Source organism: Heptranchias perlo, unplaced genomic scaffold (genome assembly GCF_035084215.1).
Source record: "Heptranchias perlo isolate sHepPer1 unplaced genomic scaffold, sHepPer1.hap1 HAP1_SCAFFOLD_70, whole genome shotgun sequence".
NCBI lineage: Eukaryota > Metazoa > Chordata > Chondrichthyes > Hexanchiformes > Hexanchidae > Heptranchias > Heptranchias perlo.
Genome location: NW_027139729.1, coordinates 2741288 through 2813376, shown reverse-complemented (window position 1 = coordinate 2813376; position 72089 = coordinate 2741288). Strand labels below are relative to the sequence as shown.

The 72089-nt window shown below is 45.9% G+C and overlaps 1 protein-coding gene and 8 non-coding genes across 12 annotated transcripts; 2 read left to right on the top strand and 7 right to left on the bottom strand.

Moving 5' to 3' along the window:
* Positions 1-12648: 12648 nt before the first annotated feature.
* LOC137318395 (zinc finger protein 436-like) lies at positions 12649-20163 on the top strand. 4 transcript variants are annotated; one of them, XM_067981297.1, is made up of 3 exons: positions 12649-12831; positions 13500-13706; positions 18974-20163. In XM_067981297.1, exon 3 carries the CDS (start codon positions 19326-19328, stop codon positions 20067-20069), a length of 744 nt encoding a protein of 247 aa, XP_067837398.1. In that variant the 5' UTR covers positions 12649-12831; positions 13500-13706; positions 18974-19325; the 3' UTR covers positions 20070-20163. The 4 variants fall into 4 exon arrangements, with proteins under 4 accessions (XP_067837398.1, XP_067837397.1, XP_067837396.1 ...); XM_067981296.1 differs by having other exon boundaries at positions 12649-12898; positions 13500-13586; XM_067981295.1 differs by having other exon boundaries at positions 12649-12898.
* Positions 20164-33628: 13465 nt separating this feature from the next.
* Positions 33629-33700, bottom strand: trnaa-ugc (transfer RNA alanine (anticodon UGC)). Its single transcript has one exon. It is a non-coding gene; the product is annotated as a tRNA-Ala (tRNA).
* A 468-nt stretch (positions 33701-34168) lies between these two features.
* Positions 34169-34240, bottom strand: trnaa-cgc (transfer RNA alanine (anticodon CGC)). Its single transcript has one exon. It is a non-coding gene; the product is annotated as a tRNA-Ala (tRNA).
* Positions 34241-35484: 1244 nt separating this feature from the next.
* On the top strand, positions 35485-35556 carry trnaa-cgc (transfer RNA alanine (anticodon CGC)). The gene has a single exon. It is a non-coding gene; the product is annotated as a tRNA-Ala (tRNA).
* Positions 35557-36412: 856 nt separating this feature from the next.
* On the bottom strand, positions 36413-36484 carry trnaa-ugc (transfer RNA alanine (anticodon UGC)). Its single transcript has one exon. It is a non-coding gene; the product is annotated as a tRNA-Ala (tRNA).
* A 1424-nt stretch (positions 36485-37908) lies between these two features.
* trnaa-ugc (transfer RNA alanine (anticodon UGC)) lies at positions 37909-37980 on the bottom strand. Its single transcript has one exon. It is a non-coding gene; the product is annotated as a tRNA-Ala (tRNA).
* Positions 37981-38449: 469 nt separating this feature from the next.
* On the bottom strand, positions 38450-38521 carry trnaa-ugc (transfer RNA alanine (anticodon UGC)). The gene has a single exon. It is a non-coding gene; the product is annotated as a tRNA-Ala (tRNA).
* Positions 38522-40468: 1947 nt separating this feature from the next.
* trnaa-cgc (transfer RNA alanine (anticodon CGC)) lies at positions 40469-40540 on the bottom strand. The gene has a single exon. It is a non-coding gene; the product is annotated as a tRNA-Ala (tRNA).
* Positions 40541-63087: 22547 nt separating this feature from the next.
* Positions 63088-63159, bottom strand: trnag-ucc (transfer RNA glycine (anticodon UCC)). The gene has a single exon. It is a non-coding gene; the product is annotated as a tRNA-Gly (tRNA).
* Between the last annotated feature and the right edge of the window lie 8930 nt (positions 63160-72089).

The window sequence follows — 72089 nt, the reverse complement described above, 5'->3', positions numbered from 1 at the left end:
CAAAATATGCTTTATTTCATAAAATTTAATGATACACACATGTCAATGAAAATGTCACAATTACCGTTCAAAACAATACAATACAGGTCGTGCACACTAAGATCTCATTATTACAATTCAAAACACAGTACATATGTTCAAATACATTCTGTACCATACAAAGTGACATGTCCTTACATGGTCGCCTTTCCTCAAAGAACCTTTTCGGAGGCAGCACCTCACTTCAGTGCGTCCCTCAGATCATACTCCTGGACCTTGGAGTGTGCCATTCGGCAACACTCGGTCGTGGACAGCTCCTTCAACTGGAATCCAAGCAGGAAATGGCCCTGGGAGTCCTCAACATTGATTCTGGTACCCATGAAATCTCATGGCATCAGGTCAAACATGGGCAAGGAAACCTCCTGCTGATTACCACCTACCGTCCTCCCTCAGCTGATGAATCAGTCCTCCTCCATGTTGAGCACCACTTGGAGGAAGCACTAAGGGTAGCAAGGGCACAAAATGTACTCTGGATGGGCGAATTCAATGTCCATCACCAAGAGTGGCTCGGTAGCGCCACTACTGACCGAGCTGGCCGAGTCCTGAAGGATATAGCTGGCAGACTGGGCCTGCGGCAGGTGGTGAGCGAACCAACACGAGGGAAAACCTGCTTGACCTCGTCCTCACCAATCTACCTGTCGCAAATGCATTTGTCAATTACAGTATTGGTCGGAGGGACCACCGCATCGTCCTCGTGGAGATGAAGTCCCGTGTTCGCACTGAGGACACCATTCAACGTGTTGTGTGGCACTACCAACGTGCTAAATGGGATAGATTCAGAACATAGAATCATAGAATCATAGAAGTTTACAACATGGAAACAGCCCCTTCGGCCCAACATGTCCATGTCGCCCAGTATACCACTAAGCTAGTTCCAATTGCCTGCACTTGGCCCATATCCCTCTATACCCATCTTACTCATGCAACTGTCGAAATGCTTTTTAAAAGACAAAATTGTACCCGCCTCTACTACTGCCTCTGGCAGCTCGTTCCAGACACTCACCACCCTTTGAGTGAAAAAAATTGCCCCTCTGGACACTTTTGTATCTCTCCCCTCTCACCTTAAATCTATGCCCCCTCGTTATAGACTCCCCTACCTTTGGGAAAAGATTTTGACTATCGACCTTATCTATGCCCCTCATTATTTTATAGACTTCTATAAGATCACCCCTAAACCTCCTACTCTCCAGGGAAAAAAGTCTCCGTCTATCCAACCTCTCCCTATAAGTCAAACCATCAAGTCCCGGTAGCATCCGAGTAAATCTTTTCTGCACTCTTTCTAGTTTAACAATATCCTTTCTATAATAGGGTGACCAGAACTGTACACAGTATTCCAAGTGTGGCCTAACTAATGTCTTGTACAACTTCAACAAGACATCCCAACTCCTGTATTCAAAGTTCTGACCAATGAAACCAAGCATGCTGAATGCCTTCTTCACCACCCTATCCACCTGTGACTCCACTTTCAAGGAGCTATGAACATGTACTCCTAGATCTCTTTGTTCTTTAACTCTCCCCAACGCCCTACCATTAACGGAGTAGGTCCTGGCCCGATTCGATCTACCAAAATGCATCACCTCACATTTATCTAAATTTAACTCCATCTGCCATTCATCGGCCCACTGGCCCAATTTATCAAGATCCCGTTGCAATCCTAGATAACCTTCTTCACTGTCCACAATGCAACCAATCTTGGTGTCATCTGCAAACTTACTAACCATGCCTCCTAAATTCTCATCCAAATCATTAATATAAATAACAAATAACAGCGGACCCAGCACCGATCCCTGAGGCACACCGCTGGTCACAGGCCTCCAGTTTGAATAACAACCCTCTACAACCACCCTCTGTCTTCTGCCGTCAATCCAATTTGTATCCAATTGGCTACCTCACCTTGGATCCCGTGAGGTCTAACCTTATCTAACAACCGACTATGCGGTACCGTGTCAAAGGCTTTGCTAAAGTCCATGTAGACCACGTCTACTGCACAGCCCTCATCTATCTTCTTGATCTAGCAGCTCAAAACTGGGCATCCGTGAGGCAATATGAGCCAGTGGCAGCAGCAGAATTGTATTTCAGCACAATCTGTAACCTCATGGCCCAGCATATTCCTCACTCTACCATTACCAACAAGCCAGGGGATCAATCCTAGTTCAATGAAGGGTGTAGAAGAGCATGCCAGGGGCAGCACCAGGCGTACCTAAAAATGAGGTGCCAACCTGGTGAAGCTACAACTCAGGACTACATGCATGCTAAACAGCGGAAGCAACATGCTACAGACAGAGCTAAGCGAGTTCACAACCAACGGCTCAGATCAAAGCTCTGCAGTCCTGCCACATCCAGTCGTGAATGGTGGTGGACAATTAAACAACTAACGGGAGGAGGAGGCTCTGTGAACATCCCCATCCTCAATGATGGTTGAGTCCAGCACATGAGTGCAAAAGACAAGGCTGAAGCGTTTGCAACCATCTTCAGCCAGAAGTGCCGAGTAGATGATCCATCTCTGCCTCCTCCTGATATCTCCACCATCACAGAAGCCAGTCTTCAGCCAATTCGATTCACTCCACGTGATATCAAGAAACGGCTGAGTGCACTGGATACAGCAAAGGCTATGGGCCCCGACATCATCCCAACTGTCGTGCTGAAGACTTGTGTTGCAGAACTAGCTGCGCCTCTAGCCAAGCTGTTCCAGTGCAGCTGCAACACTGGCATCAACCCCACAATGTGGAAAATTGCCCAGGTATGTCCTTTCCACAAAAAGCAAGACAAATCCAATCCGGTCAATTACCGCCCTATCAGTCTGCTCTCAATCATCAGCAAAGTGATGGAAGGTGTCATCGACAGTGCTATCAAACGGCACTTACTCACCAATAACCTGCTCACCGATGCTCAGTTTGGGTTCCGCCAGGACCACTCGACTCCAGACCTCATTACAGCCTTGGTCCAAATATGGACAAAAGAGCTGAATTCCTGAGGTGAGGTGAGAGTGACTGCCCTTGACATCAAGGCAGCATTTGACCGAGTTTGGCACCAAGGAGCCCTAGTATATAGAAGTGAATGGGAATCAGGGGGAAAACTCTCAAGTGGCTGGAGTCATACCGAGCACAAAGGAAGATGGTGGTGGTTGTTGGAGGCCAATCATCTCAGCCCCAGGGCATTGCTGCAGGAGTTCATCAGGGAAGTGTCTTAGTCCCAAGCATCTTCAGATGCTTCATCAATGACCTTCCGTCCATCATAAGGTCAGAAATGGGGATGTTCGCTGATGATTCCTCAGTGTTCAGTTCCATTCGCAACCCCTCAGATAATGAAGCATTCCGAGCCCGGATGCAGCAAGACCTGGACAACATCCAGGCTTGGACTCATAAGTGGCAAGGAAAATTCGCGCCAGACAATTGCCAGGCAATGACCATCTCCAACAAGAGAGAGTCTAACCACCTCCCCTTGACATTCAACGGCATTGCAATCGCCAAATCCCCCACCATCAACATCCTGGGGGTCACCATTGACCAGAAACTTAAATGGACCAGCCACATAAATACTGTGGCGACAAAAGCAGGTCAGAGGCTGGGTATTCTGTAGCGGGTGACCCACCTCCTGACTCCCCAAAGCCTTTCCACCATCTACAAGGCACAAGTCAGGAGTGTGATGGAATACTCTCCACTTGCCTGGATGAGTGCAGCTCCAACAACACTCAAGAAGCTCGTCACGACCCAGGACAAAGCAGCCCGCTTGATTGGCACCCCATCCACCACCCTAAACATTCACTCCCTTCACCACCGGCGCACCGTGGCTGCAGTGTGTACAGTCCACAGGATGCACTGCAGCAACTCGCCAAGGCTTCTTCGACAGCACCTCCCAAACCCGCGACCTCTACCACCTAGAAGGACAAGAGCAGCAGGTACATAGGAACAACAGCACCTGCACGTTCCCCTCCAAGTCACACACTATCCCGACTTGGAAATATATCACCGTTCCTTCATCGTCGCTGGGTCGAAATCCTGGAACTCCCTTCCTAACAGCATTGTGGGTGAACCTTCACCCCACGGACTGCAGCGTTTCAAGGCGGCGGTTCACCACCACCTTCTCAAGGGCAATTAGGGATGGGCAATAAATGCCGGCCTCGCCAGCGATGCCCACATCCCATGAACGAATAAAAAAAAGACACGTAGCGTTGTAAATAAAGTAGGTGATCTGCAGGCTCAAGTCGCCACATGGGACTATGATCTAGTGGCAATAACAGAGACGTGCTTCAAAGAAGGGGAGGATAATATTTAAAAATATTTATTTAAAAAGTCGTCACCTTGTAGCTCGGTTGAAAATGTAGTCAACTTGAAATTGTAGTTAGCAGTGAGGAGGATAGTAGCAGACTTCAGACAGACTGGTAATAAAATGGGCAGACACATGGCAGATGATATTTAATACAGAGATGTGTGAAGAGATGCATTTTGGGAGGAAGAATGAGGCGAGGCAATATAAACTAAATAGTGCAATTTTAAAGGTGTTGCAGGAACAGGCAGACCTCGGGGTGTATGTGCACAAATCATGAAAGGTGGCAGTACAAGTCAATAAATCTGTTAAATAAAACTTATAGGATCATTGGCTTTAAAAATAGAGGTATAGGGAAAAGAAGCAAAGAGGTTATGCTAAACCTTTATAAATCATTGTTTTGACCGCAGCTGACGTGCTGCGTTCAATTCTGGGCACCACATTTTAGGAAGGATGTCAAGACCTTACAGAAGGTACAGAGGAAATTTATTGGAATGATATCAAGGATAGGGAACGTCAATTAATTGGAGAGACTAGAGACTCTGGAATTGTTCTCCTTCGAGCAGAGAATGTTGAAGGGCCATTTAATAGAGGTGTTCAAAATCATGAAGGGTTTTGATAGAGTAAATAAGGAGAACATGTTTCCACTGGCAGAAGAGTCGGTGGCCAGTGGGTCAGATTGAAAATTATTGGCAAAAGAACCAGAGGCGAGATGAGGAGAATTTGTGTACACAGTGAGGCCTATCAAGATGTCCGTTTGCAAATAATTCCAATAATCCATGGTCACTTTCAAAAGGTGGCCTTGAGCCTATTGACACAAAACAGCGTGTAAAGTTCTTCAAAATGCACAAAAGCCCCGGTTTGGGACAGAGTGAAACCGTCACTGAAAGATAAAGGAAAGCAGCTGGGTTGGGTGTGTGTCCAAACACTGTGCATTTTTACAGATTCCCACATCTCCACACCATGAAACAGAATTGCATTAGAAGTGTCGGAGCTCTATTATGGGATGGATGGATGGATGCATTAACGGTGGGAATTGATATGGAAACATTGGGGATTAATAGCTTCATGCTGATCCCAACGGGCAACTGCAGCACTGAGTTTATTGAAGGACATTAGTCTCCACCCACTGTACAGATCTATATCTCAGTGATATGGTCAGCTCTAGCATACTGAAAGAGGAAGTGGAGTCTAAATAATGAGAACCGAATGGTGTTAGAATCCACTGGAAACCGGTACTTTGAGAGACACTTTACTCACTGTCACGAACATCATAATATGAGTGTCATCGCTTTGGAGGGCGGACTAAAAATCCAAGATAAATAAGTAAAGAATTTGAAAATATTATGTGGTACATTTTGGTGGAAGGAATAAGAAGGCCACGTACTCCCTGGAAAATTAGAGTCTAAATTGGACACAGGAGCGAAGCAATGTAGGGGTCCAGATTCACAAATCATTAACAGCAGCAAATAAAGTTAACAAGGCCATAAATTGCAAACAAAGCACTGGGGTTCAATTCTAGAGCAATAGAATTGAATAGCAGATGAGTTATGTTAAACTTATATAGAACCTTGGTTAGACCACACTTAGAATACTGTGCACACTTCTGGTCGCCATATTAAAAAAAGGATGCAGAGGCAGTGTAGAAGGTGCAAAAAAGATTCACAAGAATGAAACCAGAACTGAGTGGTTACGCCCATCAGGAAAGATTGAACATGCTGGGGATCTTTTCTCGAGGAAAGAGAAGGCTGAGGGGTGAGATGATAGAGGTTTTAAACATTATAAAGTGGTTCGATAGGGTCATAGTAGAGAACACATTTCCACTTGTGAGACAGTCCAAATCCAGGAGCCCGAACTATAGAATGGTCACAATAAATCAAATAGGGAATTCAGGAGAAACTTCTTTACCCAGAGAGTGGTGAGAATGTGAGACTTGCTATCACATGGAGTAGTTGGGGCAAATAGTATAGATGCCTTTAAGGGGAGGCTCGATAGGTACATGAGAGATAAAGGTGTAGAAGGAAATGCTGATCGGGTTAGCTGATGTAGGATGGGGCGAGACTCGCGTGGAGCATAAACACCGGCACAGACCAGTTACGCCGAATGGACTGTTTCCATGCTGTAAATTCGAAATAATCCTCTGTAACATCAGACTGAAGTTAGCAGTGAGAGCAAATACATCAAACGGAAAACTGTGGTGAAACATATTAAACGTAAATTCACTGTGTCAATCTTTCTGATATGCTTTCAACCGAAAGTTAATTTCAAATAATTATTTAATTGTTTGAAAACCACCAATATTACAGGGGTAGTAACAGACTTATTCTTGGGCATTGATTTATGAATAAAATTCAATTCAAGTCACTGAAAATACATAGAAATATTTAATATTGCAACTAACATCTCCTAAGCTATAAATAAGGAGATGTATTTAGGTACAGTATTCAATCAGAATGGGAGAAAGCAGAGGAAACAAACAGTCTCACGGCAGTTTTGCAAGAGGAGGACAGTACCTGAGGAAACTGACCATTCACAATTTCAGCTGGTTTGGGGCCCGGAATGGAAGTTGTGTAGTCAGCTGTTTATTCCGAATAAGGTCAAGGGAGCAGGAGGTGGGTCTAATGGACAAGCTCAGCTCGGAAAGTACATGCGTGGAGATCGGAGGGAAACTAGAAAAAGGCTCAGGATCAGGGCTGGATGACGGGAGAGCCTGAGGAGAGGTTGGGCTTGGTGATATTGGGAATTGTGGGATTTTGCAGAGGCACCTGAATGGATGGTCTTAATCTTAGTGACTTCAGTTGTGTGGAGAGACTAGAGAAACTGGGATTGTTCTCCTTACAGCAGAGAAGGTTAAGTGGAGATTTAATAGGGGTGTTCAAAATTATGAAGGGTTTTGATCGAGTATGTTGGGAGAAACTGTTCCTACTGGCAGGGAAGTGTAAAGGCAGACCGAATAGAGCTATTCAAAATAATGAGGGGCTTTGATAGAGCAAGTAGAGTGAAATTGTTTCCGCTGGCAAGTGGTCTGTAACCAGAGGTCAGATTTCAAATAGTTGGCAAAAGAACTAGAGGGAAATGAGGAGAAATGTTTACATATGAGGTTTGCGAAGATCTGGAACACACTACCTGAAAGGGTGATGGAAGCAGATTCCATCGGAACTTTCAAAGGGCAATTGGACATGTACTTGAAGGGGACTAATTTGCAGGGTTATGGAGAAAAAAAAATTGGGGTGTGTTACTAATTTGGATAGCTCGTTCAAGGAGCCAGCATAGACTCGACGGGCCGAAAGGCCTCCTTCCACGTTGTAAGATTCTATGATTCTATGATTCTTGTCAACTTGAAATTTTAGTAAACAGTGAGAAGGATATTGGCAGAGCTCAGGAGGACATTGGTCGATTCGTGAAATGGGGAAACACATGGCAGATGACATTTAATGTAGAGAAGTGTGAAATGATGTATTTTGGAAAGAAGAGTGCGAAGAGGCAATATAACCTAAATGATCAAATTGCACAGCGGGAGCATTAACAGAGAGACCTGGGGATTCACATACAGAAATCATTGAAGGTGGTAGTTGGAGATTAAACGGTAAATGCCGACCCTCCTGCCACTGGAAACAGTCTCTCCCCAACTACTCGATTAAAACCTTTCATTATTTTTTTCTGAGCAACGGTCAGCAGTAGCACTGTGTTTGTTGAAGGACATTAGTCTCCACCCACTGTGCAGATCTATATCTCAGTGATGTGGTCAATTGCAGCATACTGAAGGAGGAGGTGGAGTCTAAATAATGAGAACAGAATGGTGTTTGAACTCACTGGGAACCGATACTTTTACAAACAGTTTACTCATTGTTACAAATGTCACAATTCGGGTGAACGGTATGGAAGGAGGAAGTAAATTGAACATGAATAAGTAAAGAATCTGAAAATATTGCAGGCAGAATTTAACAGTGACCTCAAATATTTTGAACGGAAGCCAATGGTTTCAGCTCAGAAGCGCTTCACCTCGGACAAAGAGGAAGTTTAACCGCTGACAGTAAGGACAGTCAGCAGAACAAGAATGTGTTTAAACACACTGAATGAAAATTCATTGTGCCAATCTTTCTGATTTTCTTCCAAGTGATGGTTACAGTCATTAATTCTTTGAAAGCAACCACTATTAGAGGTGCAGTAACAGATATATTCTCAGGCATTCATTTATTAATAAAATACAATTCAAGACACTTAAAATAAATAAAAATATTTAATATTGCAACTACCATCTCCGAAGCTACAATTAAGGAGATCTATTTAGGGACAACACTCAAACAGAATGGGAAACCCTGACATTAAGAACAGTGCAGTAGATGTGTTGAAATATTTTGAATGAAAAGACATTGTGGCAATTTTTCTGATAGGCTTTTAACCAAATAATTAATTAATTCTTTGAAAACCACCCCTAATAGTGGTGCAGTGGCACACTGATTATCAGGCATTCATTTATTAATAAAATTGAATTGAATTCACTTGAAATTGATAGAGATGTTTAATATTACACCTAATATCTCCTAAGCTAGCAATAAGTGGATATATTAGATTGTGCCCCCTTGTTCTCCATTTCACCACCATAACTGAATAAGGTCTATCGAGAGGTGTAAATTTGGAACTAATTCCATTAAACTATGGTAATTATCAATAGGTGTCCTTGGGTCTAATTACAAAAAACAGCATGAAAAGTTGGAGATAAGGGGTTAATGCTGCGCCCAACTTGCAGCTGCAGCACTGTGTTCATTGAGGAACTTTAGTCTCCACCCATTGTGTAGATCTGTATCTTAGTGACATGGTCAATTCCAGCACAGTGAAGGAGGAAGTGGAGTTAAAATAAATTCCTAAAACTGAATGCCGCCTGAGTTATTCACCAGAAACATTTATTCGTACAGACAGTTCACACGCACATAAATACCACAAAACCCCTAAAATCGAGATGCAAGATGGAATAGAGAATGAAAAATAATCAAGCAAACTGAAAATGACCAGTACTGAAGAGAACAGTAAGAGCAGTTGGCTTCCTGGCGGAAGAAAGCGATTTCAACTCAGCGGTGGGTTAGTTCAAAGAAAGAGGAACTTAACCTCTGACAGAGCGAACAATGTCTCAGCACCAACTGAGCAGCTAAAAATATATTTACGAGTTTATCCACTGAATGTGTTAAAATGTTTCTTCTCCCCTTTTTTCTCTCTGTCTCCCCCAAAGACGTGTATTCACGAAGGGAGTTGCTCAGGGCCGCCCTCCAATACCCCACCGCATTATCTGCTCATGTCTGAGTGCAGGGGGTTGATTGACCTGAGGTCAGCCGTGGTGACCCCTGGATAACTGCACCCACCTGACGCGCATGATCACTTCCAAGCCTGGACCACATCGCATCATAGAATCACAGAATCATAGAAGGTTACAGCACGGCAGGAGGTCATTCGGCCCATCAAGTCCGTGCTGGCTCTATGCATGAACAATCCAGTTAGTCCCACTGCCCCGCCAAAAATAGAGGGCTCGTCCGAGATGCAATATGATGCAATAAGGCGACACTTGGCCGACATTACATTCAATGGTTTTGGGGCACTGAGCCCAATAGGAGCGCCGCTATCGCCCCACCCCGCCCCTCCCCCCGCCCCTTGATCGAGATCAGCAAACTCAGCGGATGTTGATTGTTGAATTTTCCTTTTATAGACATCTTACTCCTACACTGCAGACAGTAACTGGGCAATCGGGAGACCAATATCTCCCCTTTTCAGCCCGTCTCAAGGCGCCTCACGGGAGCGTTATCAAACAAAATGTGACACCGAGCCGCTAAAGGAGATATTAGGTCAGGTGACCAACAGTTGGTCAAAGCTGTAGGTTTTAACAGACAGATTCTCATAGATTCAATTGTCAAAGAAAAACTAGATCCGAGATACTTTAATACCGATATGAAGAGAGATTGTCTCCTCACCGTTACACTCCCCTCACCGTTACCCGCAGAGAATTCAGCACAAGCAAGCAACCGCTCTGAATGCTTTCCAATGTCGAAGGCTCCACACCAAATTATGAGTTGCTTTCATCCACTGAGATACCGGAGTTCGGACACCGCCGGGTTCAGTCGCACTCTCCCGCTTACAGTTGCCCACTCAGACCGGGAATTGGTATAAAATTGTTTCACGACTCACCAAACAGCAGTAAAAAGCCGGTTGTATCCATTTTCGAAGAAGTGCTACTTTGAGACATGAGAGCTGTAAGGAACGGCAACTGAATCACTTGCTCCAACTCACAGAAGGACAAACCCGGAAGAGTTGAGAGACTGAGAGCGGATACAGAGGCTGGGTGGGAATGAGTTGGTTCCCACAATTGAAGCAACAACACAGAGTTTTGTAGAACCTGAAATAAGATGGGGTTTGGAACATTGCAATGATCTAACATGGCAGCCTTTGACTATTAGACGGTGATCACAGGATGAAGGGGTGAGAATGGACCATTTACCCAGAACAACAGCGTAAATCATTTGTGTTTAGTTGGAACGATTGCTCCCATCATGGTCAGGATCTCTATTACTGGGAAGGGACCGTGTCCCACTTCAGGCACTCGGTGTCAGCATCAAGCACCCAAAATTCAGGCGCAGCAAAATGTAACAACAAAGTGCCTCAACCCAAACCTCAGAAGAGCTACTGTATCGATCATTGCTTTTCTATTTCCCAAAACAGCCCTCCCGTGGGCTTGTTTAGTGAAGTGTTTTCCTTATTACATTACAGACGATTAAAAATAAAACTGGAACATCCAAACCCGGTAGCAATTTAGTTCCACGGATGTCTGGTATAATGAATATAGATGGATATGTTCAATGTGACTCTGATATTGAGTTGGTTTACTCTCTCATATCGCCCTGGTAACGACTGTGAGAATGAAAATACCACCTCCAGCTTTCTCCAACCGCCAATTTCAAACCGTTTCTCGACAATAGAACCAAAACACAGCGCTCCGCACAAACCCTTACAGACTCGGTCTTCATATTCACGGATTCCCAGAAGCCTGGAGCTTTTAAATAAACCCCGTTACAATTAACAGTCAGTAATATTCCTGCCTAAATACAGTCCCTTCGATAACAAGTCAACCCGCCTCCTTCCATTGCAGTCCCAGACCCGATTCTATCTCCCCACACATCCCCTCGCAGAAGGGTTCAGCAGTTTACAAACACCTTATTCCAGCTGATTTGGAGAATCTCGTGTGTTGGTGTTTGAGTTGTGGCGCAGAATTTCTCCGCCAGTGTTACCGTCGCACAGAGACTCTCGCCCTGAATCTGTTAAAAAAAAATGAGCATGAACTGGGACTGGAGCCGAACACAACCTCAGTTACTGTGAGGCCCGGCCCGGACATCTCATTCTCTCTGTTTTATATCAGACGGTCTCCCACCTTCATGTTCAGCACTAGAGAGAGACAAACACACACTGTCAGAATTACACTTCCAATCAGTGTGTCTGTATCACACTTGCCAACAGTATCCAACATACGTATACAGCACCAGAGAGAGAGAGAACGACAGACATATACAGTATTTGTTCCAGACTGATCTGTAAAGTTGCGTTTTATCCAGAAAGATCCCGTTGGAGAGAGAAAAGATGCGGTCTCATCTCTCACTGTTATTGTACCAGAGACAGACACGCTTTTAATCCCACACTCAGGGACAGTGCAGAGAGTGACAAAAACAATGGGCGACATTTAACCCTCTTTTGCCTGTTCTACCATCTGCAGTTATGCAGCTCAGGGCCTTTTGGTATTACTCTCAGTGACCGAGAGTTTCACTCCGGTTAAGTTAATCTGTGACTTTTGCTGTCAGATATGAATCCTATACGGTCCCAACAAACACACCGACTCACTCTTTCCTCTTATGTTTCTCCAGGATTGGTTTGAGAAATCCTCGCATCAGTTTTATCATTAAAGGGGCCACGAATGAACAGAATCCATAGGTTCATTTCAGAACCGCTCACTTTATCTCTGAAAGACTCTTTACCATCAAAAGATACCGAGAGAAACAGCAGGGATGGAAACATCTAGTTTAATAGTTAGAGATTGTAAAGTCAGTCTGGATTCCAGCGTTAGGCACTGGTGGAATCCCATCTGTTTCCCATTCTGGTGCCTGTTCCTGCACTGCCTGTGGACCCCATTCCCTCTGACCTTTCCCCCAGACCCACTTCCTTTGCTCAGACTCGGAAAAATTCCAATTGGGGAAAGTTTCCATCGATTTTTGTATTGGGAATTAAACCAGATATCTGCGCATGCGTGACTTAGCCCCGCCCCCAGCGCTGGTTGTTGGTGAGCAGAAGAGCGCATGCGCGCTCCCCTCCCCCAGCTCGGCCTGTGGGCGCCATTCCCTCAGTGAGCGGAAGAAGATGGTTTAAAACAGCCGGGAATGGAGAGATCACGGCCCCCGGGGGAAGGGAGCAAAGAGCAGCCTCGTTACAGCAGCTCATCGCTTCGGGACCGTGTCCGCAGATGGGCTCAGAGATCGGCATTGAGTCCGGGGGAAGGTCAGGGGGAGTCCGGGGGCTGTTTGTAAGAGGCGGAGTGGATCAGGAACTGGTCCCGGAACATGGAGTGAGCGGGGGAAGGGAGAGGTCATTCTCGGGCTGTGTGTGTCCAGGGTGTGTCCAGGGGAAGGGAGAGAGAATGGGAAGAACCTGCTATTTAAAATCATTGCTGCTTTCTCTCCCCAAATCAGTGGTGAATGTTCCTGGTTCAGTTCCAGTCTCACCCTGTTACTGGACAGTGAACAGTCAGGATGTGGGGAGTTAGACAAACAGTATCTATTGCAGGCACCAGGTGAGAAGTGTGAAGGACACATTTTAAACAGCGGTTGCTTGGTTTCGGGTGAACGGTTAGTCCCATGTTCGAGGAGTTGAGAAACCTGACCTGCACAAAGGTCCCTGCCCCATCGGGTAGTCCCATTCACTGATCAGTGCAGGGGTTGGGTTGTGTCTGGATGTCACGAAATTGTTTTAAAATCGTCGAACACACCTGGTGTGCAGAAGCTGAGTGCTGCAGTACTGCAGTGGAGTCAGACATTGACACTGTTTGTATCACTGGTTTTCATTTGTGGATATTCATAATAATCATTAACAGAGATATTAAACTGATCACTTTTGTATTTTCTACCTCACCTGTTCCTGAGTAACAAGAGATAATTTTCTTTCTACAGGCAAATCCTTGAAGGATCCAGAATGAATGTGATGTTTCCTCCACCCGAGGCACAAGGAACAGTGCAGCCAGCTCCTTCTCACACACAGTAAGTACGGAATCACAGACAGCTCATCAGCTCCACAGTCTCAGACAGCAGAAGTCGTCAGTCCCACACTGATCCCAAGACCCAGGGACACATTTTCAATCTAACTGTCAAACAGAGCAGGTGAGGCAGACACTGTTCCATTTCCCCCGAACTCAGTCCCGCTGACAGGTGGATACAAAAAGTCCAGTCCAAAATCACACTCTCGGATTGAAAGGCACTGTGTCAATCTCACAATAGGGCAACATTAAATACCAGATAGAAATCACACATAGTACTCAATTGAAAGGGACAGAATGAACCCCAATAATGTACCCCGAGATTCCAACTGAATACCACCCCACAACTCGCACATGTGACTTTAATACATGCAGTATCCATTTGAATAGTGTATCATGAGATACAAATTGCAGCCAAGTCCAAAACTCATCTGCAGCATCAGACCGAGAAATGCTGTGACAGTGTAACCTGAGAAAGAAATTAGAAACCAGTTTATAATACACTCATAGTATGAGAGTTAAAGATACAGTGTCAATTCTATTAGTGCAGACTGAGATACACATTACATACCAGTCCAAAAATCTCATACAATATTAGACTGAAAAACACAGTATCGATTACAATAGTACAGACTGAACTACACATTATATACCAATTCAAAAATCATTATCAGTTTGAAATATATATTACCATTCACAATAGTACACAGAGATATTGATTTAACAGTAGTCCAAAGATACACAAATTATCTGATTAAAAACCTCCAGCATGAAATTCTAAAGTTTATCCATATTTACCAATTAAATGAGAAAAAACTATTTAAACATGAAGATATTAAAGCTACAGTATTGAACACTATAATGTAATCAGAGAGAATAATTATAGACAGATACAGAATAAATCTCACACTCTTTTATGGTACCAAAGTTGACATAAAATGAATCCCAAATATCTCATAATGTAGCAGAGACTGGCAGATAAAGTATGAATCCCACACTCACACAGCATCAGAGACTGTATATATTGAATGAATCGCAAACTCAAACAAACTACTCACAAGATACACAATAAATCCCACACAGTATCACGGACTGAGAGATACAAAATGAATCTCACAGTCACCTACATTCGTGCAGACTGAGTTACAAATTAGGGACCAGTCCACAAATCTCAGTGTCAGATTGAAAGATACAGTATCAATTCCATTAGTGCAGACTGAGCTACATATTATATACCAATACAAAAGACCAATACAGATTCAGACTGAAATATACAGTGTTCCATTTATGCAGACTGAGCTACACATTGTAAACAAGTTCAAAAATGTCACCATATCAGTTTGGAAGATACACTAAATCACAACTGTGTTCACATCGATGCAGATTTAGTAGTAGCCCAAAAAGTGCACTCATTCTCTGATTATGACCGACAGCATCAGATTTTAAAGGATATGATTATCTACCACTTAAATACTGGGAAAAATTATTTATACATTTAGGTATTAAAGATACAGTTTTGAGCACCATGCTGTAAACTGAGATACAAATTAGATACAGATAAATAATGAATCTAATACTCAGATCCAGTGCCAGAGACTGACATATAAAATGAATCCCTCACTCACACAATGTACAAGTGACTGACAGATACAGAACGAATCCCACACTCACATACAGTAGCACAGACTGACAGATACAGTATATATATCACTCATATACAGTATCAGAGATTGATGGAAATGGAATGAATGTCTCACTCACATACAGCACCAGACACTGACAGATATGGAATTAATCCCAAATTCACACATGGTGCCACAGACTGACAGGAACAGAATGAATCTCATTCACACACAGTACCAGGGACTGACATATAGAGAATGAATCCTACACTCACACACAGTACAACAGGCTGACAGATACAGAATGAATCACAAAGTAACAGTCAGACAAATACAGAATGAATCTCTAAGTCAAATTACTGCAGACTGAGTTACACATAACATGCCAGTCCAAAAATCTTAGTGTCAGATTGAATGATAATGTATCAATTCCATTTGTGCAGACTGAGCCAAACATTATATAGCAGTCCAACACTGTCAGACCATACCAGACTCAAAGATACATCAATTCCATTAGCACAGACTGAGCTACATGTTACACACCAGTCCAAAAATCTCATACAGTAACAGACTGATTGATACATTATCAAATCTATTAGTGCAGGCTGAGCTATATATTACATTCCAGTCCAAAAATCTCAGTGTCAGACTGAGATACAGAATTAATTCCATTATTATCGACTGAGCTACACATTATATACCAGTTAAATAATTTCACCATGAACAGATTGAAAGGTACATTATCATTCACAACAGAGTTCAGAGATGAAGATGTAATACTACTCCAAAACTCACACACGTTGTTTGATTAAAGAAAATCCAAAAGTGTATCAATATTTACAAATTAAACACTCGATAAATACTGCATATACTTTAAAGTATTAAAGATATAGTTTCAAATACAATAATGTAAACTGAAATAAGAATATAGAATGAATCCAGACTTGCACATGGTCTCAGAGACTGAATTATAGAATGAAACCCAGACTGAGATAAATTAGCTGAGATTGACAGATACAGAATGTATCCTAAACTCATATACAGTATCAGACACTGACAGATACAGGAGAAACCCCACATTTGCATACAGCACCAGAGACAGACAGATACAGAATGAATCCCACACTCATACACAGTACCAGAGACAGACAGATACAGAATAAACCACATACTCATGTACAGTACCAGATACATTATAAACCCCACACTTATATACAGTGTCAGAGACTGAGAAGTACAGAATAAACCACACACTCAGAGACAGCACCAGAGACAGTCAGAAGCAGAATAAACCTGACACTCGCATACAGTACCCGTTACAGACAGATACAGAATAAACCCCACACACGTACAGTACCACAGACTGACAGGCACAGAATGTATCCCACACTCACACACAGTACCAGAGACTGACAGATACAGAATAATCCTCACATTTATGTTCAGTACCAGACACAGACAAATAAAGAATGAGCCCCACACTCATTTGCAGTACCAGAGACAGACAGATACAGAATGAATCCCAAATTCACACACAGTACCAGAGACTGACAGATACAGAATAAACCCCACATTCATATACAGTACCAGAGTCAGACAGAATACTGAATAAACCCCACACTCACATACAGCAGCAGAGACTGACAGATACAGAATAAACCCCACATTCAAACAGTACCAGAGACAGACAGATGCAGAATAAACCCCACATTCATTTCCAGTACCAGAGACAGACAGATACAGAATGAATCCCAAACTCACACACAGTACCCGAGACTGACAGATACAGAATGAATCCCAAATTCACACACAGTACCAGAGACTGACAGATACAGAATGAATCTCACAATCAAATACAGCACCAGAGACTGACAGATACAGAACAAAAACCACAATCATTTCCAGTATCAGAGACAGACAGATGCTGAATAAACCCCAAACTCATGTACAGTATCAGAGACTGAAAAATACAGAATAAACCCCACACAGGTACAGTACCACAGACTGACAGGCACAGAATGAACCCCACACTCTCACACAGTACCAGAGACTGACAGATACAGAATAAACCCCACACTCATATACAGTACCAGAGACTGACAAATGCAGAATAAACCCCACATTCAAACAGTACCAGAGACAGAGAGATACAGAACAAAAACCACACTTATTTCCAGTATCAGAGACAGACAGATACTGAATAATCCCCACATTCACATACAGTGTCAGAGACAGACAGATACAATATGTACCACCCACTCATATACAGTACCAGGGACAGACAGATACAGTATATACCCCCCACTCATATACAGTACCAGAGACAGACAAATACAGAATAAACCCCAAACACATCTACAGTATCGGAGACAGACGGACACAGAATAAATCCCACACTGACACACAGTACCAGAGACAGACATCTACAGAATAAACACCACACTCATATACAGTATCAGAGACTGACAGATACAGAATAAACCCCACAATCACATACAATACCAGAGAATGACAGGAACAGAATGAATCTCATACTCACACACATTATCAGAGACCGACAGATACAGAATAAACCTCACAATCATGTAAAGTGCCAGGAAAAATTGTTTGGTTAGGGAGTGTCTGTAAATGATGGAAACATGGTGTCTGGTAAGGGAGTGTCTATACATGAAGGAAAAACGGTGAAGGGTCAGGGAATATCTATAAATGAAAGAGAAATGGTGACGTGTCAGGGAGTGTCTATAAATGAATTTGAAATGGTGTCTGGTAAGGGAGTATTATAAATGGGAGAAGACATGGTGACAGGTCAGGGAGTGTCTAAAAATGAAGGCGAAATGGTGACGGGTGACGGAGTGTCTATAAAGGAGGGAGAAATGGTGACAGATGAGGCAGTGTCTGTAAATGATGGAGAAATGGTGACTTGTCAGGCAGTGTCTGCAAATGAAGGAGAAATGGTGTTTGTTCTGGGATTGTCTGTAAATGAAGGCAAAATGGTGACTGGTCAGGGGGTGTCTGTAAATGAAGGAGGAACGGTGATTGGTCCGGGAGTGTCTGTAAATGCAGGAGAATTGTTGACAGGTCAGGTAGTGTCCATATCTGAAGGAGAAACAGTGATGGGTCAGGGAGCGTCTAATAATGAAGGGAAATGCTGACGGGTCAGGGAGAGTTTGTAAATGAAGGAGAAATCTGAAGGAAAAGAGAGCATCTATAAATGTCGGAGAAATGGTGTTTGATCAAGGAGTGTCTGAAAATGAAGGAGAAATTGTGACAGGTCAAGGATATTCTTTAAATGAAGGAGAAATGGTAACTGGTCAGAGACAGTCTGTCGCCAAAATTGGGAGATATCACAGATGGACGGCTTACAGGCAGCTATAGCGAGGGACATTGTGTAGAAATGAGGGGCAGAGCATATACACACAGCCAGAGTCAGCATATTCAGGAGAGGAGAGGGGAACCAGTGAGTGTAGAACTGATCCCAACCAGAGTCAGCACCTTCAGGGGAGGAGAGGGAGGGGAACCATTTAGTGCAGAACTGAACCCAGTCAGAGTCAGGATCTTCAGGAGAGAGAGAAAACTTAAATAGAAGGAAAAATGTTGGAGATGGTGTGATGGGTTTGGGTTTCAGCAGAGGGAGGAGGGTGAGTGTGTGGGACAGGGATTTACAGTCTGGGGGAATGAGCGGGAAGAATGTTCCACAGGAACTGGAATGGCCTGTTCTGAATTTCTATCCTGTATTCACAGTGAGGACTTTTGTTATCTCCTTTTACAGGGTATTAGAAGGGGCGGATTTGCAGACGAGAAACTCAAACCAAACATCACGTCAAGATCTGACTCCATTCACCAGCACCTGAAGATTATCGGCCTTAAAATATAGGAGAAATGTTGATCTGTTCTATCTGTGGGAAAACATTTCAAACATCACTGTGACTGCAATAGCAGCGAGACACACACACCCGATTGAGAGTGTTCCAGTGCACTGACTGTGGGAAGAGCTTTCACCAGTTACACAGCCTGAAGAAACATCACACCATTCACAGTGGAGAGAAACGAGACACGTGTTCTCTGTGCAGACGAGACTTCCACTGATCTCCAACGTGGAGAGAAATGAGGACACCCGCACCATGGAGAAACCGTGGAAATGTGGGGACTGTGGGAGGGGATTCAGTTACTCATCCCGGCTGGAAACTCATCGACGCAGACACAATGGAGAGAGGCCGTTCACCTGCTCCGTGTGTGGGAAGGGATTAACTCAGTCATCCAACCTCATTGAACATCAACTTGTTCACACTGATAAGAGACTTTTTAAATGTTCTGTCTGTGAGAAGAGCTTTAAAAGAAAAAGTGATCTGCTGACACACCAACGCACTCACACTGGGGAGAGGCCGTTCACCTGCTCCGTGTGTGGGAAGGGATTCATTCAGTCATCCAACCTGCTGACACACCAGCGAGTCCACACTGGGGAGAGGCTGTTCACCTGCTCCGTGTGTGGGAAGAGTTTCACTCGATCATCCCACCTGCTGAGACATCAGCAAGTTCACACTGGGGAGAGGCCGTTCACCTGCTCCGTGTGTGGGAAGGAATTCACTTGTTCATCCGGCCTCATTGAACACCAACTTGTTCACACTGATAAGAGACCCTTTAAATGTTCGAACTGTGAGAAGAGCTTTAAAAGAAAATGGGATCTGCTGAGACATGAACGTATTCACACTGGGGAGAGGCCCATCACCTGCTCTGTGTGTGGGATGGGATTCACTCAATCATCCCACCTGCTGAGTCACCAGCGAGTTCACATGGACTGCAGGGGTTGGATTCTGCTGTTATTGCTGATGTTAATCACATCCAGGACTGAACCATGTTCATTCTGACTGTTGGGGGTTGTTTCTGATGTTAATAATCCCTTTAACTGGGCTGGAGTTTAATATTCTGTACAAGTGTCAAATAAATAAGCTTTCATTTGAACACAGTGTGTCCAGTCCTTGATATCTCGATGATAAGAGAGGCAGTTTGAGAACTCATGATGAAGTGAGTGGAATCCATCTTATCACTCAGTTCCTCCACCAATTTAAAAAATGGATCTACAAGATGTCCAAGTCTGACAGGACAGAAAATTACATTATATCACATGGTCCACTTCAATCAGCCTGAGCAGATTTCCACTACCCTTGTGTGAAAAAGAGATTCCTGATTTGAATCCAAGACACCCTAGCTCTAAATTTAAGTTTATGACCTCTTGTTCTGGATTCACCGACGAGAGAAAATAGTTTTTATTTCCACCCTATCGAATCCCTTTATAATTTTAAATATCTGGATCAGATCACCCCCCAACCGTTGAAACTCAAGGGAATGCAAACCCAGTTTGTACAACCGGTCCTCATTAATTGAACCCTTCAAGCTTCAGTCTCATTCTGGTGAATCTGCACTGTCCTCCCTCCAAGGCCAATATATCCAATATGTCCCAGCACTGACTGTGTGTATAACAGGAGTGACTCACCCAGCACTGACTGTATGTATAACAGGATTGGGTGTCCCAGCACTGACTGTGTGTGCAACAGGACTGAGTGTCCCCGTATTGACTGTGTGTTCAACAGGACTGAGTGTCCCAGCACTGACTGTGTGTATAACAGGACTGAATGTCCCAGCACTGATTGTGTGTATAACAGGACTGAGTGTCCCAGCACTGACAATGTGTATAACAGGACTGAGTTTCCCAGCACTGACCATGTGTATAACAGGACTGAGTGTCCCAGCTCTGACAATGTGTATAAAAAGGACTGAGTTTCCCAGCACTGTCTGTGTGTATAACAGGACTGAGTGTCCCATCACTGACTGTATGTATAACAGAACTGAGTGTCCCAGCACCGACTGTGTGTATAACAGACCTGAGTGTCCCAGCAATGATCGTGCGTAGAGTATACATGGGCTGTGAGCGAAGATAAATGGGTTGGGTCGAATCCATGATAGGTTGGAGTGACATGGGGTTGTCGGTGGAGAATAAATCGGTTGGAGGAGGTTACAGAGATAGGGAGCGGGCGAGGACCATGGAGGGATTTGAAAACGAGAACGAGTGTCTTAAAATCGAGGCTTTGCCGGACCGGGAGCCAATGTAGCAACACACGAACAGAAACTTAGGGTTCACTGCCCGGCAGACAGGTGGAGAAGACATTGATGTCCGCGGAGGAACAGTCAGGGTCACAGCAGCAGTTGAGGTCGCAGACTCCGCCAGTCAGGTCACAGGTACAAATGGGAACGGCTGGAACAAGACACACACAGTGAGATCTTATAACAGAGCACGGACGGTCTCAAAGACCACCTCCCTCCCTTGTCTGAATCCACGATCACCGTCTTCACCATCTCCCAAAATCAATCTGCAGACTTATCCTCCCACTGCTTTCTACTCACCGAATTACAGCTTCCAGATACCCAGCACAACCCACTTAATAAATAATAATAATTATGTGGAGAGAATAGAGAAGCTGGGATTACACTCTTTGGAGCAGAGAAAGTTCAGGGGAGATTTACCAGAATGGTCCCGGGGATGAGGGACTTCAGTTACCGGGAGAGACTGGAGAAGCTGGGATTGTTCTCCTTGGAGCAGAGACGGTTTAGGGGAGATTTAAAAGAGAGGTTGAAAATGAGGAGGGGTTTTGATGGAGTCGATGGGGAGAAACTGTTGCCACTGGCGGGAGGGTCGGTAACCAGAGGACACAGATTGAAGGGAATTGGGAAAAGAGCCAGAGGGAGATGAGGAGAATGTTTTTAGGCAGCGAGTTGTTCTGATCTGGAATTCACTGCCTGAAAGGGCGGTGGGAGCAGATTCAATAATAACTTTCAAAAGGGAATCGGGTCAATTCTTGAAGGGGGGAAATTTCCGGGACTGTGGGGAAAGAGCAGGGGGGAGTGGGACTACTGGGATCGCTCTTTCACAGGGCCGGCACAGGGGCGATGGGCCGAGCGGCCTCTTTCACAGGGCCGGCACAGGCGCGATGGGCCGAGCGGCCTCTTTCACAGAGCCGGCACAGGCGGGATGGGCCGAGCGGCCTCTCTCTGTGCTGTTTGATTCTCGCTCACTTTTGGGCTCCGACCCACGGCCCGTTTGACGGGGAGGCGGGAGAGTGACTCCCCCCCGAGCCCAGCTCGACACCGGCCGCTGACAGAGTGGAGATTCACGGGGCCCGCAGGAGTAACTCCGCCCGCCTCCCCTCTCAGGCCACTCCCGGGTGCGGGCCCTCCCTCTGTCGGCCTCGCCCCCGCCCACAGCACCGCCCGCCCGCCGTCATCTTCCCGGCGCCGGCCTGTTGCTGAGGGAACGCGGCACAGGAACCGCGCGGCGCATGTGCGGCATCCCTCTGGCCCGAGCGGCACATACGCCTCGTGACGTCAGCGCGCAAAGGTGGGTGACGCTTCAGAGTGTCACGTGGTGGAAGGTGTCAGCCCAGCAGACGGGGGGAGGAGAGAGCTGTCAATCAAAGGGCCCGGATTCAGCACTCACTGCGCACAGGGTTTGGAGAATTTGTGTAAAATGCAAAATGTGCAAGAATGAAATAAAATTAGAAATGTACCAAAAAAAGGGAAAAAAAACTGCAAATACAATAAGCTGAATTTAAAACAGAAATGTCTAAACTCACATAAGGCTGATGGTCTGGGTCCTCCCGCCACGATTCGTCTTATCCACCTGGGGCACAGGATGAGCAGAATGCTTGAATGTAACTTTTTTTAATGCATGATGTGGAGATGCCGGTGATGGACTGGGGTTGACAATTGTAAACAATTTTACAACACCAAGTTATTCACAAGCTTTCGGAGGCTTTCTCCTTCCTCAGGTGAACATTCACCTGAGGAAGGAGGAAGCCTCCGAAAGCTTCCTCAGGTGAATGTTCACCTGAGGAAGGAGAAAGCCTCCGAAAGCTTGTGAATTTCAAATAAAATTGCTGGACTATAACTTGGTGTTGTAAAATTGTTTACAATTTTTTAATGCAGATGGTGCTGGATGGATGGAATGGACCAGCGAGGGAGGTCGTGGTGCCTGATTGTGTCAGCAAATTCCAGAGAGTTGGCGAAGTAACTGATACCTTGGGATACGACAGCCTCGAAATTTAAAATAATTTTTGGTACATGTGCACTAGTTTTTTTGTGATTGCTGTACCTGGGCACCTAAGTCTCTTTGCTCATCGACAGTCCCCAATTTCTCACCATTCGGAAAATTCTCCTATTTCTCACCTGGTGCCAGCAATAGAATTACATAGAATGTGCAGAAGGTCCATGCCGGGGATTATGCTCCACATGAGCCTCCTGTCACCCTTCTTCATCTAACCCTATCAGCATATCTTTCTATTCATTGCGATATGACAGCCTAGAAATTGGGATCTTCAATGTTATTTTTGGTACATGGTGCGCTAGCTTTCCACTCTTCACCATCCAATAATAACAGACCTTTATTGTTTGGTGTACCTGGACACCAAAAGCCCCTTTGCTGCTCTACAGTCCCTATAGATGCTCTTTGTACTACTACCCGCATCTTTACAGTCTGGCAGTGTTTACTCTCTTCACTGTCCAATAACAACAGAGACGGCGAGACTGGAACTTTTTTTTGTATTTCAAAATATAGTTTATTTCATAAAATTTATGGATGCACACAGTTCAATGTAATTATCACAGTTACAATTCAAAATAATCAATACAGATCGTGCACACTACGATTCCATTTTTACAATTCAACACACAGTATATATTTTCTAAGACATGATGTACAATACAAGGTGAAATAGCCTAACACAGTGGCCTTTCCCCATAGAGCTTTTGCCTGGGCCGCACCTCGCTTCAGTGTGTCCCACTGCTGTCGGGGGTGAACCCTCTTCTACTCCATTGTATAGGGATCCTGTCTCTGTGGATGGGGGTTATCACCTTTTACCCGAATACATGGATCCATTCGCCCACATTCATGTTAGTGTTTGGCAAACACTGTCTGATGTCTTTCACACACCTGTAGAAGCTTGGTGTCAGAGACGTAGGGGGTAATTTCGCCTTCACTGCTTGGGCGGCAAAATGAGGGAGCAGAAATTAAAATCGGGCCGGTTCTTTCAGCGGGGGGTTGGGGGGGAGGGGGGGTGATCCACTCCATCGGTTCAGCCCCCAGCGATGGTGAAAATTTCCCTCCACGTGTTGTGAACCGGTGCAGTTTGAAACAATGAACCAGCTTGTGGTCTTCGAAGATTGATATTAGGGCGGAGGTCAGGAAAAGTGTGGCCGATTTTAACTATCCCCGCCTGGCGGAAATGGGGTGGTAGAGGCGAGTAAATGGTGTCAGGTCACTTACCGCCCCTTTAACGTTGGAGTTCCTGCCTCCACCACCGTGGGTCGGGTCCTGAGAAGAGCGGCCGGAGCAACACCCACCTGTTTCCGGGTCAGACCACGTGTAATATGTAAATCTGGGTATTGTGACGTATCTGGGACAGTATTTAAATTTGGTGACGAATGGGAGGAGGAGCCGCCCTATCGATGGGCATTGAGTGATCCAGAACACTGAGAAGTTTATTTTTAACTTATATTTTTTGGAGTAAGGAGGAGCAGGAGAGCCTCATGTCCCATTAAACTCCCTGCACTGAGTAAACATTGCTGAACAGCAGCTCAGAGAGGAAACGATCTTCGGAACTCCCCACTGGAGTTTGAAATTACATTAATATTTTACCAGTTAGTAACGGTCCGGGTGTTGTTCCATTATTATTCTGTTCTGGTCAAAACAAATCTCCCAATGAACAGGACGCTGTCTGACCCTGACAGCTCACCCTCAGTCCATCCCACCGGGCAGTGTGTGTGATGGGAAATAATCAGCAACCGAAAAGGAGCATTTTTGATTTTACACGTTTCAGGCTGAAACATTTAATATTGAAATCATGTTATTTCCAGATTATTAACAGCAAACCTTTTCACGTTAAAATCAACTTGTATCATTTCACAAACACCGCATTTGTCGTGCAAAATATAATTCCTGTCTGGCATTTCCAAATATTTTTAACGTATTGGATTGGTATCAGTTAAGTTATCGAACACATTGATCTCAATGGATAGTAAAATCAGGTGCGGTGAAGAACGGAAGCCCGATCCGCTACCGCCCGTCTTTTGCCACCGCCAAACGTGAATATCTACTCTCATTGACTTTTTATTTGATTTTCGATGAAAATTCTCAGACGTTTCTATGATTTAACTAATGTAACAATTAGATTCAGTGGGTATTTCAGCCCGTTCTTCAGCTCTTCCCTAAGTCTGCTTTGAATGTATCAATGACTGAAACTCCACAGCCCTCTGGGGTAGAGAATTCCAAAGATTCACCACTCTTTGATTGAAGAAACTTCTCCTCATCTTGATTTTAAATGACCTACCCCTTATTCTGAAACTGTGATCCTGCCTCTAGACTCCCCAACCAGGGGAAACATCCTCCTTGCATCTACCCTGTCGAGCCCTGTAATTAAAATGCATTCATTAGCCTCGTTCTTTATTGAATTAAGCTGACACATAGCTTCTGGAATACAATATCCTAACAATTCAATGCGATCAAGGAATCACTGATCCTTTTTCTTTAAATACATTTCAATTATGTTTATGTATTCAGCCGGTAAACAAGTAAAAGGAACATTCACATAAACAGACTGAGGATCTGTTTGTGATAAACACACCCGGAGAGAGTACAATAAAACTCTCACAAACTGACAACATCCTAATAACGCCTTCAAGTCACATTTCCTCTTCATAATTGTATTCCAAGTTTCAGCAATTCATCCCGCTTTCTCCCTCCATCTCTCTTTCTCTCCTTCTCTCTCATTCTGCTTATGTGTCTCTCTATCTCTCTCTCCCCCATTCTCTCTCTCTCTCTGTCTTTCTCTTTCTCTCGTTCCTTCTGCTCCTCTCTCGCGTTTTTCTTCTCAGTTGCGTTCTCTATCGCTCCTCTCTAACTCTCCGCACTCTCTCTGCACTCTTTTTCAATGCCCCTTTTCACATCCGAGTAAATCCTAACATCCTGCGCCTGTTTTCTCTTCACCAGCCCCGTGTTCCAAAGATCCTATTCTTAGTGTCAGTTTGTTGAATAGTGGAGCCTCTGTGAACAGTTTAATGTTTCTACAGATCTTCCAAGTCTCCAGCTGTTCACCTACACTGTTCACTTCATCTACAATTCATGGAATAAACAGAATCGAATGCCTCTCCCAGACACACCTCACAATGATTGAAATTCCTTCTCCTGTAATTACAAAGTACAGCGTTAGATGGCGGCATTGTTCAATTAACAAAACGCCAACATCACCGCTGCTGCTAAAAATCTACAGATAAATAGAAGGGCTCCTGATTCCAACAGAAAAAGTGCAAACTGATACAACATAAATACAAAACATTGCATTTTACAGTGAATTCATCCACAGTCAAGCAGAGAAGGAGATATGAAAGAATCAGCAGCAAACGCTGTTCAGTAACCAGACTTCTGGAGCTGCGTCAGATACACACATAATGAAATAATATCTCATAACAGTGATAACCAATAAACACAATGAAATGCCACTTAAACTAAACCATGTGATTGAAGAGGGCGGACATTGCGCTGCCTCCTTGGAACAATGAGACCGTGAGCTGTCTCATTATCAATCACTGAAAACACATTTATAGAAACATTTTCCAGGACAGGTTATTTCAACAACATGAAAATGTTAACCAATTCTGATGGTCTGATACCAGCTCTTAGCCCAGACAACTGATTCCAATACATTCAATACAGAGAATAATCCAGTAACAAAGCCAGGGTTGGATAAACAACGTTCACGACAGAAAAAATGCAATTGCTACAGGACCGACCATTTGGAATGATAGATCATTATTCCACGATAAATTCAGTGCACAGAATAATCCAGTAACAATGCCAGGGTTGGATATGTAATGATCATAATAGATATAATGCAGCTCCTTCAAGACCGAACTTTTTGAATTTAAGTACATACCATTATTCAACATTATATTCAGTACAGAGAACAATCCAGTAACAGTGCCAGGGTTGGATATACAATGTTCATTACAGATATAATGCAGCTCCTACAAGACTGAAAGAGCAGAGACTTTAAACATTCAATCATTCAACTGATATAAGAGGTGACTGCGCAAAACGTGGTGGGAGAAAAAATAATTAGCCAAGTACAGCAGCACAGATAGCACTGATTTGCAATATTCACAGATGAGATAACGGCTTACCTGGAACTCCAATGGCTGCAAGAACAGGATAGTAAATGCGTTCGATCTGAAACAGTACTGAATATCCCATTTCTGTGAGAAGCAGTGACTTCTGCTGATCTGGAAACCGGAGCTCCAGAAAGCACTCTGCGCTGATACATTGCAACGAGCTTAATTTATACAGGGGATAAATCTCCACTGAGACGGTTATACCCCTGTTCATTGCTATTAGTTACAGTCACCTGAACAAACACATTACATCAGCAGCTTTGTCTCCAATGTAAATGATGGCGTGGATATATCACAAACATCTCAAAGTTCAGAACCTTGTCTTAATGAGACTTCTCTCAGGAATAAAGTTAAAAGCTGTGTTCAGAAAGGACTGGTCCAACAATGAGCGGCTCCATTTACAGTTTTCATATAATTGTATTGACCATGTTCACTCCTGCCCATTCATTTGTGCATTTTACCGATTTCACTGCGTCTACACTGAATCCATGGGCAAAAGTGGACCGGTTTCACTCTGTTCCTGCAGTTACTCAGTTAAAATATATATTTTGAGTCTCTGACACGGGGACAGTTCAAGGCCACGCTCAGAACTGTGGGTGATATTAGGGGACGGACACTGAACGAGCTTCATTGCCATTCCTCTCTCCGTTATTTTCCTGCAGATATTTACCCGTTTATTTTATATTGGTTGAAGGCTGCAGTAAAATTGCTCCCGTGCAACCCCGAGCAGAGCTCATGACCCGATTTGACCTCCATCACAAAGGCCCCGTGCTTCCCTCACCCGCCTCCATTCCTTCCTCAGCATATTGCCATTCAAACCCTCATTAATGCCTCTGACCCTCCAGACTCCATTCCTCCAATGCACGCCTGTCCGGTCATTCAGCCTCCTCCTTCCAACCAGCACCAGGTCCTGCTTGGCCCCATTACCCTCACTGCCTCCCACTTCCCGATTGCCTGACGTTTAACATTTTCAGCATGGGGTTTAAATCCCTCCATGGCCCACCCCTCCCCATCTCCGCCCTCTACTCCACACCTACAGGAAACCCACCCGTGACCTCCTCATTCATCGATCATTGGCCTGTTTTGGTCGAATATTCCTCGCTTGGTTCCACTCACCTATCTGATCATAGTCAGGAGAAGCTTCTCTTCCCACCCTATCGCCGTTATATCTGATGTCTCTAAAGGTTCAATCCTTTGCTCCCTCCTCTTCCTCATCTGCATGATGCCCTTTGGTGACATTGCCCTCAGACATGGACTAGCTTTCAGATTTACGCTGACAAAACCACCGCCTCTGTTGACTCTTCCAATGTCTTTGTGTTGTCAGAGCGACATTCTGTTTTAGAGGAGCCATAATTTCCTCTCGTTAAAAATTGTGAAGTCAAGATCTTTGACCCCCTCCCAATCTCCACATCCTTGCCACTGATTCCATCTCCAACCCTCTCTTTTTGATTGGTGAGTCCCTCACCAATACTCCATTCCCCCACCTCTAGCGCTTGTGCATCCACAGTCCATTTGCCCTACTTTTGACAGCCGTGCATTCAGCCATATCCACGCTCCAAAATGCCCTGCCTATGCGCCTCCATCTCCCTCTACCCCTTTCAGGTATCAGGCGTGGCTCAGTGGTAGCGGTCTCACTTCTGTGTTCGAAAGTTGTGAGTTTTAGTCCCACTCCAGAGACTTGAACACATAATCCAAGCTGACACTGCAGTGCAGTAGTGAGGCAGCACTGCACTGTCGGACATATCGACTTACGTAAGACACGTTAAACGGAGGGCCCATCTACCCTCTCAGGTAGATATAAAAGATCACACGGCAATATTCGAGAAATAGCAGGGGAGTTCTCCCCAGTGACCTGGGCAATATTTATCCCTCAACTAATAAAACTGAAACTGATTTTCTGGTCATTTATCTCATTGCAGTTTGTGTGAGCTTGCTGTGTGCAAATTTGCTGGCGCGTTTCCCACATTACCACAATGACTACACTTCAAAGTGCATTTCATTGACTGTAAAGCATTTTGGGACGTCTGGGGGTCTTGAAAGGCGCTGTATAAAGGCAAGTCCTTTCCTTCTTTCAGACCTTCCATCAAAGCCATCTCTTGTGTCATGATTTTCTCATGGCGCCGAATATCTTCTTCTTCAGCTGGAGTTCCATATTTGTCTGATTATACCTCAGTAAATCGGATTGGTCTATTTATCTATGGGGGGTTAAATGCGCTGTTTAAATGCAAGTAGTTATTTCTATGAGTTGCAAATTTTCAGTGACTTTGCTTCTAACAGCCAATCGAAACCTTATAGTAGTGTCGTCACTGTTGCCCACGTGTTCCCCCACACAGAAGCCTGATACCAGCTCAGGCTCATAATAAACACTTGATTAAATATATGGTTACCTCGTGAAGGATTTTGGACTTTTCAATATGGATCTTTCACTTGCTAAAGGAGCAGAGTTGGGTTCAACACAGGATGGAACACAGAGCTGTTAGACTTGACTATTCAAGACTGCATTCTGGGAAGATTGAACAAGTTCAAAAGGTTTTATGATTGCTTCAGATTGTTTAGAAGTCTAACTGAGGCGATGTACTTGCGCTGAGGTAAGCGGCGAGGTTAAAGTTAAGACAGCTGCCGAGCTCGGAATTGAAAGTCTGTGGGAAACTGTCGTAAACTTCAGATGCTGCAGCAACAGTTTGTTTGAACCATGGGAAAGAGAGAGAGGGAAAGGAGAGAGAGTGAAAAGTTCCAGCAGCTTGTTTTTACCAGCGAGGATGGGAAAACATTTCTCCTCATTTCCCCTCCAGTTCTTTTGCCAATTATTTTGAATCTCTGTCCTTTGGTTATTGACCCACTTGCCGGTGGAAACAGTTTCTCCCTTTTTGGCTGCCCAAACCCCTCATTATTTTGAATACCTCTATTAGGTCTCCCCTCAAGCTTCTCTGCTCCAAGGAGAACAAACCCAAATTCTCCAATCTCTCCACATAACGGAAGTCCCTCTTCCCTGGCATCATCCTAATCAAGCTCCTCCGTACCCTCTCCAAGGCCTTGCCATCTTTCCTAAAGTGTACTGTCCAGAATTGTACACAACACTCAAGCTGAGGCCTAACCAGTGCAGCGTGACTTCCTTGTGTTTGTTTTCAATGCCACTATTTAGAAAGCCAAGTGTCCCATTCACTTTCATAGCCGCCTGTTCAACTGGCCCTGTCGCCTTCAACGATTTGTAAATATGCACACCCAGGCCCCTCTGCTCTTGGATCTACTGAAAATAGTACCATTTATAAACTTGCCCTGTCACCTTCAAAGATTGGTGAATATACACCCCCAGGTCCCACTGCTCTTCCACCCCCTCAAAATAGTACCATTTAGATGCTACTGGCTCTACACGTGGTTCCTCCAAAAGTGCATGAATTCACTCTTATCCGCATTAAATTTCAACTGCCATGTGTCTGCCCATTTTGTCAGTCTGTCTATGTACTCCTGAAGTCGGCTACTATCCTGCTCACTGTTTATGTTTCGAATTTTGGCTACAATTGTGAAAAGATCCTCTGAGGCTCGCCTCACCTTTAAACACAAGGACAGGCAAGACTTCCGCTACCTCGTGAAAAACCTAATGCTCGGCACAGGATAGCATTCAGTGGAAGAGCGCACGCACCGTATCAATGGTTTCGAACCCAGGGCTGGATTGCGGGCCCAGTGAGAGATTATTCCACTTTGACAGATTGGGGAGGACCTGGGACAAGAGTTTAGACTACGCAGAGGTAGGAATAGGGTGGATTTTAGGCGGTTCTCCTTTTCCCAGTGAGTAGTGAGCCTCTGGAATGCGTTGCTGGCTGGTGCGGTGCGTTCTGACTCTCTGCCTGCCTTCTCCAGGGAGCTGGACCGGTTTTTGGCTGGGGCAGAGGTCACAATATATAAAAGGTAAGAGGATTTACAGTTAGTGTCCCTCCGATCCATGTGATCTCCTGGACTGGTTTCGATCACCTGAGGAGGTGGGGGAGGAATTTTCCAGTGTATTCTATCCCTTAAAGGCCCTGGATTTTTCTCAGGATCTTTGTCTCTCCCAGGAGATTACATGTCTGCGGGCGGGTGAGGTGGAGTAAGTGTCAGTAATGATGCTCCAGCAATCCCGAGTGAGGGGCAGGCCTGATGGACCAGCTGGTCTTTTTCTACCCGTCATTTCTGTTTGTTCGTCTACATCCCCAGCTCGTCAATGTGTTTTCAATGAATCGATCATCACACAAACCCACACCTGGGGCATGTGCTGCGTCTGTCTTTAGTGAAACGAGACTCATTGTCTCTGTGCCTCACGTTATTCTCCTCTAAAGTTCAAGGGCTCGAAATATTCTTGCAGGCCTCTGCTACAATGTGCCTGAGAATTTCTAGTCCCGTCCAGCCGTCTGCTACGTGTCTCGGTGGCTGTTGTCCGCTTGGAGCACAAGAGGAGATGACTTTCAACCCAGTAAATCATTGGGTGGTCTTAAGACAGTGAACACTCAGTCCTTATACCCTTGGTTATAGGTCTATTGGATTCGGGGTTGTAGCTCAGTGGTATAGCGCCTGCTTTGCGTGTATATATTTCTGGGTTCAATATCTAACATCTCCAAAATTTATTTTCACCAGAATGTTCCACAGAAAGATGAATCGTGCTTTCAGAGGGAAGCGAGTTCCAACTTCTGAGACAAACATTCAATTGTCCCGGAGCAGGACTTCATCTCACGGTCCCCTCAGCTGCTCAGCTCATACCAGCCGCCGACTGACCGGAATTCAAAACTCGAACCATAAAGTGCTTGGAGAGAGAACCCGGGACCTCATACACGCGAAGCACGCGATCTATCACTGAGCTACATCACCAGATAGGGAAGACCTCTAACCAAATATAAAAGGACTCAGTGCCTCACTTTCCTAAGGCCATCCGAGGATTTACTGGGCTGAAAAGCATCTCCTTTTGTACTCCAAGCAGACAACTATACCGAGGTATGCGGACCTGATATATACTCAGAGACTCAGAGTAATGAGAAAGGGGGCGTTGAGAAATAAGACTGGGAGAGGGGGAGAGCCACCATGGGCTGTGCTGTAACCATCCTTCCTATTCGAGGGCGCAATTTTCGTACGTTATCAGTCACTTTGCCTCTGATTGGACGGGACTAGAAATGCTCAGGCACATTGTAGCAGAGGCCGGCAAGAATATTTCGAGTCCTTGAGCTTCAGAGGAGGGCAACTTAAGGCCTGGAGAGTATTGCGTCTCATTTCACTATAGACGGATGCAGGACTTGCCCCAGGTGTAGGTTTGTGTTTAAAGATCACTTCACTGAAAACACCTTGACGATCTGGGGTTATAGACCGGCATGACGGGCGGGAAAACAGTTGGTTCATCAATCCTGCCCCACATGCCTAGAGCATCGTGACCAGACATTTCCTCCCTACAAAACCCGCAGCACCCACCGGAAACATGTAATCTCCTGGGAGCGGTTACAAATCAGAAAAACAATCAAAAGCCGATAATGAGGGCGAATTCTGGGAAATTCCTCCCCGACTCCCTCAGGCGATCGAATCGAGTTCAGTGGATCACACTGACCATGTGCAGGTTAACTGTAAAACCACTCACCTTCTATATGATGCGATCTCTGCCCCAGTCAAGAAATGGCCCAGATCCCTCGAGAACGCGGAGGGAGTCAGCACCCACCACACCAGCCAGAATTGCATTCCAGAGACTCACTACTCTCTGGGAAAAGAAGAATCACCGAACATTAAGAATATTTTTACCTCTGTGTGGTCTGAACGCCTGTCAGCTGCTCCTCCCCAATCTGTGAAACTGGATGGTGGTGAACCTGTGGAATTCTCCACCACAGAAGGCTGTGGAGGCGAAGTCACTGAATATATTTAAGAAGCAGATAGAGAGATTTCGACACACACAAGGCATCAAGGGGTATGTGGAGAGCGCGGAAATATGGTATTGAGATAGAGGATCAGCCATGATCCGATTGAATGGCGGAGCAGGCTCGAAGGGCCGACTCGTGATCCTATTTTCGATGTTTTAATAACTCCGCACGCAATCCAGCCCCAGGACGGCAGCCATTTCAAAGGCGCGTGCGTGCTTCCATTGAATTTTATCCTGTGCAGAGCATTTGCCTTTTCTCGAGGTGAAGAAACCCTTTCCTGTCCTTGTGTGTGAAGGTGAGGTGAGGACAAGAGGGTCTTTTCAAAATTTCAAACATAAATAATTTGGAAATGCCGGGGATTGAACCCGGGACCTCATACATGCAAAGCATGCGCTCTACCACTGAGCTACATGCCCTCTGCAAAATCTGTTCCACTTTAGAAATAAACAAGTGGGATTTCAGCTCCGTCTCTCCCGGACAACGAGATGCCCAGTCATCACACGTGCTCACAATGATGAACCTCCGTTTCAGTTCACGGGGTTTCTGCTCCTCTTCACTTTGAACTTTCCAAAAAAAAGTCAGCGGAAATAAAAAAATACAATTGCCAATAGTCAGTGACGAGGCTGACATCCAACCTCTGAATCAGAAAGTGAGATGGATGAATGACACAGCGTCAAACAAGAGCTGGGACTGCTCGCTAGAAATTGCACTGTCACATATTCCGGTCAGTCGGCGCCTGTTATGAGCTGAGCTGCTGAGGGGACCGTGAGATGAAGTCCTGCTCCGGGACAATTTAATGCTTGTGGAGCCTCAGAAGTTGGAACTCGCTGAGCTCAGAAAGCGCGATTCGCCTTTCCGTGCGTAATTCTGATGAAAAATATTTTTGGAGATGCTGGGGATTGAACCCAGGACCTCATACATGCGAAGCATGCGCTCTACCACTGAGCTACATCCCCCGATGATATAAATAGCTACCCAACGAAAGAAGAACTGATTGTCCTCATTTTATGAGACCACCCATGGTGGGTCTGTCACGTGATAGATTATTTCCAGTTTCAAAGATTGGGGAGGAGCGGGGAACAGGCGTTGAGACGACACAGAGGGAAGAATCTTCTGGATGTTAGGCGGTTCTTTATTTCCCAGAGTGTAGTGAGTCTCTGGAATGCATTGCCGGCTGGTCTGGTGGGTGCTGACACTTTGTATACTTGGCTTAAAATCATCGAGTTTTCTGTTCCAAGCAGACAATTAAAGATGAAGTATGCGGACCTGATACAACTGTGGGTGAACGGAAGAAACCAGGCCTCGGCACTTAGTCTAATGAGAAAGGGGGAGTTGAGAAGAAAGGCTGGGAAAGTGGGGAGAGACTCCTTGAACCGTGCTGTAAACATCCTTCCTATTTGAGGGCGCATTTTTCGAACGCTCCCGTTATCAGTCACTTTGCTTACGGTTGGACGGGACTAGAAATGCTCAGGCACATTGTAGCAGAGGCCGGCAAGAATATTTCGAGTCCTCCTGCTTCAGAGAAGGGCAAGGTGATGCACAGGCAGCATTGAGTCTCATTTCACTATAAAGGGCCAGGTGTGAGTTTGTGTTTAAAGATCACTTCACAAAAAACACCTTGACGAGCTAAGGTTACTGACGGACATGATGGTCAGGAAAAGACCAGCTGGTTCATCAATCCTGTCCCACATGCCCGGAGCATCGTGACTGGACACTTCCTACTGACACCACCCGCCCCACCCATCGGAAACATGTAATCTCCTGGGAGCGGTTACAAACCAGAAAAAAATACAGGGCCAATTTCTGGAAAATTCCTCCCCAACATCTTCAGACGATTGAAACCAGTCCAGGACATGACAGTGACCATGCGTTGGTTAAGTGTAAAACCACTCACCTTCTTTCTGATGCGATCTCTGCCCCAGTTCAGAACAGATCCAGATCCCTCGAGAAGGCAGAGAGAGAGTCAGCACCCACCACACCAGCCGGCAATGCATTCCAGAGTCTCACTACTCTCTGGGAAATGAAGAACCGCCTGACATCCAGACTATTCTTACCTCTGTGTAGTCGAAACGCCTGTTCCCTGCTCCGCCCCAATCTTTGAATCTGCAAATAATCTATCAAGTGGCAGACCCACCTTGGACGGGCTCATAAAATGAGAACGATCAGTTCTTATTTCCTTGGGTAGCTATTGATTTTATCTGGGGATGTAGCTCAGTGGTAGAGCGCATGCTTCGCATGTATGAGGTCCTGGGTTCAATCCCCAGCTTCTCCAAAAATATTTTTTCATCAGAATTACGCACGGAAAGGCGAATTTCGCTTTCTGAGCGCAGTGAGTTCCAACTTCTGAGGCTCCACAAACATTAAATTGTCCCGGAGCAGGACTTCATCTCACGGTCCCCTCAGCAGCTCAGCTCATAACAGCCGACGACTGACCAGAATTCAAAAGGTAAAGTGCTTGGGCATAGAACCTGAGACCTCATACACGCGAAGCATGCGGTCGATCACTGAGCTCCATCACCAGATAATAACGACCTCGAACCAAGTGTGAAAGGACTGAGTGCCTCACTTTCCTAAGGCCACCCGAGGATTTATTCTGCTGAAAAGCATTTCCTCTTTTAAGCATAGGAGATACCTGAGGTCTGCGGACCTGATACTAGTATTTTAATTCCAGATTTTATTCAATTAATTCAATTTTTAATTAATTGAAATTGAATTCCCCAGCTGCCGTGGCGGGATTATTAGTCCAGGCCTCTGGATTACCAGTCCAGTAAACTAACCACAATAATACCGCACCCGCTGGGTCAACAGAAGAAACCAGGTCTCGTCACTCAGAGAAATGAGAAAGGGAGCGTTGCGAAGAAAGTCTGGGAGAGAGGTGAGTCTCCTCGGGCTGTGCCGACCAGCATTTTTGTTTCAGGTCGCTGTTCTTCCAACTGCTCGCTGGACATTGCACCGTCACACATTCCGATCAGTCGGCGGCTGCTGTGAACTGAGCTGCTGAGGAGACCGCGAGATGAAATCCTGCTCAGGGGCAATTTGATGCTTGTGGAGCCTCAGAGGTTGGAATTCGCGGCACATCGAAACCAAGATTCGCCTTTCTGTGGGTAATTCTGGTGAGAAAATAGCTTTGGAGATGCTGGGAATTGAACCCAGGACCTCATACATGCAAAGCACGCGCTCTACCACTGAGCTACATCCCCACATCGGATCACATTCCAACGAAGAGCTGTTCTCCTTCATTTTATGAGAACACAAAAGGTTTTTTTTGGGCTTCAATTCATCTCCTTTTCTGCTCCAAACAGACAATTAAACATGAAGTTTGCGGACCTGATATAATTGTGGGTGAACGGAAGAAACCAGGCCTCGGCACTCAGAGCAATGAGAAAGGGGGCGTTGAGAAGAAAGTCTGGGAGAGGGGGAGAGTCTCCTTGGACTGTGCTGTCACCATCATTCCGATTTCAAGGCACATTTTTCGAACGCTCCCGTTATCGGTCACTTTGCTTCCGGTTGGACGGGACTAGAAATCCTCAGGCACATTGTAGCAGAGTTCGGCAAGAATACGTCGAGTCCCCGAGCTTCAGAGGAGGGTGAGGTGAGACACAGACAGCATTGAGGATAATTTCACTATAGACGGATGCAGGACTTGCCCCAGGTGTGGTTTTGTGTTTAAAGATCACTTCACTTAAAACACCTTGACCAGCTGAGGTTACAGACGGACATGATGGTCAGGAAAAGACCAGTTGGTTCATCAATCCTGCCCCACATGCCTGGAGCATCGTGACCAGACACTCCCTACCGACACCACCCGCCCCTCCCAACGGAAACATGTAATCTCCTGGGAGCGGCGACAAAGTAGAAACAAATCCAGCGCCAATAAGGAGGGGAAATTCTGGGAAATTCCTCCCCGACTCCCTCCGGCGATCGAATCGAGTTCAGTGGATCACACTGACCATGTGTAGGTTAACTGTAAAACCACTCACCTTCTATATGATGCGATCTCCGCCTCAGTCAAGAACTGGTCAAGATCCATCCAGAAGGCAAAGAGAGAGTCAACACCCACCACACCAGCCGGCAATGCATTCCAGAGACTCAGTACTCTCTGGGAAAAGAAGAACCGCCGAACATCCAGACTATTCCTACCTCTGTGTAGTCTGAACGCCTGTCCGCTGCTCCTCCCCGATCTGTGAAACTGGGAATAATCTATTTCTTCACTCAGAGGGTGGTGAACCTGTAGAATTCTCTACCATAGGATACTGTGGAGGCCAAGTCACTGAATATATTTAAGAAAGACAGATTTGTCCACACAGAAGGCATCAAAGCGTATGGAGAGAGAGCGGAAATGTGGTATTGAGATGGAGGATCAGCCATGATCATATATCATGGCGGAGCAGGGTCGAAGGGCCCAATGGCCGACTCGTGATCCTATTTTCTCTGTTATTATTACTGGGCCCGCTCTCCAGCCCCGGGATGGGAGCCTTTCAAAGGCGCGTGCGTGCTTCCATTGAATTTTATCGTGAGCAGAGCGTTCGGTTTTTCTCGAGGTGAAGAAACCCTTTCCTGTCCTTGTGTGTGAAGGTGAGGTGAGGACAAGAGGGTCTTTTCAAAATTCGAAACATAAAGCGTTTGGAGATGCCGGGGATTGAACCCGGGACCTCATATATGCAAAGCATGCGCTCTTCCACTGAGCGACATCTCCTCAGTAAAACCGCTACAAATTTAGAATAAAAAAGTGGGCTTTCCGCTCTGTCTCTCCCGGACAATGCGATGTCCAGTCGTTCCACGTGCTCACAATGTTCAACCTCTGCTTCAGTTCACGGGGTTTCTGCTCCTCTTTACTTTGAACTTTCCAAGAAAAAGTCAGCGGAAATATAAAAAATATAATTGCCGATAGTCAGTGACGAGGCTGACATCCAACCCCTGTATCATAAAGTGAGATGGATGAATGACACAGCGTCAAACAAGAGCTGGGACTGCTCGCTCGACATTGCACCGTCACACATTCCAGTCAGTCGGCGGCTGCTGTGAACTGAGCTGCTGAGGAGACCGTGAGGTGAAATCCTGCTCAGGGGCAATTTAATGCTTGTGGAGCCTCAGAGGTTGGAATTCGCGGCACATCGAAATCAAGATTCGCCTTTCTGTGGGTAATTCTGGTGAAAAAATAGCTTTGGAGATGCTGGGAATTGAACCCAGGACCTCATACATGCAAAGCACGCGCTCTACCACTGAGCTACATCCTCAGATAGGAGCACATTCCAACGAAGAGCTGATCTCCTTCATTTTATGAGGTCACATAAGGTTTTTCTTGGGCTTCAATTCATCTCCTTTTCTGCTCCAACCATAAAATTAAACATGAAGTTTGCGTACCTGATATAATTGTGGGTGAACGGACGAAACCAGGCCTCAGCACTCAGAGTAATGAGAAAGGGGGCATTGAGAAGAAAGGGTGGGAGAGGGGGAGAGACTCCTTTGGCTGTGCTGGAATCATCCTTCCGATTTCAGAGCACATTTTTCGAACGCTCCAACGGTTGGACGGGACTAGAAATCCTCAGGCACATTTTAGCAGAGGCCGGCAAGAATATTTCGAGTCCCCGAGCTTCAGAGGAGGGTAAGGTGAGACACAGACAGCATTGAGGATAATTTCACTATAGACGGATGCAGGATTTGCCCCAGGTGTGGTTTTGTGTTTAAAGATCACTTCACTGAAAACACCTTGACGATCTGGGGCTACAGACGGACGTGATGGTCAGGAAAAGACCAGTTGGTTCATCAATCCTGCCCCACATGCCTGGAGCATCGTGACCAGACACTCCCTACCGACACCACCCGCCCACCCACCGGAAACATGTAATCTCCTGGGAGCGGCGACAAACTAGAAACAAATCCAGCGCCAATAAGGAGGGGAAATTCTGGGAAATTCCTCCCCGACTTCTTCGGGCGATCGAATCGAGTTCAGTGGATCACACTGACCATGTGTAGGTTTACTGTAAAACCACTCACCTTCTATATGATGCGATCTCTGCCTCAGTCAAGAACTGGTCCAGATCCATCCAGAAGGCAAAAAGAGAGAGTCAGCACCCACCGCACCAGCCGGCAATGCATTCCAGAGACTCAGTACTCTCTGGGAAAAGAAGAACCGCTTAACATCCAGCCTATTCCCACCTCTGTGTAGTCTGAACGCCTGTCCGCTGCTCCTCCCCAATCTGTGAAACTGGGAATAATCTATTTCTTCACTCAGAGGGTAGTGAACCTGTGGAATTCTCTATCAAAGAAGGCTGTGGAGGCCAAGTCACTGAATATATTTACGAAAGATCGATTTCTGCACACAGAAGGCATCGAAGCGTATGGAGATAGAGAGCGGAAATGTGGTATTGAGATGGAGGATCAGCCATGATCATATATAATGGCGGAGCAGGTTCGAAGGGCCGAATGTCCGACTCGTGATCCTATTTTCTCTGTTATTATTACTGGGCATGCTCTCCAGCCCCGGGATGGGAGCCATTTCAAAGGCGCGTGCGTGCTTCCATTGAATTTTATCGTGTGCAGAGCGTTCGGTTTTTCTCGAGGTGAAGAAACCCTTTCCTGTCCTTGTGTGTGAAGGTGAGGTGAGGACAAGAGGGTCTTTTCAAAATTCGAAATATAAAGCGTTTGGAGAAGCCGGGGATTGAATCCGGGACCTCATACATGCAAAGAATGCGCTCTTCCATTGAGCTACATCCCCTTAGCAAAGCCTCTTCAAGTTTAGAATAAAAACGTGGGCTTTCCGCTCTGTCTCTCCCGGACAACCAGATGCCCAGTCGTTCCAGGTGCTCACCATGTTCAACCTCTGCTTCAGTTCACGGGATTTCAGCTCCTCTTTACTTCGAACTTTCCAAAAAAAACTTCAGCGGAAATAAAAAAAATACACTTGCTAATAGTCAGTGACGAGGCTGACATCCTACCTCGGAATCATAAAGTGAGATGGATGAATGACACAGTGTCAAACAAGAGCTGGGACTGCTCGCTAGACATTGCACTGTCACACATTCCGGTCAGTCGGCGGCTGCTGTGAGCTGAGCTGAGGGGACCGTGAGATGAAGTCCTGCTCCGAGACAATTTGATGCTTGTGGAGCCTCAGAATTTGGAACTCGCTGCGCTCAGCAAGCGCGATTCGCCTTTCCGTGCATAATTCTGATGCAAAATATATTTGGAGATGCTGGGGATTGAACCCAGGACCTCATACATGCGAAGCATGCGCTCTACCACTGAGCTATATCCCCAGATGAAACAAGCAGCTAACCAAGGAAGGAAGAATTGAATCTCCTCATTTTATGAGACCACCCATTGTGGGTCTGCCACGTGATAGATTATTTCCAGTTTCAAAGTTTGGGGAGGAGCGGGGAACCGGCGTTTCGACCACACAGAGGTTAGAATCGTCTGGATGTTAGGCGGTTCTTCATTTCCCAGAGTGTAGTGAGTCTCTGGAATGCATCGCCGGCTGGTGTGGTGGGTGCTGACACTTTGTATACTGGGCTTAAAATCGTCTAGTTTTCTGCTGCAACCAGACAATGAAAGGTGAAGTTTGCGGACCTGATACAACTGTGGGTGAACGGAAGAAACCAGGCCTCGGCACTTAGTCCAATGAGAAAGGGGGAGTTGAGAAGAAAGGCTGGAAAAGCGGGGAGAGACTCCTTGAACCGTGCTGTAACCATCCTTCCTATTTCAGGACGCATTTTTCGAACGCTCCCGTTATCCGTCACTTTGATTACGGTTAGACGGCACGAGAAATGCTCAGGCACATTGTAGCAGAGGCCGGCAAGAATATTTCGAGTCCTTGAGCTTCAGAGGAGGGCAAGGTGAGGCGCGGAGAGCATTGAGTCTCATTTCACTCTAAAGGGCCAGGTGTGAGTTTGTGTTTAAAGATCACTTCACAAAAAACACCTTGACGAGCTGAGGTTACTGACGGACATGATGGTCAGGAAAAGACCAGCTGGTTCATCAATCCTGTCCCACATGCCCGGAGCATCGTGACTGGATACTTCCGCCCCGCCCACCGGAAACATGTAATCTTCTGGGAGCGGTTACAAACCAGAAAAAAAATTCTGGAAAATTCTTCCCCGACATCTTCAGGTGATCGAAACCTGTCCAGGACATGACAGTGACCATGTGTAGGTTAACTGTAAAACCACTCACCTTCTATATGATGCGATTTCTGTCCCAGTCAAGAACCGGTCCAGATCCCTCAAGAAGGCAGAGAGAGTGTCAGCACCCACATCACCAGCCGGCAATGCATTCCAGAGACTCACTGATAGCTGGGAAATGAAGAACCACCTAACATCCAACCTATTCTTACATCTGTGTAGTCTGAACGCCTGTCCGCTGAACTCCAGCCTCTGAATCATAAAGTGAGTTGTATGAATGACAGAGCGAGAAACAGGACCGAGAACTGCGATTGTTCGCTCCACATTGCAACGTCACACATTCCGGTCAGTCGGGGGCTGCTATGAGCTGAGCTCTTGAGGGGGCCGTGAGATGAAGTCCTGCTCCGAGACAATTTAATGCTGTGGAGCCTCACATGATTCATCTTTCCGTGGGTGGCGGGTGGGAGAGAGGCGAAAGACACCTTGGTGTAAGATTGGGCATTTTTAGCATATAAAGCATACATTTAGATTAGGAGTTTTCAAAATATAAACCAGAGATACCACTCACGTTTACATTAGGCATCTTAATGCATAAACAGCACCCGCTTATAAACATAAGATCGCTGGGAATCGGAGGATAGTCGCTGAGGATCATGAAATGGCCGAGTTAAAACTTAACCAGAATTCAGAAGGTCAGACTGAGCGACGTGATGCTGGAAACTGTTTACACTGCAGGGTTCAAGCATTTTGCAGAAGATAATAGACGACATTGTGAATGTGTTAAGAATGTGTTGAGAATGAATTGAGAATATGTGGACCTTGAGCATGTCGAGATATAGGGGTCTTGAGTCCGCACAGACCATGAGCAGTTCTGATAGGTGTCAAGGAATGTGAATAACAAATAAAGATAAAGGAGAGTTTGCATGAAATGAGCGGTATAAAGAATTCTAGTTTTACATTTGAATTTATCGAAGGACAAGACGGCGAGAGAGAGAGAGACGGATAAGCAGCCACCCGAGGGTACAGCTTCTGTCCAAAGCAAGCATAAAGGTTAGTATCATGTCCTTCTGAGTAATAATATGGCCTGAAAAATTGTGTGTATTGATAGTTGCTTACATTCAATAAAGGATTCATCGTAACTATTGGTGTCGAGTCTGAATCGATCTTATAAACTGGCGACTGCGGCGTCGGACCTTGACATAAGATAATGTGGATTGAGTGAAACTAAGTGCCTCGGACGGACAAGGTGCTGAACACAGTCAATAGTAACAGCATTGCAACGTCTTCAGCATCTCTTCACGTGGTCCAGGCCAAACGGGTCCTTCCGGTCCAGGATGGACTTCCCATTTGTGTCCCCAACGCTCAAGGTCAGATCCATCGACGTCCAGCCGGTGTTCCTCTCTCACCACTGCCTCCTACTGGCCGACTGCCAATCGCAGGTGCACCAGAGGGTGGGCAGGGGGATATGGAAGCTGAACTTGAGACTGTTGACCACGGAGAACATCGAGGAACGAAAGAGGGATTAAACAGGTTGGAGGACCGTGAAACCCCTTTTCGACTCCATGGTGCACCGGTGGGAAATGATCAAAGCCAATATCAAGAGCTTCTTCATCCTCAAAGGTGTTCAGAAGGCGAGAGAGAGAGACAAAGGGAATTTACAAAAATTGGCAACCCATTCCCTTCCTAAATGTCGACGACAAGATTCTGTCCAAGGTCATCACCCACAGGCTCGAGTCTGCTCTGGAACAGGTGAACAATCCTGATCAGACCTGTAGTCTACCCGGCAGGAAGATCACTGATAGCCTTGCGGCGCCCAGGGATACGATCGCCTTCGTGCAGGGCAGGGGGTTGAACATCTGCCTCATCAGCCTGGACCAGGCGAAGGCCTTCGACAAAATATCCCAGACGTACATGATGGGTTTTGGGGAGGGAATCCGCAATTCGATTCGACTGCTCTACGTGGACATCCATAGCACAGTCCTAATCAACGGGTTGGAGTCAGAGAGCTTTCTGATTAGATCCAGAGTCAGGCAGGGTTGTCCTCTCTCCACGGACTTGTTCGTATATTGTTTGAAGCCGTTTGCCACATCCATCAGGAAGGACACAGGTATCAAAAGGTTGACGATTCCAGCCAGTGGAGGCTCTCAGATTAAAGCTTCCCTGTACATGGACGATGTCACCGTTTTCTGCTCCGATCAGCGGTCGGTACACAGGCTGGTGGGCGTCTGCCATCGTTTTGAGCTGGCCTCGGGTGCCAGAGTGAACGAAATAAGAGTGAGGACATGTTCTTCAGCAGGTGGGATGCCCGGTCCCTTTTCCACTTCACCGTCAGGTCCGACTACCTGAAGGTGCTGGGGATCTGGTTCGAGGGACCCCTGACCTGCACCAAGAACTGTGAGGAGCGGGTCGCCAACACCAAACACAAGTTTGGTATGTGGATGGGGCGCTCCCTCTCCATAACTGGCAGGAACCTGGTGATAAGGTGTGAGGTACTCGCAGTGTTGCTCCACGTGGCCAGGGTCTGGCCCATTCCCCGCTGATCCGCCGTCACAGTCGCCAGAGCTATCCACCACTTTGTCTGGAGGTCCAAGGTAGAACACGTCCGCAGGGAACCCATGTACAAGCCCCCAGGGAAAGGGGGCAGGGTGTCCCCAACGCCGCTCTGATGCTGATGGCCACTTTTGTGTGTGGCTGCCTCGGGATATGTGTAGATCCCGAGTACATAAAAATACCAAGTGTCACGACATGCTGAGTTTCTACCAGTCCACCACACTGAGAAGGCTGGGTCTGGCCACGCTGGCTGAGCAGATGCAGGACGTTCCGTCCAGCTGGACCAGTCGGGGACGTTCCTGAAGACCACAAGACCGTCAGACAGTGGTCAGCACGGAACATTCTAGGAGTCCTGCAAGTAAAGGGAAGGGTGGATCCGATCGGGCAGTTCCCCGACCAGACGTTCGATGCCATTTGGCAGATCGTCTCGTCGCCAGAACTCACCAACAGGCGCCAGGATGTAGCCTGGATGGTGGTGAGAAAGGATCTCCCAGTGTGGTCCGTCCAACGCTGATCTAATCACAGCACCACAGCAAGCTGCCCTTGAGGCTGCGGCGAGGAGGAGGGCATCGTCCATGTCCTGGTGGGCTGCCCCTTTGTGCAGAATTTGTGGCGAGACATGAGTTGGTATCTGCCCCGGTTCATCCCCAACACCTTAGTAACACAGGACACTGTGCTCTACAGCTGCTCCGCGGGATACACACCGGGACAGGTATCAACTGCTGCTGGAAGACAATCAACTCGGTGAAGGAGGCCCTTTGGTCCGCCCGAAACCAGTTGGTCTTCCAGCTGAAGGAGCTGCCCATGACCGAGTGTTGCCGACTGGCACTCTCCAACGTCCAGGATTTGGTGCTGAGGGACGCACAGAAGCGAGGTGCGGCCTATGGAAAGGCTCTATGGGGAAAGGCCACGTTGTAAGGGCATTTCACCTTGTATTGTACAGCATGTATTAGAAGATATGTACTGTGTGTTGAATTGTAATAATGAGGTCACAGCTTGTACGATCTGTATTGTAATGTTTTGAACGGTAATTGTGACATTTACATTGAAATGTATGTATTCTTAAATTTTATGAAAAAAAGAATAGTTTGAAATTTTAATAAAATATTGGGCTACAGATACACAAATCACTAAAAGTAGTGATGCAGGTTTAATAAAGGCAAATCAAGCACTGGGGTTCAATTCTAGAGGGATAGAATTGATAATCAAAATATTATGTTAAACTTGTGTGGTGCCTTGGTGAGGCCACACTTGCATTATTGTAAACAGTCTGGTCTCCAGATTATAGGAAGCACAGAGAGGCATTGGAGAGGGTGCAACAATGATTTTTTTTTTATTCGTTCACGGGATGTGGGCGTCGCTGGCAAGGCCGGCATTTATTGCCCATCCCTAATTGCCCTTGAGAAGGTGGTGGTGAGCCGCCTTCTTGAACCGCTGCAGTCCGTGTGGTGACGGTTCTCCCACAGTGCTGTTAGGAAGGGAGTTCCAGGATTTTGACCCAGCGACAATGAAGGAACGGCGATATATTTCCAAGTCGGGATGGTGTGTGACTTGGAGGGGAACGTGCAGGTGGTGTTGTTCCCATGCGCCTGCTGCCCTTGTCCTTCCAGGTGGTAGAGGTCGCGGGTTTGGGAGGTGCTGTCGAAGAAGCCTTGGCGAGTTGCTGCAGTGCATCCTGTGGATGGTGCACACTGCAGCCACAGTGCGCCGGTGGTGAAGGGAGTGAATGTTTAGGGTGGTGGATGGGGTGCCAATCAAGCGGGCTGCTTTATCTTGGATGGTGTCGAGCTTCTTGGGTGTTGTTGGAGCTGCACTCATCCAGGCAAGTGGAGAGTATTCCATCACACTCCTGACTTGTGCCTTGTAGATGGTGGAAAGGCTTTGGGGAGTCAGGAGGTGAGTCACTCGCCGCACAATACCCAGCCTCTGACCTGCTCTCGTAGCCACAGTATTTATATGGCTGGTCCAGTTCAGTTTCTGGTCAATGGTGACCCCCAGGATGTTGATGGTGGGGGATTCGGTGATGGTAATGCCGTTGAATGTCAAGGGGAGGTGGTTAGACTCTCTCTTGTTGGAGATGGTCATTGCCCGGCACTTATCTGGCGCGAATGTTACTTGCCACTTATCAGCCCAAGCCTGGATGTTGTCCAGGTCTTGCTGCATGCGGGCTCGGACTGCTTCATTATCTGAGGGGTTGCGAATGGAACTGAACACTGCGCAGTCATCAGCGAACATCCCCATTTCTGACCTTATGATGGAGGGAAGGTCATTGATGAAGCAGCTGAAGATGGTTGGGCCTAGGACACTGCCCTGAGGAACTCCTGCAGCAATGCCCTGGGGCTGAGATGCTTGGCCTCCAACAACCACTACCATCTTCCTTTGTGCTCGGTATGACTCCAGCCACTGGAGAGTTTTCCCCCTGATTCCCATTGACTTCAATTTTAACAGGGCTCCTTGGTGCCACACTCGGTCAAATGCTGCCTTGGTGTCAAGGGCAGTCACTCTCACCTCACCTCTGGAATTCAGCTCTTTTGTCCATGTTTGGACCAAGGCTGTAATGAGGTCTGGAGCCGAGTGGTCCTGGCGGAACCCAAACTGAGCATCGGTGAGCAGGTTATTGGTGAGTAAGTGCCGCTTGATAGCACTGTCGACGACACCTTCCATCACTTTGCTGATGATTGAGAGTAGACTGATGGTGCGGTAATTGGCCGGATTGGATTTGTCCTGCTTTTTGTGGACAGGACATACCTGGGCAATTTTTCACATTGTCGGGTGGATGCCAGTGTTGCAGCTGTACTGGAACAGCTTGGCTGGAGGCGCAGCTAGTTCTGGAGCACAAGTCTTCAGCACTACAGCTGGGATGATGTCGGGGCCCATAGCCTTTGCTGTATCCAGTGCACTCAGCCGTTTCTTGATATCACGTGGAGTGAATCGAATTGGCCGAAGACTGGCTTCCGTGATGGTGGGGATATCGGGAGGAGGCTGAGATGGATTATCCACTCGGCACTTCTGGCTGAAGATGGTTACAAACGCTTCAGCCTTGTCTTTTGCACTCACGTGCTGGACTCCGCCATCATGGAGAATGGGGATGTTTGCAGAGCCTCCTCCTCCCGTTCGTTGTTTAATTGTCCACCACCATTCACGAGGATGATACCAGAACTGAGAGGTTATCCTTATCAGGAAAGGCTGAACAGGATGGATCTCTTTACTCTAGAAAAGAGAAGACTGAGGGGTGACCTGACAGAGGTCTTTAAGATAATAATAGGGTTTGATAGGTTAGACGTAGAGAAAATGTTACCACTTGTGAGGGAGCCCATAATTAGAGGTCATAAATATAAAACAATCACTGATAAATCCAATACGGTATTCAGGAGAAACTTCTTCAACCAAAGAGTGGTAAGAATGTGGAATACGCCATCACATAGTTGAGGCAAATAACGTATATGCATTTAAGGGGAAGCTAGATAAGCACAAGAGGGAGAAAGGAATAGGGTATCCTGATAGGGTTAGATTATGGGAGGGAGGAGGCTCATGTGGAGCATAAAGGCTGGCATAAATCAATTGGGCCGAATGGTCTGTTTCAGTGCTGTAGTTTCGTTGTAACTCAATGTACTATTTTGAGGGTGGTGGAAGAGCAGAGGGACCTGGTAGCGCATATTCACAAATCTTTGAAAGTTGCAGGGCAAGTTGATAAGGCGGTTAAGCAAGCGTATGGGATGCATGCGTTTGTAAATAAGGGCATTGAATACACAAATAGGGAAGTCATGTTAAACCTTCACAAAAGGCTGATTAGGCCTCAGCTGGAGTATTGTACACAACACAGGGCACCACAGTTTAAGAAGGATGTCAAGGCCTTGAAGAGGGTACAGAGGAGACTTACCAGGGTGATGCCAGGGATGAGGGACTTCGGTTATGTGGAGGGATTGGAGAAGCTGGGATTGTTCTTCTGAGATCAGAGAAGGTTAAGGGGACACCATTAGTGGTGTTCAAAATAATGTGGGTTTTTATCGAGCAAATAGTGGAAACTGCATACTTTGGCAACTGGATTGGTCACCAGAGGTCATAGGCTTAAAACAATTGGCAAAACAACAAGAGGGGAAATGAGGAGCATATTTTTCACACGGAGTGTTGTTAAGCACTGCCTGAAAGGATGGGATCCCTTTTAGAGGCTGTGTTCGTGTCGGAGACTCAAAATTCATACTTTAACTGGGAAACTGCAGGAACAGAGTGAAACGGTTCTGCTTGTGTCCCTGGATTCAATGCACAATGTGGAGAAATCTGTGAAATTAATAAATTAATCGGTAAAAGTGAACATGGTCAATACAATTATATGAAAACTGTAAATGGAGCCGCTCATTGTTGGACCAGTCCTTTCTGAGCACAGCTTTTAACTTTATTCCTGAGAGAGGTCTCATTAAGACAAGGTTCTGAACTTTGAGATGTTTGTGATATATCCACGTCATAATTTACATGGAGGCAAAGCTGCTGATGTAATGTGTTTGTTCAGGTGACTGTAACTAATAGCAATGATCAGGGGTATAACCGTGTCAGTGGAGATTTACCCTCTGTATAAATCAGGGATCGCTGCAATGCACCATCTCAGACTGCCTGCCGGAGCTGCGGTTTCCAGGCCAACAGAAGTCATTGCTTCTCACAAAAATGGGATATTCAGTAATGTATCAGATACAATGTATTTATTATCCTGTTCTCGCAGCCGTTGGAGTTCCAGGTAAGCCATTACCTCAGCTGTTCATGGTATAAATCGGTATTAACTCTGCTGCTGTAATTGGCACTCTTTTATCTCCCATCGTGTACTATACAGTGGAATGTTCTGTTCTATCAGTTGATCGACTGTCCTAAGTCTCTGCTCTTTTGGTCTTGTAGCAGCTGCATTATATGCGTTATGATCTTGTATATCTAACCCTGGCATTGTTACTGGATTATTCTGTGTCCTGAATGTATTGGAATCAGGTGTCTGGGCTAAGAGCTGGTCTCAGACCATCAGGAGCTGTGAACAGTTTCATGTTGTGGAACTAACCTGTCCTGGAATATTTTGTCATCAATGTGTTTTCAGTGATTGATAATGAGACAGCTCACGGTCTCGGTGTTACAAGGAGGCAGTGCAATGTCCTCCCTCCCCGATAACATGGTACGGTTTAACAGGGATTTCAATGTATTTATTGGTTATCACTGTTATGAAAGATGATTTCATTGTGTGTGTATCTGACACCGCTTCAGATGTCTGGCTACTGAACTGAGTTGTTGCTGATTCTTTCACATCTCATTCTCTGCTTCACTGTCGATGAATTCACTGTAAAATGCAATTTTTTGAGGTTATGTTGTATCAGTTTGCACTTTATCTGTTGGAATCGTGAGCCGTTCTATTTATCTGTCGATTATAAGTAGCAGCGGTGATGTTGGCGTTTTGTTCATTGAACAATGCCGCCATCTAACGCTGTACTTTGTAATTACAGTGGAAGGAATTTCAATTATTGTGAGGTGTGTCTGGGAGAGGCATTCGATTCTGTTCACTCCATGCATTGTAGATGAAGTGAACAGTGTAGGTGAACAGGCGGAGACTTTGAAGATCTGTGGAAGCACTAAACTCTTCACAGAGACTTCACCATTTAACGGACTGACACTAAGAATAGGATCGTTGGAACACGGGGCTGGTGAAGAGAAAGCAGGCGCAGGATGTTAGGATTTACTCGGATGTGAAAAGGGTCATTGAGAAAGAGAGTAGAGTGCGGAGAGATAGAGAGGAGCGATAGGGAAAGAAACTGAGCAGGAAAACGAGAGGTAGGGGGAGAAGGAACGATAGAAAAAGAGAGACAGGGAGAGAGAGAGGGGGGGGAGAGAGAGCAGCAGAGGTGTGAATAATTCATCAGAATGAACGGCTGAAACTTCCAGTACAATTATGAAAATGAAATGTGAATTGAAGGTGTAATTAGGATGTTGTCAGATTGTGAGAGTTTTATTGTACTCGCGTCTGGTGTGTTTATCACTATCAGGTCCACAGTCTGTTTATGTGAATGTTCCTTTCACTTGTTTACTGATTGAATAAATAAATATAATTGAAATGTATTTAAAGTTTTGGATCATTGATTTCTTTATCGCATTGAATTATGGGAATATTGCATTCTAGAAGCGATGTGTCAGCTTTATTCAATGAAGATAGTAGCCATGATGTGGAGATGCCTGTGATGGACTGGGGTTGACAAATCTAAGGAATCTTACAACACCAGGTTATAGTCCAACTGTTTTATTTGAAAATCACAAGCTTTCGGAGGCTTTCTCCTTCTTCAGGTGAGTGTGGGATTCCATGGAAGGTTACCGCATTTATATTCAGAGAACAATATCTGGTGATTACAGATAATCTTTCCAACTGCCCGTTGTCAAGGCAATCAAAGTGTTCAGACAGAGAGATGTTACCTACAGGACCACAAACGGCCAGAACAAAAGACAGAGAGAGAGAGAGAAACATCCAAAAGGAGGAGAAAGACAGAGAATGACCCGTTGTATTAAAAACAGATAATTTTTTTTCGCTGGTGGGGTTACGTGTAACTTTGATTGCCTTGACAACGGGCAGTTGGAAAGATTATCTGTAATCACCAGATATTGTTCTCTGACTATAAATGCGGTGACCTTCCATGGAATCCCACACTCACCTGACGAAGGAGAAAACCTCCGAAAGCTTGTGATTTTAAAATAAAACAGTTGGACTATAACCTGGTGTTGTAAGATTCCTTACATTATTCAATGAAGAACGAGGATAATTCAATGATTGTATTTTAATTTAATTTTAGTTGACTGTGCAAAGTAAATTTATTGAACACATTATGTAACCAACGAGCAGTTCATTGACACCAATAACCACAGAAATTAATGGTTGAATTCATCAATTGGATTGTGTGAGTTGGATCTAGAGATTAGAATTCCTCTAACACTCATCTCCAGTCTCTCCCTGTCAATCCCGGCCTCTCCTCCCACTGCAGTGAATCCTCCGTCTCCTCATTCGTTCCTTCAGTTCATTCGCTTTCCCAAACTATCTGCTGCTGACTTCCCTCCAGCTCATGAAGGTCCTTTTCCTTTGTCTCCCTCCCAATCACATTCGCTCGCTCGGCCTCCAGCTGCCTCTTCCAATCCATGATGTGGAGGTGCCGGTGATGGACTGGGGTGGACAAATGTACGGAGTCGCACAACACCAGGTTATAGTCCAACAGTTTTATTTGAAATCACAAGCTTTCGGAGCTTTGCTCCTCCGTCAGATTTCAAATAAAACTGTTGGACTTTCACCTGGTGTTGTGCGACTCCATACAATCTTCCAATCCAATCCGTAGCCTCAATCTCACCGCCACGGATCTCGGTCTTTCCCGTTTTGTGCCAGCCCCAGTCGGCTCTCTCCACCCAGAGCAACAAAGCAGCGGCACCTCCCACTATCCCCTCACATTCCTGGCCCTCGCTCACTTTCCCGTCCTTCTGGAGCCCAAATCCGAATTTAACCTGTTGGAATCCCGGTGTTTAAATCCCTCCTCCCTTCCCCACCGCCACTGTCCCCTCACTCGGCCCTTCCAGTCGATCCGGTGTTCAGGTTATTCACTTTCTGTATCAATTTCTCAATTCATTATTCAAAATTGAGTTTAAAAACATTTCTCTGCCCGAAGGCGCTGCCCAGATCAGTGAATTAGTTTCCACCGTTTGATGCAGCAACAAAACTGGAAATTTTACCCCAGATCCTCTCAAACTGCTGCTTTGACTCCAGGTATGATCAGTAATTTCTCTGCTTCCGATTCTCTCTCTTACAGTTAACTTGGTGGCGATTGTGATCCTGTCCCGAGGAAAGTGCGGACTCTCCAAATGTATCACTCGCTACCTGGTGGGAATGGCGGCGGCCGATCTCCTGGTCGTCATCACTGATCCGATATTGAGATGGATTGGTTTGATTTATTTTCCAGTTTCATTCCTGAGAATTACTCCCGTGTGTTCTCTCATTGACTTCCTGACTTTTGCAACCACCGAGGTTTCTGTTTGGTTCACAGTCGCTTTCACCTTTGATCGATTTGTGGCCATTTGTTGTCAGAAGCTGAAAACAAAATATTGCACCGAGAAAACGGCGGCTGTTGTTATCGGGGTGGTGAGTGCGCTGAGCTGTTTACTAAACATTCCCTGGTACTTTGTCTATGACCCGGAATATATAATGGACAATGTACCCCGGGGTTGTGTCGTGAAACCGACCTTTTTAACTTCACCGGCAGGGACAGCGTTTCTCTTGTTTACGATTGTTTCAACTCCTTGTCTCCCATTCATTCTGATTTTGCTGTTCAATGTTCTCACCGCCAGGCACATTTTCGCGGCCATTAGAATCCGCAGGGCATTCCGGCCCCGCAGCAATGGAGAGAATCACAAGGATCCAGAGATGGAGAACAGAAGGAAATCCATCATTTTACTTTTCAGTATATCAGGCAGTTTTGTGTTGTTATGGAGCACACTCGTATTTTTTGTTATCTCTCTGCGTATAACAAACGTCCAGTTCTATACGGCCAGTGACATTGAGTCAGCCGGATTCATGCTTCAACTTCTCAGTTCCTGCACCAACACGTGTATTTATGCTGTGACCCAGACTAAATTCAGAGAGGAGCTGAAGAACGGGGTGAAATACCCACTGAATCTAATCGTTACATTGGTTAAACCACAGAATGACCTGAAGAATTTTCATCCGAAATTAAAGAAAAAGTTAATGCGAGAAGATTTTCCGTTTTGGCTTTGGCGTAAGACGGACGGTAGCGGATCGAGCGCCCGTTATTCACCGCGCCTGATTCAATTATCCATTAATATCAAGGAGTTCACGAAAGGAACTGATAACAATCCAATACCTGAAAAACTTTTGGAAATACCTGACAGGAATTAGATTTTACTCAATATCTGCGGTGTTGTGAAATGATACAAGATGTAATTCTAACATGAAATTGTTATTAGTCTGGAAATAATATGATTTCAATATTAAATGTTTAATCCTGAAATGAATAAAATCAATTCCTCCTTTTCGATTGATGATTATTTCCCATCATACAGACTGCCCGGTGGGATGGACTGAGGGTGAGCTGTCAGGGTCAGACAGCATCCTGTTCATTGGGACATTTGTTTTGACCAGAACAGAATAATAATGGACCAACACCCAGACCGTTACGAACTGGTAAAATATTAATGTAATTTCAAACTCCAGTGGGCAGTTCCGAAGATCGTTTCCTCTCTGAGCTGTTGTGCAGCAATGTTTACTCACTGCAGGGAGTTTAATGGGACATTAGGCTGGGCCTGGTTACACAGATCTATAAGGAAACCTCCTGATACATTTCTGAGACGATCAGGGGCCGGGAGATTTCGCATGGCCGCAGCAGGCCAATGGAAAGCTCTCCCGCTCCTCCTTGCCCCACGAAATATACGTTAAAAACAAACTTCTCAGTGTTCTGGACCACTCAATGCCCATCGAAAGGGCGGCTCCTCCACCCATTTGTGCCCAACATTAAATGGTGTCCCGTGTACGTCATCATACTCTGATTTACATATTACACGTGGTCTGACCGGAATCAGGTGAGTGTTGCTCTGGCCCCTTTTCACAGGACCCCACCCACGGTGGCGGAGGCAGGAACGACAGTATTAAACGGGCGGGACGTGACCTGGCATCATTTACTCGTCTCATCCACCTCATTTCCGCCAGGCGGGGATGATTAAAATCGGCCACACCTTTCCTGGCCTACGCCCTAGTATTAATCTTGGAAGCCCAAAAGTTGGTCCGTTTTCTCAAACTGCATCGGTTCACAACACGTGGAGGGAAATTTTGACCATCGCTGGGGGCTGAGCTGGTCGAGCGGATCACCCGCTCCTTATAGTACCGGCCCGATTTTAATTTCTGCTCCGTCAGTTTACCGCCCAAGCAGTGAAGGTGAAATTACCCCTCCATCTCTGACCCCAAGGTTCGACAGGTGTGTGAAAGACATCAGACAGTGTTTGCCAAACACTAACATGAATGTGGGCGAATGGATCCGTGTATTCGGGTAAAAGGTGACAACCTCTCTCCACAGAGACCAGGACCTCTATACCGTGGAGTCGAAGAGGTTTCACCCCCAACAGCTCGGTAACCATAAGACACTGTGCACTACGGGCAGTTCCCCGGGACATACACCAAGACAGATATCAACTGCTGCTGGTAGACCATCATTTCCGTTAAGGTGCCCCCATGGTCCGCCCGAAACCGGCTGGTCTTCCAGCTGAAGGAGCTGTCCACGACCGAGTACTGCCGACTGGTACACTCCAAGGTCCAGGAGTACGTGCTGTGGGATGCAGTGAAGCGAGGTGCGATCTGCGTAAAGGCTCTATGGGGAAAGGCCACCGTGTAAGGCCATTTCACCTTGTATTGTGCAGCATGTATTCGACGATATGTACTGTGTGTTGAATTGTAATAATGGAACCGTAGTTTGTACGATCTGTATTGTGTTGTTTTGAATTGTAACTGTGATATTAACATTGAACTGTGTGTATCCATCAATTTTATGAAATAAATATATTTTGAATTTTTTTTTAAAAGATCGAGTCTCACCGTGTCTGTTGTTATTGAACAGTGAAGAGTGGAAATAAAGCCGGACAGTAAAAATGTGGGGAGTTAAACAAAGACCATTTATTGCAGGCACCAGGTGAGAAATTGGATTAATTTCTTCATGATGAGAAACTAAAGACAGTAGAGCAGCAATGGGATTTGGGTGTCCAGGTACACCAATCAGTAAAAGCTAGTGCACATGTACAAAAAAAATAAAGATCCCAATTTCGAGGTTGTCATATCCCAAGGTATCGCTATCAGATACCTAGCCAACTCTCTGGAATTTGCTGATACAATCAGGCCCCACTGCTTCCTTTGTTGGTCCATTCCATATATCTGCATTAAAGAAGTTGTTCAATCATTCTGCTCATCCTATGCCCCAGGTAGAGAAGACTAATAGTGGCATTATGTGAGTTTGGACAATTCTGTTTTTATTTGCAATTTTTTCCCTTTTTTTCTACATTTCTATTTTAATTTAAATCTTCCAGATTTGGCATTTTTAAACAAATTCTCCAAACCCTGTGCGCAGTGAGTGCTGACTCCGAGCAATTTGATTGACAGCTCTCACCTCAGCCCCCTCCCACTCCTCTTGGATTGACTCCTCACATCACGTGACACGCGGCAGCGTCACTCAACGTTGCGCGCTGACGTCAAGCCGCGTAAGTGCGCTGCGGCCAGGGAAGCCGCGCATGCGTCGCGCGGGTCCTGTCCCACGTTCCCTTAGCAACAGGCCGGCGCCGGGAGGATGACGCCGGGCGGGCGGTGCTGTGGGCGGGGGCGAGGCCGACAGAGGGAGGGCCCGCACCCGGGAGTGGCCTGAGAGGGGAGGGTGGGGTGACGGGGGGAGTTACTCGGGGCCTCCTGCGGGCCCCGTGAATCTCCACTCTGTCAGCGCCCGGTGTCGAGCTGGGCTCGGGGGGGAGTCACTCTCCCGCCTCCCCGTCAAACGGGCCGTGGGTCGGAGCCCAAAAGTGAGCGAGAATCAAACAGCACAGAGAGAGGCCGCTCGGCCCATCGCGCCTGTGCCGGCCCTGTGAAAGAGCGATTCCATTAGTCCCACTCCCCCCTGCTCTTTCCCCACAGTCATGGAAATTTCCGCCCTTCAAGGATTGACCCGATTCCCTTTTGAAAGTTATTATTGAATCTGCTCCCACCGCCCTTTCAGGCAGTGAATTCCAGATCAGAACAACTCTCTGCCGAAAAACATTCTCCTCATCTCCCTCTGGCTCTTTTCCCAATTCCCTTCAATCTGTGTCCTCTGGTTACCGACCCTCCCGCCAGTGGCAACAGTTTCTCCCCATCGACTCCATCAAAACCACTCCTCATTTTCAACCCCTCTATTAAATCTTCCCTTAACCGTCTCTGCTCGAAGGAGAACAATCCCAGCTTCTCCAGTCTCTCCCGGGAACTGAAGTCCCTCATCCCCGGTACCATTCTGGTAAATCTCCCCTGAACATTCTCTGCTCCAAAGAGAGTAATCCCAGCTTCTCTATTCTCTCCATAATTATTATTATTATTAAGTGGGTTGTGCTGGGTATCTGGAAGCTGTAATTCGGTGAGTAGAAAGCAGTGGGAGGATAAGTCTGCAGATTGATTTTGGGAGATGGTGAAGACGGTGATCGTGGATTCAGACAAGGGAGGGAGATTGTCTTTGAGACCGTCCGTGCTCTGTTGTAAGATCTCACTGTGTGTCTTGTTCCAGCCGTTCCCATTTGTACCTGTGACCTGACTGGCGGAGTCTGCGAACTCGACTGCTGCTGTGAACCTGACTGTTGCTCCGCGGACATCAATGTCTTCTCCACCTGTCTGCCGGGCAGTGAACCGTAAGTTTCTGTTCATGTGTTACGACATTGGCTCCCGATCCGACAAAGGCTCGATTTTAAGACACTCATCCTCGTATTCAAATCCCTCCATGGTCCTCGCCCCCTCCCTATCTCTGTAACCTCCTCCAACCGAATTAATCTCCACCGACAACCCCATGTCACTCCACCCTATCATGGATTCTACCCCACCCATTTATCTCCGCCCACAGCCCATATACACTCGACGCACAGTCATTGCTGGGACACTCAGTCTTGTTATACACACAGTCAGTGCTGGGACACTCTGTCCTGTTATACACATTGTCAGTGCTGGGACACTCAGTCCTGTTATACACATTGTCAGTGCTGGGACACTCATGTCTGTTATACACACAGTCAGTGCTGGGACACTCAGTCCTGTTATACAGTCAGGGCTGGGCCATTCAGTCCTGTTATACACACACTCAGCGCTGAAACACTCAGTCCTGTTATACACAGTCATATAAATAAATAACTGGAAAAAAAGAATGAAATCTCCAGGACCTGATGGTTCCCACCTCACGGTATTAAAGGAAACGGGTGGGGAAATTGCAGATGCATTCGTCATAATTTCCCATAGCTCTCTAGACTGAGGAATTGTGCTTTTGGATATGAAATTTGAAAATGTCATTCCGTTATTTAAGAAAGGAGGGAGGGAGAAACCAAGAAAATATAGACCTGTCAGTTTAAAGTCAGTTGTTGGGAAATTACTGAAATCTATCATCAGAAACAAAATGAGCTGTTCAAAGAGAGTGAAGATGGATTGTGAAGGGCAGCTCATGTCTGAGTAATCTAGTTGAACGTTTTGAGCTCTCTAACAAGGTGGACAGGGGATTGAATATGGATGTTGTCTGTATGGACTTCCAGAAAGCATTTGATAAGGTTCAGCACAAGAGATGAATGAATAAAAGTGCACAAAATTGAAAGTTGCTTTGTGACTTGGGTTGGAATTGGTTGGGTGGTCGGAGAAGAGAGTAGGGATAAAGGGAATGTTCTTTGATTGGCGAATTTTAAAAATCGTATCCCCAGGGATCTGTACTCAGCTTTTCACCATATTTATCAATAACTTGGATGAAGGAATAGAGAGTTGTAGATCCAAGTTTCCTGGTGACACTAAGTTAGGAGGCACAGTAAGTGATGTAGATGGGAGCAGGAAGTTACAAAGAGACAGTTTAAGTGAATGGACAAACTCCGGCAGATGGAGTTCAATGTGGGGAAGAGTGAGATCATTCACTTTGGATGCAAAAAGGAAATATTGGAGTATTTTCTTAAAGTGAGAGACTGGGAACGGTGCAGAAGCAAAGGGATTTGTGTGTCCATGTACACAAATCACTAAAAGCTCGTGCACAGATAAAAAATCACAGACTGATGGAATGTTGGCCTTTATCTCGAGGACTGGAATACAAAGGGGAGGAAGTGACGCTTCGGAACAAGAGGGCATAAGCTTAAATCAAGGGTAGTGGAAATCTGCTCAGGCTGATTGAAGTGGACCCTGTGATATAATAGAATATTCTGTCCTGTCAGACTTGGACATCTTGTAGATCCATCTTTTAAAAAGGTGGAGGAACTCAGTTCAAAGATGGATTCCACTCACTTCATCATAAGTCCTCAAACTGCTTGTCTTATCATCGAGATATCAAGGACAAGAAAAACTGTGTTTGAAAGAAAGCTGATTTATTTGACACTTGTACAGAATTCTGATACTGCAGTCCAGTGAAATGGATTATTAACATCAGAAACAACCCCCAACTGCCAGAATGAACACGGTTTACTCCTGAATGCGATTAACAGCAGTGATAACAGCAGAATCCAACCAATGCAGTCACATGTGAACTCGCTGGTGTATTAGTCGGCTGGTTGACAGAGTGAATCCCTTCCCACACACGGAGCAGGTGAACGGCCTCTCCCCAGTGTGAATACGTTGGTGTCTCAGTCGATCCCTTGTTCTTTTAAAGCTCTTCTCACAGTCAGAACATTGAAAGGGTCTTTTATCAGTGTGAACATGTTGATGTTCAATGAGGTAGGATGAACGAGTGAATCCCTTCCCACACACGGAGCAGGTGGACGGCCTCTCCCCATTGTGAATATATTGGTGTGTCTGCAGGTTGGATGACTGACTGAATCTCTTCCCACACTCAGTGCAGGTGAACGGCCTCTCCCCAGTGTGAGTACATTGGTGTGTCAGTAGATCTTTTTTTCTTTTAAAGCTCTTCTCACAGTCAGAACATTTAAAAGGTCTTTTATCAGTGTGAACAAGTTGATGTGTCAGAAGGCTGGATGAATGAGTGAATCTCTTCCCACACACGGAGCAGGTGAACGGCCTCTCCCCAGTGTGAATTCGCTGGTGTCTCAACCGGTGGGATGATCGAGTGAATCCCTTCCAACACACGGAGCAGGTGAACGGCCTCTCCCCAGTGTGAACTCGCTGGTGTATCAGGAGGCTGGATGACTGAGTGAATCCCTTCCCACACACGGAGCAGGTGAACGGCCTCTCCCCAGTGTGAGTGCGTTGGTGTTTCAGCAGATCACTTTTTCTTTTAAAGCTCTTCTCACAGTCAGAACATTTGAAAAGTCTCTTATCAGTGTGAACAAGCTGATGTTCAATAAGGCTGGATGACTGAGTGAATCCCTTCCCACACACGGAGCAGGTGAACGGCCTCTCCCCAGTGTGAACTCGCTGGTGTGTCAGCAGGTTGGATAACTGAGTGAATCCCTTCCCGCACTCATTGCAGGTGAACGGCCTCTCCCCAGTGTGAGTGCGTTGGAGTTTCAGCAGCTCATTTCTGCTTTTTAAACTCTTGTCACAGTCAAAATATTTAAGAGGTCTCTTATCAGTGTGAACAAGTTGATGTTCAATGAGGCTGGACGAGAGAGTGAATCTCATCCCACACATGGAGCAGGTGAATGGCCTCTCCCCAGTGTGAACTCGCTGGTGCGCCTGCAGGTGGGATGACTGAGTGAATCCCTTCCCACACACGGAGCAGGTGAACGGCCTCTCCCCAGTGTGTCTGCGTCGATGAGTTTCCAGCTGGGACGGGTAATTGAATCCCTTCCCACAGTCCCCACATTTCCACGGTTTCTCCATCCTACGGGTGTCCTTGTGTCTCTCCAGGTTGGACGATCAGTTGAAGCCTCGTTCACACACAGAACATGTGTCCGGTTTCTCCCCGCTGTGAATGGCGCGATGTTTTTACAGGTTGTGGAACTGGTTAAAGCTCTTTCCACAATCAGTGCACTGGAGTTTACAAAAGTCCTCACTGTGAATACAGAATAGAAATTCAGAACAGGCAATTCTAGTTTCTATGGAACATTCTTCCTGCTCATTCCCCCAGACTGTAAATCCCCGTCTCACACACTCACCCTCCTCCCTCTGCTGGAACCCAAACCCATCGCACCATCTCCAACATTTGGGTTGGGTTGGAGGCCTTGAATCTGAGTTGGGAAATATAATTGGAGAAACATGATTCAATTTAGAAACTGAACTATTCAAAATCAAAGAACATGGATTATTGTAATTAATATAGTCCTTTCACGCCTAGTGGGAAAGAAGTGATGTCTGGGCTGCGGATGAGTGTTTGCGCCCGGTTACACAGCGTGTCCCTCTCTCTCCGCTTCAAATTCGCTTCCTTTGGCACATGGCCTCATTCACGCATCCAGCTGACTGCAGCCCTTTAAAGGTCGACTGGAGTCATCCTTTGTTTATTGACTTGACCCATTGCCACCCACCTTGCCTTGCAGCATCATCCCTTTTTTTGCTTTATCACTCCTGCCCTCCACCCTATCACAGACCTTCCCTTTTGTTCTTTCCCTCCCCGCCCCCTCTTTCCCTGCCTCTCTCCTTGCTTAAAAACTGTTAATTCTTTCACTTCTTCAAGTTCTGACAAAACCTTAACACTAATCTGAAACGTTAACTCTGTTTCATTCTCCGCGGATGCTGCCTGACTTGCTGAGGATTTCCAGCATTTTCTCTTTATGTTTCACATTTCCAGCATCCGCAGTATTTTGCTTTTGATTGGTAAACCTCGCCCTTTGACACCCCATCACAGAAATATCGGCAAGAGGGTTTTACAATGGCGATAATCTTACCCAAAATGCCCCGCGCGGTAGAATACGTTCTACCTGAATTCCAAGGGGATCAGCGCGCAGGCGCGGGAAGGGCCCATGGCCAGAGCATGCGCGGTGCTGGTCCGAGACACTGAGCGGGGCCGAGCGGAGTCTCAGCAACACCGAGTGCGGCTCAGAACCCGAATCAGAGCCGGGGGGCCCGGCGGACGGGCGGCCCAGGTGCCCTTAGCACCATTAAACCCCTCATCCAGCGCCTCCCTCGTCCCACCCGCCGCTTCCCGGTTTCTTCTCCTGTTTCCACCGAGTCCGACTCGCGACAAACTGCAGGACCGAAGCGCTCCCAGAATGCAGGGCGGGCCTGGGGAGCATGCGCAATCTGATCGCGAAATGAGCGCCTTGGAGAGATGGACGGGTTTCTGGGGCGCGGGGGATTGTGGGGCCTCCGGCCGCCATTAGTCACCGGGAGTCGGTCAGTGTTTTTTTGCCGGCGTCGCGCACAGAAGCGTTTCCAGAAATACGGACTGAGGAATTGAGGATCGGTTTGCTAAACAGACACTGACCGTACAATGTGGAACAGTGTTTCACAAACATTTTTCCTCGTGACCCAGTGGAAGGAAAACACTTCCCCCAGGGATCCAAAACAATAATCTCTTCCGGCTGGAGTTTTCATCAAATCCCAATAAAGGTCAGTCCATGCTCTTCACTTCATTTCAAGTAATAACTAAAATTAGACATCGACGTTACTTGAAAAACATTTGAAATATTGTGTCAATTTGGTAAATAAAAGTTCAGGTTGAGTTTCACTTACTTAATGTGACGGATGTGTCTGCCTGTTGTTCATGATCTCGTTCCAATCTGGATCACAAGATGAAAGCGCTCCACGCATATCAGGCACGGTTGAGTCGGTTTCTTTCTCTTGTTTTTAACCTTCTCAAAGTCGAAAATCCCAGTTCGCAGATGTAGGTTTTTGTGAACGGCAGGAACAACGGAACACTAATCTTACTTACAGTGGATAATCTTTGAAAGCACTGATCCAAAAATAAGACAAACTGAATGACTTGAGGCGTGTTTTCAGTGCGCTGTCACAGGTGAGTCGCACCAGCCCGTTTTCTTGATCAGGCATCAAATTTAGCTTCATTATAGATTCAGGATTTTCGAAAGCAAAAGGATCTTTCACCCAACGCTTTTCCATCGAATTTTCAAATCCCTCTGCAGGGAAGTAGTGACTAAAATGGTCAGACAGAGCAGCGAAATGTAACTGTATGACACATTTCATTTCATTCCCTTTATCTTGGTCGATACAGTTCTCTCCACCCCAGAGGGTTGTGGATGTTCAGTCGTTTAGTGTATTCAAGATTGAGTTTGATAGATTTTTGGACAAGACAATCAAGGGATATGGGGATCGGGCAGTTAAGAGCAGATGATCTATTGAATGGCGGAGCAGGCTCGAGAGGCCGTAAGGCCTACTCCTGCTCATATTCCTTATGTTCTTATCCTGCCAGAGGTGCGGTGCCCAGAACTGAACACAATACTCTAAATAAGCTCTAACCAGAGCTCTGAATAACTGTGACATAACTTCCACTCATTTTTATTTCCTGTCCCTTGAAATAAACTTCAAAATACCATTACCATTTTAACTTATTTTTGCACATTTTAGTGAATTCTGTACTTGGTCTCATTAACCCCTCTGCTCATCCACAGTTCCTAGTTTCTTGCCCTTTAGAAAATACTCTGATCTATCTTTTTATGGTTCAAAGTGGATGACCTCACACTTCCCCACGTTGAACTCCATCTGCCACAGTTTTGCCCACTCACTGAATCTATCAATGTCCCTTTGCAACTTTCTGCTCCCATCTATAATGTTTACGGTGCTACCTAACTTAGTGTCATCAGCACACTTGGATATAAGGCTCTCTACATAAGAATATAAGAAATAGGAGCAGGAGTAGGCGATACGATACGCGAGCCTACTCCGCCATTCAATCAGATCATGGCTGATCTTCGACCTCAACTCCACTTTCTCGCCCCATCCCCATATACCTTGATGCCATTAGCGTCCAAAAATCTATCGATCTCAGCTTTGAATATATTCAACGACTGAGCATCCACAGCCCTCTGGGGTGAAGAATTCCAAAGATTCAAAACCCTTTGAGTGAAGAATTTTTTCATCATGTCGATGCAAAATGGCCGACCCCTGATCTTGATACTCTGACCTCAAGTTCTTGACTCTCCAGCCAGGGGAATCAGCCTCTCCGCATCTACCCTGTCAAGCCGTCTAAAAAATTGACACGTTTCAATGCGATCATCTCTCATTCTTCTAAACTCCAGCGAATATAGGCCAATTTTACACAATATGTCCTCATAGCACAATTGCAACAAGTCCTTATTACTCTTATATTGCAACACCGTTGCAATAAAAGCTCACATATCATTTGCCTTCCTCACTCTTGTTAGACCCTTGGTCGCTCACTATTTCCAGTATATTTGTCATCTGTTCCTTCTATAGGAAAGATAAATTAACGTTGAAAACATTTTGCTGCAATTATACCAGTTTATGTTTTGGAAACAATATCCAGCTGAACTGCAACAAATTCGATGGCAAACCTAATGATGGAAATAATTTAATAAGAATACTGAAATGCGATGGCCGGGAATCGAACCCGGGTCAACTGCTTGGAAGGCAGCTATGCTCACTACTATACCACCATCGCTGACAATCGGGGATGATCAAATTGCTCTCAAACATCAAACCCTGAACAGACACTGCAGGCTGTTGGATTTTGTTCTTCATTTAAACTGGTTTCTGACGGATCCTTTCTCGCTCTGTTGCAGTTCCCGTTTCCGCCCAGTCGATGTCGCCAACTCCCAATCAATGGAAATTACACAACAGCCAGTAATTCTTCACCTGATATCGGACTGAAGAGACAGTCGATACCTCCACATTCCTCCAGAACTCCCCACTGGAGTTTGAAATTACATTAATATTTTACCAGTTAGTAGCGGTCCGGGTGTTGGTCCATTATTATTCTGATCTGGTCAAAACAAATGTCCCAATGAACAGGACGCTGTCTGACCCTGACAGCTCACCCTCAGTCCATCCCACCGGGCAGTGTGTGTGATGGGAAATAATCACCAACCGGAAAGGAGGATTTGATTTTATACATTTCAGGATTAAACATTTAATATTGAAATCATATTATTTCCAGACTAATAACAGCAAATAATTTCATGTTAGAATCACATCTTGTATCATTTCACAACACCGCATTTGTCGGGTAAAATATAATTCCTGTCTGCTATTTCCAAATGTATTTAAAGTATTCGATTGATATCAGTTACTTTAGTGAACTCATTGATGTCAATAGATAGTAAAATCAGGCGCGGTGAATAACGGGCGCCCGATCCGCTGCCGCCCGCCTTCCACCACGGACAAATGTGAAACTCTAATTGACTCTAATTGACTTTTTATTTAATTGCGGATGGAAAGTCTTCACACGTTTCTATGATTTAACTAATGTAACAATTAGATTCAGTGGGTATTTCACCCCGTTCTTCAGCTCCTCTCTGAATTTAGTCTGGGTCACAGCATAAATACACGTGTTGGTGCAGGAACTGAGAAGTTGAAGCATGAATCCGGCTGACTCAATGTCACTGACCGTATAGAACTGGGCGTCTGTTATACGCAGAGAGATAACATAAAAAACTCCAGTGCTCCATAACAATATAAAACTGCCTGATATACTGAAGAGTAAAATGATCGATTTCCTTCGGTTCTCCATCTCTGGGTCCTTGTGATTCTCTCCATTGCTGCGGCCCCGGAGTCCACTGCGGACTCTACTGGCCGCTAAAATGTGCCTGGCGGTGAGAACATTGAACAGTAAAATCAGAATGCATGGGAGACACGGCATTAACACAAGATTAAACAAGTCAAACGCTGCCCATGCGGGTGAAGTCAAAAACGTCGGTTTCAAGACACAACCCCGGGGTACATTGTCCATTATATATTCCCGCCCAATAAGAAAGTACCAGGGAATGTTTAGTAAACAGCTCAGCGCACTCACCACCCCGATAACAACAGCCGCCGTTTTCTCGTTGCAATATTTTGTTTTCAGCTTCAGACAACAAATGGCCACAAATCGATCAAAGATGAAAATCACTGTGAACCAGACAGAGGCCGCTGTGGTTGCATAGATCAGGATGGCGATGAGACGGCACACGGGGGTAATGGTCAAGAATGAAACTGGGAAATAAATATCAGCAATGCGCCACATTATGACATCAGTGATAACGACCAGGAGATCGGCCGCCGCCATTCCCACCAGGTAGCGAGTGACACATTTGGAGAGTCCGCACTTTCCTCGGGACAGGATCACAATCGCCACCAAGTTAACTGTAAGAGAGAGAAACGGAAGGAGAGAAATTAATGATCAGACCTGCAGCCAAAGCAACAGTTTGAGAGGATCTGGGGTGAAATTTCCAGCTTTGTTGCTGCATCAAACGGTGGAAACTGATTCACTGACCTGGGCAGCGCTTTCGGGCAGAGAAATGTTTTCAAACACAATTATGAATAATGAATTGGGAAATTGATACAGAGAGTGAATAAAGTGAGCACCAGATCCACTGGAAGTGCAGAGTGAGGGGGCAGTGCCGGTGGGGAAGGGAGGAGGGTTTTAAACACCGGGAGTCCAACAGGTTGAATCCGGATTTGGACTCCAGATGGACGGGAAAGTGAGCGACGGCAGCGAAGGTGAGGGGACAGGGGGAGGTTTGTTGCTCTGGGTGGAGAGAGCCGACTGGGGCTGGCACAAAACTGGAAAGACCAAGATCCGTGGGGGTGAGTTTGAGGCTTCGGATTGGGTTAGAAGAGGCAACTGGAGGCCGAGCGAGCGAGTGCGTTTGGGAGGGAGACCAAGGAAAAGGACATGTATGAGCTGGAGGGGAATCAGTAGCAGATAGTTTGGGAAAGCGAATGAACTGAGGGAACGGAAGAGGAAACGGAGGATTCGATGCCGTGGGAGGAGAGGCTGGGATTCACAGGGAGAGACTGCAGCAGAGTGTTAGAGGAAATCTAATCTATAGGTCCAGCTCACACAATCCAATTCATGAATTCAACCATTAATTTCTGTGGATATTGGTGTCAATGAACTGCTCGTTGGTTACATAATGTGTTCAATAAATTTACTTGCATATTCAACGAAAATTACATTAAAATACAATCATTGAATTCGCCTCGTTCTTTATTGAATAAAGCTGTCACATAACTTCTCGAATACAATATCCCCATAATTAAATGCGATAAAGAAATCAATGATCCTATTCTTTAAATACATTTCAATTATGTTTATGTATTCAATCAGTAAACAAGGAAAAGGAACATTCACATAAACAGACTGAGGATCTGATAGTGATAAACACACCCGGAGAGAGTACAATAAAACTCTCGCAATCTGACAACATCCTAATAACACCTTCAGGTCACATTTTATTTTCATAATTGTACTGGAAGTTTCAGCAGTTCATTCCGATGAATTATTCACACCGCTGCTGCTCTCTCTCCCCTTTCTCGTTCTCCGTGTGTGCATTTCTCTCTCTCTGTCTATCTCTTCCTCTCTTTCCTTCTCACCGTCCCTCTCGTTTTCCTTCTCAGTCACGTTCTCTATCACTGCACTCTATCTCTCCGCACTCTCTCTACTCTTTCTCAATGCCCCCTTTCATTTCCTCGTAAATCCGAACATCCTGAGACAGTTTTCTCTTCACCAGCCCCGTGTTCCAACGATTCTATTCTCAGTGTCAGTTTGTTAAATGGTGAAGCCTCTGTGAACAGTTTAATGTTTCTGCAGATATTCCAATGTTCCACCAGTTCACCTACACTGTTCACTTCATCCGCAATGCGTGGAATAAACAGAATCGAATGCCTCTTCAAGACAAACCTCACAATATTTGAAATTCATTCTTCTGTAATTACAATGCACAGCATTAGATGGCGGCATTGGTCAATTAACAAAACACCAACATCACCGCTGCTGCTTATAATCTACAGATAAATAGAAATGCTCATGATTTGAACAGATGAAGTGAAACATGACCTCAAAACATTGCATTTTACAGTAAATTCATCCACAGTAAAGCAGGGAATGAGATTGAAAGAATCAGCAGCAAACTCAGTTCAGTAACCAGACATCTGATGCGGCGTCAGATACACACAGAATGAAATAATATTTCATCACAGTGATAACCAATAAATACATTAAAATCCCAGTTAAACTGAACCATATTATTGTGGAGGGAGGACATTGCGCTGCCTCCTTGTAACACTGAGACCGTGAGCTGTCTCATTATCAATCACTGAAAACACATTGATGAAAAAATATTCCAGGACAGGTTAGTTCCACAACATGAAACTGTTCACAGCTCTTGATGGTCTGAGACCAGCTCTTAGCCCAGACACCTGATTCTAATAAGTTAGGTACAGAGAATAATCCAGTAACAATGCCATGGTTGGAAATACAAGATCGTAATGCATGTAATGCAGCTGCTCGAAGACCAAAAAGAGCAGAGACTTAGGACAGAACAGTCCACTGTGTAATACATGACGGGAGAAAATATAGTGCCAAGTACAGCAGCAGATTTAATAACGATTTACACCATGAACAGCTGAGGTAATGGCTTACCTGGAACTCCAACGGCTGCGAGAACTGGATAATAAATACATTCTATCAGATACATTACTGAATATCCCATTTCTGTGAGAAGCAACGATTTCTGTTGGCCTGGAAACCGCAGCTCCGGCAGGCACTCTGTGTGGATTCATTACAGCGATCCCTGATTTATACAGGGGGTAAATCTCCACTGACACGGTTATACCCCTGATCATTGCTATTAGTTACAGTCATTTGAACAAACAGGCCACATCAGCAGCTTTGACTCCGATGTAAATGATGACGTGGATATATCACAAACTTCTCAAAGTTCAGAACCTTGTCTTAATGAGACTTCTCTCAGGAATAAAGTTAAAAGCTGTGCTCAGAAAGGACTGGTCCAACAATGAGCGGCTTCACTTACAGTTTTCATATAATTGTATTGACCATGTTCACTTTTACCGATTCAATTATAAATTTTATAGATTTCTCCACATTATACATTGAATCCAGGGACACAAGCAGACCCGTTTCACTCTGTTCCTGCAGTTTCCCAGTGAAAATATGAATGTTGACACGAAGACAGCCTCCAAAAGAGACACCATCCTTTCAGGCAGTGCTTAACAACACTCCGTGTGAAAAATGTTCTCCTTATTTCCCCTCTAGTTGTTTTGCCAATTATTGTAAACCTATGACCTCTGGTTATCAATCCAATTATTTAATTACCCCTATTTGCTCTATAAAAACGCCTCATTATTTTGATCACCTCTTTTTGATCTCCCCTTAACTTTTTCTGCTCCAATCTCTCCACATAACTGAAGTCCCTCATCCTTGGTATCACCCTGGTAAATCTCCTCTGTACCCTCTCCAAGGCCTTTACATCCTTCTTAAAGTGTGGTGCCCAGTGTTGTACACAATGCTCCAGCTTAGGCCTAACCAGTCTTTTGTAAAGGTTTAACATGACTTCCCAATTTGTGTATTCAATGCCCCTCTTTTACAAACCCGTGTATCCCATCCGCTTGCTTAACCACCTTATCAACTTGCCCTGCCACCTTCAAAGATTTGTGAATATGCGCCCCCAGGTCCCTCTGCTCTTCCACCACCCCCAAAATAGTACATTGAGTTCCATCGAGTTACTTCAAAACCACAGCACAGAAACAGGCCATTCGGCCCAACTTGTTTATGCCAGCATGTATGCTCCATACGAGCCTCCTCCCTCCCTACTCCATCTAACCCTATCAGGATACGATATTCCATTATGCCCCTTGTGCTGATCTAGCTTCCCCTTAAATGCATCTACGTTATTTCCCTCAACTGCTCCTTGTGGTAGCGCATTGCACATTCTTACCACTCATTCGGTAAAGAAGTTTTACCTGAATTCCACATTGGATTTATTAGTGACAGTCTTATATTTATGAACTCTAATTTTATACTCCCTCCCAAGTGGAAGCATTTTCTCGACATCTACCCGACCAAATTCTATCATTATCTTAAAGACTTCTATCAGGTCACCCCTCAGCCTTCACTTTTCAAAAGAAAAGAGTCCCAGCCTGTTCGGCCTTTCCTGATCAGGATATCCCCTCAGTTCTGGTACCATCCCTGTGAATCTTTTTTGCAACCTCTCCAATCCCTGTATATCCTTTCTATAATATGGAGACCAGACTGTGCACAATAATCCAAGTGTGGCCGAACCAAGGCTCCACACAAGTTCAACATAACTTCTTTGTTTATCAATTCTATCCCTCTAGAATTGAACTCCAGTGCTTGACTCGCCTTTTTGTAAACCTGCGTCGCTACTTTTAGTGATTGGTCTATTTGTGCCACAAGATTTTATTAAAATTTCAAAATATGCTTTATTTCATCAAATTTATTGATACACACATTTCAATGAAAATGTCACAATTACCGTTCAAAACAATACAATACAGATCGTGCAAACTAAGACCTCATTATTACAATTCAAAACACAGTACATATCTTCTAATACATTCTGTACCATACAAAGTGACATCTCCTTCCATGGTCGCCTTTCCTCAAAGAACCTTTACGTCGGCAGCACCTCACTTCAGTGCGTCCCTCAGAACATACTCCGGGACCTTGGAGTGTGCCATTCGGCAACACTCGGTCGTGGACAGCTCCTTCAACTGGAATCCAAGCAGGGAGTGTCCCTGGGAATCCTCAACATTGATTCTGGACCCCATGAAATCTCATGGCATCAGGTCAAACATGGGCAAGGAAACCTCCTGCTGATTACCACCTACCGTCCTCCCTCAGCTGAAGAATCAGTCCTCCTCCATGTTGAGCACAACTTGGAGGAAGCACTGAGGGTAGCAAGGGCACAAAATGTACTCTGGGTGGGCGACTTCAATGTCCATCACCAAGAGTGGCTCGGTAGCACCACTACTGACCGAGCTGGCCGAGTCCTGAAGGATATAGCTGCCAGACTGTGACTGCGGCAGGTAGTGAGCGAACCAACATGAGGGAAGAACCTGCTTGACCTCGTCCTCACCAATCTACCTGTCGCAAATGCATCTGTCCATGACAGTATTGGTAGGAGTGACCACCGCACAGTCTTCGTGGAGACGAAGTCCCGTCTTCGCACTGAGGACACCATCCAACGTGTTGTGTGGCACTGCCACCGTGCTAAATGGGATAGATTCAGAACAGATCTAGCAGCTCAAAACTGGGCATCCATGAGGCACTGTGGCCATCAGCAGCAGCAGAATTGTATTCCACCACAATCTGTAACCTCATGGCTCGGCATATTCCTCACTCTACCATTACCAAAAAGCCAGTGGATCAATCCTGGTTAAATGAGGAGTGTAGAAGAGCATGCCAGGCGTAACTAAAAATGAGGTGCCAACCTGGTGAAGCTACAACTCAGGACGACATGTATGCAAAAGAGCGGAAGCAACATGCTATAGAAAGAGCTAAGCGAGTCCACAACCAACGGATCAGATCAAAGCTCTGCAGTCCTACCACATCCAGTCGTGAATGGTGGTGGACAATTAAACAACTAACGGTTAGGAGGATCTGAAGACATCCCCATCCTCAATGATGGCAGAATCCAGCACGTGAGTGCAAAAGACAAGGCTGAAGCGTTTGCAACCATCTTCAGCCAGAAGTGCCGAGTAGATGATCCACCTCGGCCTCCTCCCGATATCCCCAACATCACAGAAGCCAGTCTTCAGCCAACTCGATTCACTCCACGTGATATTAAGAAACGGCTGAGTGCACTGGATACAGCAAAGGCTATGGGCCCCGACAACATCCCGGCTGTAGCGCTGAAGTCTTGTGTTCCAGAACTAGCTGCGTCTCTTGCCAAGCTGTTCCAGTACAGCTACAACACTGGCATCTACCCCACAATGTGGAAAATTGCCCAGGTATGTCCTGTCCACAAAAAGCAGGCCAAATCAAATCTGGTCAATTACTGCCCCATCAGTCTACTCTCAATCATCAGCAAAGTGATGGAAGGTGTCGTCGACAGTGCTATCAAGCGGCACTTACTCACCAATAACCTGCTCACCGATGCTCAGTTTTGGTTCTGCCAGGACCACTCGGCTCCAGACCTCATTACAGCCTTGGCCCAAACATGGACAAAAGAGCTGAATTCCTGAGGTGAGGTGAGAGTGACTGCCCTTGACATCAAGGCAGCATTTGACTGAGTGTGGCACCAAGGAGCCCGAGTAAAATTGAAGTAAATGGGAATCAGGGGGAAAACTCTCCAGTGGCTGCAGTCATACCTAGCACAAAGGAAGATGGTAGTGGTTGTTGGAGGCGAGTCGTCTCAGCCCCAGGGCATTCCTGCAGGAGTTCATCAGGGATGTGTGCTAGGCCCAACCATCTTCAGCTGCTTCATCAACGATCTTCCTTCCATCATTAGGTCAGAAATGGGGATGTTCGCTGATGATTGCACAGTGTTCAGTTCCATTGGCAACCCCTCAAATAATGAAACAGTCCGAGACCGTATGCAGCAAGACGTGGACAACATCCATGCTTGGACTCATAAGTGGCAAGTAACATTCACGCCAGACAAGTGCCAGGCAATGACCATCTCCAACAAGAGAGAGTCTAACCACCTCCCCTTGATATTCAACGGCATTACCATCGCCGAATCCCCCACCATCAACATCCTGGGGGTCACCATTGACCAGAAACTTAAATGGACCAGCCACATAAATACTGTGGCTACAAGAGCAGGTCAGAGACTGGGTATTCTGCAGCGGGTGACTAACCTCCTGACTCCCCATAGCCTTTCCACCATCTACAAGGCACAAGTCAGGAGTGTGATGGAATACTCTCCACTTGCCTGGATGAGTGCAGCTCCAACAACACTCACGAAGCTCGACACCATCCAGGACAAAGCAGCCCGCTTGATTGGCACCCCATCCACCATCCTCAACATTCACTCCCTTCACCACCGGCGCACAGTGGCTGCAGTGTGTACCATCCACAGGATGCACTGCAGCAACTCGTCAAGGCTTCTTCGACAGCACCACCCAAACCCACGACCTCTAGCAACTAGAAAGACAAGAGCAGCAGGTACATGGGAATAACACCACCTGCACGTTTCCCTCCAAGTCACACACCACCCCGACTTGGAAATATATCGCCGTTCCTTCATCGTCGCTGGGTCGAAATCCTGGAACTCCCTTCCTAACAGCACTGTGGGGGAACCTCCACCAGACGGACTGCAGTGTTTCAAGATGGCGGTTCACCACCACCTTCTCAAGGGCAATTAGGGATGGGCAATAAATGCCGGCCTCGCCAGCGTCGCCCACATCCCATGAGCGAATAAATAAAAAAAACTCAGGGAGCGTTGTAAATAAAGTTGGTGAGATGCAGGCTCAAGTCGCCATATGGGACTATGATCTAGTGGCAATAACAGAGACGTGCTTCAAAGAAGGGGAGGATAACATTCATGGCAAGAAGGTATTCAGGAAAGCTAGAGGAGGAAAGAATGAAGTGGGGGTGGGGGGCAGTATTGATCAACGAAACTATTA

Excerpts from the sequence above, each read along its gene's own strand:
- LOC137318395 (XM_067981297.1), top strand. The coding sequence starts at position 19,326 with ATGGAGAAACCGTGGAAATGTGGGGACTGTGGGAGGGGATTCAGTTAC.